Source organism: Jaculus jaculus, chromosome X (assembly GCF_020740685.1).
Source record: "Jaculus jaculus isolate mJacJac1 chromosome X, mJacJac1.mat.Y.cur, whole genome shotgun sequence".
In the NCBI taxonomy this organism is placed as follows: Eukaryota; Metazoa; Chordata; class Mammalia; order Rodentia; family Dipodidae; genus Jaculus; species Jaculus jaculus.
This window is the reverse complement of record NC_059125.1, coordinates 47,899,660-47,971,748: the sequence shown is the minus strand read 5'-3', so window position 1 is coordinate 47,971,748 and position 72,089 is coordinate 47,899,660.

Below are 72,089 nucleotides of genomic sequence, written 5' to 3'. Positions count from 1 at the left end.
GAGAAGAAAAATACACATCTATAGACAACTGACCTCCAACTAAGGCTCTACAATTGTGCATAGGAAAAAAAATTGAAGAAATGATAATTGAAAAAGTGTTTATGCACATGCAGAAGAAAGAAAATAGACTCCTATTTACCATCACTTATAAAAATAAACTAAAAAATGGAATGAAGGTCTAAATAGCAGGTGTGAGATTATGTAACTATTAGAAGAAAATATACAAAAACGTAGTACAGTAGAATATATAAGGATGTTTTTGGACAAGACTCCCCAAACACAGGGGACAAACACAAACAGATAAACAAGATTACATAAAACTAAAGCCTCTTTAATCCCAGCACTTGGGAGGCAGAGGTAGGAGGATTGCCATGAGTTCAAGGCCACCCTGAGACTACATAGTGAAATCCAGGTCAGCCTGGACTAGTGCAAAACCCTAGCTTGAAAAACCAAAAGAAAAGAAAAAGAAAAAAGAAAAAGGAGAGAGTGTTGCCCAGTCACTGGTAGAACACAAACTTAGCTTGTACAATGCTTGTGTCTATCTGCAGCCCACACTTCAATAGAAAACAAAACAAAACTTCTGCCTTGCCGTGGTAGAGATGGCGTAAATGATCATTGGATCACTAAGTTATCACAAAACCTGATTAACTCATCTAGAACAGTACCCATCTTCTCCAATTTCTTTTTGCAACATTCTCAAATACAGCCTAGTCACTTGCTTGATTGGATATTTTATTTCTGATTTTTCCATCTTCTGCAGATCTAGAGCTCCGGTCTGATGTGCTGTAGGAATAGCTGTGTGCTGAATATTTGGCAACTGCTTCTCTGGAACAAAAACTGTGACTTGTAGCAACTGCCAGTTTCCACAGTATAAATTCTCCCACCAGAGAAAATTTCAAGCTACCAATGTGATATCACTGAACACTGAATTGTAAGGGACTGTGTGGTAGCACATTATCACACAATGTTTCTATCACACAAATACAATGGATGTTAACAATTGAAAAAAAAAGATCATGGGAAAATTTAGTGACATATGTAGTAATTGATGAGTTTTGAGTATTTTTTCCCTTTGATTTTAATATGACTTACTTAATTGTAAATTTATATAATTTGTTTTAATAATATCTTAGACAATCATCTCATACAATTCTACAAAATGTAAGCTTGCTCTCATGAGCACAGTATGAGTTAGTTTGGAACAGCAAAGAAAGATTTTATCTTGTAAGCTTCTTACTACATGTGGAAAGTTATCAAGTGAAAGTAATTTTCAGTCGCTTTAGCATAATATTTTTCCTAATTTGTACAGATGTGACTGACCATTTTATTAGTTTAAATATTTAATTAAAACAAGTTAATTATACATAACAATGAGCTTCACTGTGATATTTCTATACATATATATGCAATGCAATTATATCCATCCATCCCTCTTCGACTCTTTCTGCCCCCTGCCCTGGTACTTTCCCAATCCTTAGTAATCACTATTTTACTTTCAGTTGTCTGTTTCAGTGACAATGGTAGCTGGCTCTCTTTTGGTTATTCCTAATTATTATTTCATTGAACAGAGACTTTTCCCCTCAGGATCTTTTGAAACTAAATTATAAACCTTTTAAACAAAACAAATAGGTATTTTTCTGAATATTATAGGTATGATCATGATGAATATTCATTCATTCAAACTCCTATGTGCCATGCCAAATATGAAAGTCAGGATCTTTAGATTCCAAATCAGTCTAATAAACTGTTGATATGCACTGTGTTCTCATTTTAATAATATTAGAGAGTTATAAGAATAATTAAAAATGTATGTCATGAATAAATCTAATAGCATTTAATATTTTATTATTCTAATTTCAGGTATTTCTATAATATGCTATATAATATAAAACTTTGTTACAACTTAAAATGTAAATTCTCCTTAGTTTTACAACATTGAAAAGGAACATTCAATCATTTGAAATGGATAGCTAATAAGGTATGATTAGTTTTCACTTTATGGAATTTCACTTTATGGAATTCATATGTAGATATTCTAACTGCTTTTGCCACTGGAAATACTATATCACCAAAATGAAAAATAAGTAACTTTCATCAAGATCTCAACTTTATACTCTCTTCAAAGTACTGACCGTTAAAGGAAAATATGAATGGACTGACAGTGTCTCAACATTCAAGGAGTTATTGGACTTAAGAGAATCTTCAATTGATCATAGCAAATTTTGAGTGTCAACCATGTAATGTATATCTTAAAGTAAATATCACCTTTACTGGCAATATACTTATTATATTGCTTTTATCTGAACTGTTGAATTAGTGATTATTTCAGAAAATAAAAATATTGAGCCTGTTAAAAGAATGTGATTATTATTAGCTCTCTCTGTGTGAAAGAGGCACATGCACAGACATATTTGTCATGAAGTAACTGTATTGAAGAGATTTTTTTCCTTCTTGTAATTTTCCTTTGCTGAGAGACCTTAAATATGAAAAATTTTTCTAGAGATTAACATTAATTCATTATATAACAGCCTCAGGTCCTTCATGATTTAAAAAATTGCCTGGGATTATTATATTTGCTTCAGTTGACAATTCTTTCAATTATCTAATTTCTTCCTAATTGGTATCTTATAAAAAATAAATAGAATATGCATTTTTTGGAACCTCTGTTACAGAAAGCTTTCCTTTCATGTTCCTTTCACTTTCATATTGCTGCCTTGACCTTCAACTGTCCTCATTGTCCATTTGTCACAATTAAGAGACAGTGAACTTGGCCATGGAAACTGGTAACATATTTTGGAGATTCTATCAAGATCTAAAAAAAAAAAAAGGTTGAAAAAAATCCAAAGAATAGACATACACAGATGGAATGAGATATCTTACTGGTACACAGTGAAAAATGGAAAAGCTTTTTTGATTGATTTATTTATTTTTAATTTTACTTATTCACTAGAGAGAGAGAGAGAGAGATTGGCCAATAGAGAGAGAGAAAATGGGTGTGCCAATGTCTCTAGCCACTGCAAATGAACTCCAAATGCATCTACCACCATGTACACCTGGCTTTACATGGGCACTGGGGGAATTGAACCTGGACCTTCTGGTTTTGCCTTAACTGCTAAGCCATCTCTGCAGTCCTAGAAAAGCCTTTTTTTTTTTTTTTTTTTTGAGGTAGGGTCTCACTCTAGACCAGACTGACCTGGAACGTACTATGTAGTCTCAGGATGGCCTTAGAAAAGCCTTTTAATGCTGGGTCTTTAGACTGCCTCCAAGGAAACCTTAACTGCCATGCCCTGCAACCCCTTTAAGTTTGAAGCACTTAAGCATTTATGACCTAATGGCCATTAGGTTCACCTATAAGTATCAAATACAGCAGAATCTGTCTCATTGGTTTTCTCTTATGATGACTACACTTGAGTAAGGCATAGATTAAATTAGTTTTCTCTTTAAATGTGTTCTTAGTAGTTGTAATGAAGTCCTTCAACTATGTTGATGATGATGCTGTAAATGGGTCATCAATGGAGTACAGTTTTAAATGAATTTTTTTAAATTTAATTTATTAGTTTTCTTTTCAGCAAATACAGGCAGTTTGGTACCATTGTTCAGGCTCATCCATGATCTACCCCCTCCCAATGGACCCTCCTTGTTGATGTAAATGGGTCGTGCATTGTGGAGTTAGCCCACAGTTATTGGTACGATAAATGTCTCTGCATATCATGACCCAACATATGACTCTGACATTCTTTCCACCCCCTGTTACACAAAATTTCCCTGAGGTTGGGTTCATTTTTGGTCTCCTTCAGTGCTGAGGTGTTGGGGGCCTCTGAGGCTCTGGCTCTCTGATTTGGTAGGAGTTGATTTTTCTCTGTGTTGGTCTCCTTCCCCTTTGTGCTGGTATCCGGTTCACAGGAAAACATCACCCTTGCTTATTTCGCCAGTTGTCCTTAGTTCCAGTTGGGCCCCTTTTGAGATACGTTGGGGCAGCTCTCTTCTTAGGATCTGCATCTCTCTGGAAAAGAGAAGCAGATTCTCCAACGGAGAGTAAGTTAGCACTCGGAAAATTGAGATAACACTTACTTTTTTGATAGAGATTTTAATAGGGGTAGGCCCTCTTGTACCCCATGATTGATAGTAGCTTGATATTGGAGTGTGGGCTTATGTTTGGATATGGTTCTGACTTGTTTCCCAGCTCCAGCTATGGGTCTAGTACCACTGAGTGGATCAGTTAGCCAAATCAAGAGCAGTTGGTTCCCCACAATGGCTGTGTGCCACTATTGCACTTGTGTGGGCATCACATCAGGTTATTTGTTGCTAATTAGGTTAGACCATGAGTTGCTTGGACAGATATTGGTCATTTCCCCCAGTCGCCCATGTAGCACCTTCTGGCACTAGACAGGCTGACTGTCTGGGGCTGACTCTCTCCTGGCTTCCAGCCATTTCAATACATTTTACGTGTCAGCTGTGTATGGAGTCTTCAGCAATAGGGTCTTACCACTGACCTTTGGTGAGTCATCAAGTACTCTGACAGAAGTCTGTCATTGTTTTGGGAAACCTTGTAGGTTTCTCTGATCAAAAGCTCATTGTGGGCTGGAGAGATGGCTTAGTGGTTAAGCACTTGCCTGTGAAGCCTAAGGACCCTGGTTCAAGGCTCAACTCCCCAGGACCCATGTTAGTCAGATGCACAAGGGGGCGCATGTGTCTGGAGTTCGTTTGCAGTGGCTGGAGGCCCTGGCACGCCCACTCTCTCTGTGTCTTTCTCTGCCTCTTTCTCGCTCTGTCTGTCGCTCTCAAATAAAGAAACAAAATAAACAAAAAATATTTAAAAAAAAAAGCTCATTGTGCAGTTTTAAAAGAATTTGAGGCTGGGGAGATTGCTCAGTGGTTAAAGGTACTTGCTTGAAAAAAAAAATCTGAACCCTATGGCTTGTGTATTCCTGTATACAATGCTTTCTGTTGTTAACAAAATGCCCAAATGGGGCTTTGTTAAGAATTCAGTTACTGTATATAAGTACATTAGTACCAACTTCAACATGGAAATTTGGCATGTGGTCAGCTTATTAATAATTTAAATTATACTGCTATAAGTATAAAATAAAACTAAAACACGTTTTCATTTTTAACCCACTGATTTGCTGAAACTCAATAAGCTTGTACCTTCACATATTGATGATGGAAGAATAACTAGTACAACATCTATGAATGAAAACTTGAGTGTATTTAACAGAATCAACTCATATATAACTAATGACTACATCCTGAGGACATTTCAAAAGCATACATCCATGGGTAAAATATCATATACTGAAAGATATTTCTCACAGCTTTCTTTGTATTATCAAAATAGACACAACCAACTTCCAGTTAAGATGGTGGTGTAGGTACCACGGCAAAGCAGCCCAGGGGGGAAAAGCCAAAAATATCCCAGCAAAATATACACTTTTATAGGAAATTGAAATGGCAGTGGAGCAGTAGGAGAGATCCAGAGCCCACATAGGCCGGCAGAAGTGGCTCCAGCAGGTCCGCCGGACTGCAGCAGTGGCTCCAGCATCTGTGGCAGCTCCAGTGGCTGGCTCCAGCACCAGCTGTGGCTCCAGTGGCAGTGAAGCCAGGCTTGGCTTGAGCTGCAGGAAAAGCCAGGTAAGGGGATTTTCCACTCACACCAGAGCTCTTTGCAAACTCAAGAAATGTGAACAGAGAACGCCAGTGAACAACGGAGGAGCAGATCACAAGGTAAAGAACATATGGACCACTGAGAGAACTAGAGCCAGCAGCAGCAGCCTCCCCTCCCCCACCGCCAGTGCTCAGGTTTGACTAACAGAGCCACAGTCCAGTGAACCGGCCATACCTACTTGAACCCACATGTACCAAAGAAGGACCCAAGCAGGAGCGCACCATAACTGAGACCAAAATCATCCCAAAAGGTACCTGGGATTACACCAGGTCAGTACCCGCCTAATAAAACTGGTATAGAGGCCTGAACCAGAAGTGCTAATTGCACCTTCCATATCAGGATAAATTATATGTTAAATCTGATGGATGGTCAGATTTGCCATTCTTAAATAGGCTATATTTTGGGCTTGTTATTTGTTGCTTCTTGAATTATAGTGGCTTTGTTTACTCTTCTGTTATACATTAGGGAAGGGTCTCACCTGGTCACAAGCTGACTTGGAACCCTCTACAGACGAGAAATCTTAACTGCCTTGTTGTCAGAATTAAGGGAGTGGGTGAGGCACCACACAGCCTAAGGGACAAAGGATCTGGTTGTCATAATACCTACTCTTGGATAAATACTCTGTGCTATTTTTCATTGAAAGTGTACATTGTTTAGTTAAAATTTAGAAACTATCTGTATTTGGTTCCACTCAGCCTACTTGAATACTCTCATAGTAGGCAAACCCAACACCTAGGGTCACTTTTTGTAGATACTCTGAGAGTCATGAGAGCCACACCTCATGCCTTAAGCACCTACCCTGAAGATATATAACATCAGATTGATTGATACATCTAATAATACCCAGCTAACTAGAAAATTTAATCATTAAATAATCCAGGATGCAAAAATATATGCATTATAATACAATAAACACCAAACACACCATCATATCTCAAAAGGGCCCTGGCTGAAATTAAGGAAAATTGGAGAAACAATCAAGGGTGCTGTTTTCTCTGATGAACCAGATACCAGCACAAGGGGGAAGGAGAACAATACAGAGAAAAATCAACTCCTACCAAACCAGAGAGCCTGAGCCTCAGAGGCCCCCAACATCTCATCACAGAAGCAGACCAAAAATGAACCCAACACGGCTCAGGGAAATTTTGTGGAAGAGGGGCGGAAAGAATGTCAGAGCCACATGTTGGGTCAGGATATGCAGAGACATTTATTGTACCAATAACTGTGGGCTAACTCCACAATGCATGAGCCATATACCTCAACAAGGTGGGGCCAATGGGATGGGGTAGGACATGGATGAGCCTAGTAATGGTACCAAACTGCCTGTATTTGCTGAATATAAAACTAATAAAAAATACTAAAAAAAGAAACACCAAAAATCAAGACAATATAAATCCACCAAAAGTATTAATGCATCAGAAATGACCTCCAGTGAGAACAAGTTAGAGTAAATGCCTGAGAAAGATTTCAAAAGAATGATTATAAATATGTTCAAAGTAGTCAAGGAGGAAATCAAAGGAATCAAAGAAGACACAGGATGCTAATTTAATGAAATAATGAGGTGAATACTAGACATAAAAAGGAAATAGAAATAACAAAGAAAAACCAGTCAGAATTACTAGAAATGAAGAACACAGCTAATGAAATAAAAAACTCTGTAGAAAATCTCACCAGTAGAATGGATGAAGGAGAGAACAGAATGTCTAAGCTAGAATGGCAGATCTAATACAGTCCAACAAAGAGAAAGACGAACTAATAGAAAACTATGAATGGGAATTTCAAGATATTCTGGACACTATGAAAAGATCAAACATAAGAATTCAGGGCATAGTAGAAGGAGAAGAATTTCACTCCAAAGGCATAGTAGGCGTCTTCACAAAATCATAGAAGAAAACTACCCCCAAATTGGGAAAGAGGTGCCAATGCAGATACAGGAAGCCTTTAGAACCCCAGCCAGACAAAACCCGGAAAGAACCTCTCCTCGCCATATTATAATCAAACTTCCAAACACACAAACCAAAGAAAAAGTATTGAAAGCAGTTAGAGAGAAAAATCAAGTTACCTACAAAGGCAAGCCCATCAGGATTACAGCAGATTACTCAACACAAACTATAAAAGCCAGAAGGGCTTGGAGTGATGTATTCCATGTTCTGAAAGATAACAACTGTCAATCAAAGTTACTTTATCCTGCAAAGCTATCCATTCAAATAGATGAAGAAATAAGGACATTCCATGACAAAAGCAGGTTAAAGGAATATTTGAAGACAAAACTAGCTCTGCAGAAAATACTTGAAAGAATTTGGAAAAAACAAACAATACTCCAACACTAGTAAACACAAGAGAGCAAAGGTAAAACCAAAAGAACTACAAAAAAATGGCAAACATAAATACACACCTTTCAGTAATATCTCTTAATATCAATGGTCTCAGTTCCCCAACCAAAAGACATAGGTTTACAGACTGGGTTAAAAAGTAGGATCCTTCAATTTGTTGCCTCCAAGAAACTCACCTTTCTACAAAGAATGGACACTATCTTAGAGTGAAAGGTTGGAAAACTGTTTCAAGCAAATGGACCTAGAAAACAAGCAGGGCTTGCTATCCTAATATCTGACAAGGTAGACTTCAAGAAAGATAAAGAAGGTCACTTTATATTGATTAAGGGCACACTCCAACAGGAAGACATTACAATCCTAAACATATATGCACCTAACATGGGGGCCCCTAAATTCATCAAACAAACACTATTAGAACTAAGGTCACAGATAACACCAAACACAGTGGTGGTGGGTGACTTCAACACCCCATTGTCATCAATTGACAGGTCATCCTGGGATAAAATAAACAGAGAGGCATCTGGACGAAATGAGGTCATAGAAGGAATGGACCTAACAGATATATATGACATTTCTTCCAAATGCTGCAGAATATAAATTCTTTTCAGCAGCACACAGAACATTCTCTAAAATAAACCATATATTAGGACACAAAGCAAATCTTAACAAATAGAGGAATATTGAAATAATTCCTTGCATTCTATCTGACCACAATGGAACAAACTACAAATCAATAGCAAGAAAGGCTATACAGCATACAGAAAATCATGGAAATTAAACAACACACTACTAAATGATGAATGGGTCAATGAGGAAATCAAAAAAATTATAGAGTCAAATGATAATGAGAATGCAACATACCAAAATCTCTGGGACACAATGAAGGCAGTCCTAAGAGGTAAATTTATAGCTTTAAGTGCCTATATTAAGAAATTAGAAAGGTTGGAAGTATATGAACTAATGCTTCACCTTAAAGCTTTGGAAAAAGAAGAATAAGGCAAACCAATAATCAGTAGACAGGAAGAAATAATAAAGATTAGGGCAGAAATTAATGAAATACAAACAAACAAACAAACAAACAAACAAACAAAAATCCAAAGAATCAATGAAACAAGGAGTTGGTTCATTGAAAGGATAAACAAGATTGATAAACCCTTAGAAAATCTGACCAATTGCTCAGGCAATAAAACCACAGATTCACCACTGGAACCTCATGACACTACAAAGATTTTGTACTGCAAAGGACACTGAATAAAGTAAAGAGGCAAACTACAGAAGGGGAAAAATATCTTTGCCAGCTATATATATATCTGATAGAGGATTAAGATCTAGATATACAAAGAGCTTAAAAAATTAAATAAAAAGAAATAAAACAAGCCAATTAAAAATGGGCTATGGAGCTAAGTAGAGAGTTCTCAAAAGAAGAAATACAGATGGCATATAAACATATAAAAAATGTTCTACATTACTAGTCATCAGGAAAATTCAGATCAAAACTACATTGAGATTCACTCCTGTTAGATTGGCTACCATCATGAAAACAAATAATCATAAATTTCTGGCAGGGCTGTGGAAAAAGAGGAACCCTTCTATACTGTTGGTGGGAATGCAATCTGTTTTAGCCATTGTGGAAATCAGTGTGGAGGTTCCTAAGACAGCTAAAGACTGATCTATCATATGACCCAGCTATAGCACTCCTAGGCATATATCCTAAGGACTCATCTCATTTCCTTAGAAGTACGTGCTCAACCATGTTTATTGCCGCTCAGTTCACAATAGCTGGGAAATGGAACCAGCCTAGATGTCCCTCAACTGATGAGTGGATAATGAAGATATGGCACATTTATACAATGGAGTTCTACTCAGAGGTAAAGAAAAATGAAGTTATGAAATTTGCAGGGAAATGGATGGATCTGGAAAGGATTATACTCAGTGAGGTAACCCAGGCCCAGAAAGCCAAGCGCCACATGTTCTTTCTCATATGTGGAGTCTAGCTACAGATGATTGGGCTTCTGTGTGAGAAGGAAAAAACTCAGTAGCAGAGGCCAGTAAGCTAGAAAAGAGATATAAAGGTAAGAGAAAGGAAGGTAGGAGGGGACTTAATAGGATGGTATTGTATATATGTAAGTAGAAGAATAGATTAATGGGGGTGAAAAGGCCCAAAGTGAGGTCAGGGGAGGAGATTGAGTAAAGGAAAGTTGGAGGGAGGGATAATCAAAATCTAAGAGAATATATATAAATCATATGGAATCTTCCAGTTTTGGACTATGGAATACTCAGGAGCTGTAGATTGTTGCCAGAAAAATTTCAGTGCCAGCGATGGGATACCTTCCAGTGAGTTGTTGGCCAAGGTCACTGATGCCCCCAAAACATAATAGGCCATTGCCAAGGCCCTTGGTTTCCCACCAGGAATAGATGGTAAGACATTATTGCTGAAGACTCCACATACTTGGGCTGCAAGGCCACTGAGAATCCTGGTGAAACCAAGCTGATAACCTCCTCCATGTAGACCAGCTGACAGAAAGCTGGAAGAAGCCATTCTACATGCAGTTCAATGGGAGAAAGAGATACCACCAGTGAAGATGCTCAACAGTGGACACTGCAAGCCTTATAATTGGCCAGGTAGGCCAAATGATCCAACAGGTGCAATAGTGGCTCATCTATCATGGTGGAAACGAACTGCCCTCTAATTGGATTGGAGGCCCGCTCCATGGGAGGGAATACATCCCTGATACTAAAAACATAAAACAGGGTTCATCACGGGCCCTAGGTGTGTAACATCTGCTGATGTCTGGATAAATGTATTTAGTATGCTTATCAAACTGCCCAGTAAGCACTTCTCTTAATATTCATACCCATATATTTATGCTACTCTCACTTTGGGTAGAGAATCTTCTCTTTCAGATGGCAGTGACCTTGGGACAACTCAGGAAGTATCATGGTGCTGGAAAGAAGTGACTGGAGTACTGAGTAATATCTCGATCACACCTTTCAATGCTCAGGGTCTAATGTGGAAGAGGTGGCAGAAAGAATGTAAGAGCCAAAGGAAGGGTAGGACTCCTTACAACGTGCTCCCTCCAGACACAAAATGGCCTGGATATCCATGACCTCACAGTGCCTGACACTACCTACACAAGACCATCATAAGAGGAGGAAAATATCATGTCATCAAAATAAAAGACAGGCTGATTGAGATGGGGAGGGGATATGATTGAGAATAGAATATCAAAGAGGAAATTGGGGGGGTATTACCATGGGATATTTTTTATAATCATGGAAGATGTTAATAAAATTTGAAAAAAATAAATAAAATAGACACAACCTAAGTATCCATCTGTAGGAAATTGGACACAGGATATATTCAGAATAATATTTTATGCCATAATTAAAAATAAACATTTTAACTCATTCATATACATATGGGATCATTTCAAAGGCATATCTTTAAATGAAAGAACATAGTGAATAAACCATGTTGCTGCTTGTCCAAAAATATATACATGTATTTACAAGCCTTTGTGTATAGGATAGTTCTGGAAGGGTACACAAGAAACTCTGGATGGGGGACTGGAGAGATTGCTTAGTGATTAAAAATTCTTGGAAAGCACAATGGTTTGTGTTCGATTCCCCAGTATCCACAGAGCCAGTTGTACAGAGTGGCACATGCATATACAGTTTGTTTGCAGTGACATGTGGCCTTGACACACCCATTCTCTCTCCCTCTCTCTTTTTTTCTCTCTCTCATTCTTCTCCCTCCCTCTTCTCTCTGCTTACAAATAACTAATAAGTAAATTAAAAATAAATTATTTAAATAAAAAGAAACTGGTAGTACATTCTATAATAATAAAGGCTTTCTTTTACAAAAAGAAACTCTTGGGCTGGAGAGATGGCTTAGCCGTTTAAGGCATTTGCCTGCAAAACCAAAGGATTGCAGTTCGACTCTCCAGGACCCATGTAAGCCAGATGCACAAGGGCGCACATGCATCTGGAGTTCATTTGCAGTGGTTGGAGGCCCTGGCACACCCATTCTCTCTCTCTCTCTCTCTCTCTCTCTGCCTCTTTCTCTCTATCAAATAAATTAATTAATTAAATTAAAAATAAACTCTTGATGTGGTATCTAGGAATAGGTAATATATTAATAGAAGGTTGTTTTTCATTCTAAGTCTTCTTTTTTGTATGTGATGTCTGTGCATATTTGTAATTATACTAAGGCCAGAGGTTGGCATTGGGTGTCTTTCTCTGTGATTCTGCATCTTTCTTTTTTTCTTGAGAAAATGTCTCCCACTGTTTTGCTACCTAAACTAATCTAAATGGCAGCTGATGAGAGAGAGGATTTTATTTTGACATAAAATCATGAAGGGACACTTCATGATGGCAGAGGAAAGCATAGTGTAAGTAAAGGCTGGGCATCAGTTCTGCAGCATGTGGAAAATAGCAGCAAGAAAGTGAGCTGGGCTTTGACAAGGGGGAGGTGGCTGTAATATCTCTAAGTCTGCCCCCAGAAACACACCTCTTCCAGCAAGGATCTACCTCCCAGGCTGTGACCAGCTGGGGACCAAGCAGTCAAAGCACATAAATGTATAGGAAACATCTGATTCACACCACTACATTATGCCCTGGCCCCCATAGATTCATGGTCACCTCAAGATGTACAAGTGCATTAAGTTCAACTTGAAAAGTCCCCAAGACTTTTACCAGTTCCAACAGTATTCAAGTGACCAAGGTCTCATCTGAGACTCAAGACAATTTCTTAATTGCAAGCCTGTAAAATTAAAACACAAACTAAGTACATATAGTGGCACAGAGCAAACATTCACACTGTAAAATATTTACACTGGACATAGAAAAAACTGAACCAATACAAGGGCACATGTTAAATCCTATTGCTCCAAGTCCAAAATCTATAACTAGTGATAAAGTTTCTGGGATTCTAACTAGAGCTGGGCCACAGCTCTCCTTGATGGCCATTCTCTACTTCTGGCAATTCCAAAAGCCTGGGGTCTCCATTGCAACACTTGGTTCCCCCTCATGGCTCCATCAGACATCCACACAGAGACTTTAACAATCCCGCCTCATATCATATCACTAAGTGGCCAACCCCCTTCCCCCACCAAAATCACATTGGTAATGTGCTGATCGTCTCTTTCCTGAATTTGTTATACTTCAATTTTACCAGGTGGGCTATCACATTTGTTAAAATACAGGGAGGAATAAAGCTGACTTTGAAGAACAGGAAAACTCCTTCAGCATTCAGGCAAGCAAATGCCTTAACCACTGAGCAATCTCTTCAGCCCATAGTCAACATTTCTTAACAGGCAGATAAAGAAAGTGTATGCTAGTTGCTATTAGTACTACTTTTCATATAGCTATGACTACCTTTCTTCTTAAAGCTTGCTTAAGAGCCGTGATAGCCAGTATCTGTTCATAATTTGATTTCTGTAACTCTACTGAGAATGTAAGAAGAGGCAATTCACTCCAGTAGTATGTATTGGCTATGACAACAGACTTTTCCACAGAGTTTGAGATTTCTTATGACACTAAATCAATCCAATGGTGATTTTGGAGATTCCACACCCAACCACTAAGAAAATGGTTGACAAATTCCTCATACCTAGTTTAAATGAAGCCCATTCTCATCCAGAATCTTCTTCTTTTTTAATCTAAAGTCTCTGAGTCCCCACCCCATTTACTTCCAAGAATTACAATAAGCAGAAATAGGAGAGTTTTCTGTAGCTAGTTGAGACTAGATTCACCAGATGAATTAAGCTAGTCGTTAAAAATATTTATATTCATCTATATGTATAAACATAAAGAGGGTCAAATGTGGGTAAAACCTAAAAAGCTAGAATGGTGACCAAGAGTGAGTAAAAAGCAATGGCAAGGAAGGGGTGGCAGAAGGGAGAAAATACACATGTGACATATAAACAGAAGGGAGGAAGGATACAAGGAGGGTGAGGGGAATAAGGGAGATGGAGGGAAGAAAATCAACTAAAACAAATTGTATTTGAAAATGCCATAAAGTTACCTAAAAGTCTATATGCTAAAAACTATAATTTCAAAATATATGGCTCAGAAGGACCATATCTCTGATAATACCTATAAAACTGAAAATTTCTATAGAATATTCCTGTTATAAGATTTTACTATAAAGGAAATTGGTGAGTTCTCATAAAAGAATTGAGAATGCAACTACAGATGCAACATATTAGCTATTTCAATATGAAAACACACTTTCCTTACAAATATTTTGCTTTAAAGTGATCTTTTCCTGGGCTGGAGAGATGGCTTAGTGGTTGAGCGCTTGCCTGTGAAGCCTAAGGACCCCGGTTCAAGGCTTGATTCCCCAGGACCCACGTTAGCCAGATGCACAAGGGGGCACATGCATCTGGAGTTTGTTTTCAGTGGCTAGAAGCCCTGGCGTGCCTATTCTCCTCTCTCTCTCTCTGCCTCTTTCTCTGTCTGTCACTCTCAAATAAATAAATAAAAATTTTAAAAAAAAAGTGATCTTTTCCAGATGCACATTATTTTTACCTCTCCAAATCATAAGGAAGGATGAAAAAGGGAAACTTCCAAAGCCAGAGCATAGTTCTAGGTAATAACTGGCAATTCCAATGAAGATGGAAGCTAGATCTATATTTTCATTTTCTATGACAGGTTACATTTGCAAAGACACCAGTGTACTGAGCACATCATCTAGTCAGTCACTTGCCCAAAGTGATTCTGCTTTACGTGTTTGAGTCAGAATTTGAATCCAGACCCATATGGTCTCAGTACTCCATAAACATGTAGTAGTGGTTTCTGATGAATCTACAAATTGTTGATTTGGAAAAGTATGTAGCAGAAACTACCATAAATTTAACTTAAAGACTTTAAGATGCACAGTTCTCAGATTGCAGTATGCTCCAGGATCACTTGGAGGGCTTTTAAATATTGTATTTATTTTTTTATGAGAGAGAGACAGAGGAAGAAGCAGATAGAGAGTGAGAATGGGTATGCCAGGGCCTCCTACGCTGCAAACAAACTCCAGATGCATGTATCACCTTGTTCAACTGGCTTATATGCAGGCAAATGCCTTAACCACTAAGCAATCTCTCCAGCCCAAAAGCAGATTCTTGTGTTGGCAATACAGTTTGGTATAGAGAACTTGCCTAGCATGCATGAGGCCCTGATTTCGAGCTCTAGCACTGAGAAACAACAACAACAAAAAAAACACAATAAAAACATTCTTATGAGATTCATATGTAGAGAGGGCCCCAAAGATTTACATTTCTAACAAGTTTCCACATCCTAGATGCTGCTACTGACAATGACTTGGATACCATATACTGAAAACTCTGGACCACATGATGAAGAGTAGCCTCACTCTCCAGTCCTGTCTTTTTACTCACACCTGATGATGCAACTGAACCTCAGCAAAGCTATTTTCCAGTGCACCATATTTTTTAAAATCAGTGCTATATTTTATTGCCATAGAATATAGTGTACACAATCTCTTTTGAGTTGGCATGCTTGTAATAAGTATAAAATAGAGAATTCTATTTTCTTTTTATTCTGTCCTGGATGTTAAAAGTACCTCCAGTTTTATGATAGAACATTTACTATTTACCAACTTGATTCTGACACATGTATTATTTTAAAAAATTGTCTTACTTATAGTGTATTTATATGTGTCTAACACAAAACAAATTGTACATTTTTGCTAATAACAAACTTTGGGAGCAAAGATCAGCAGTTAAGTTTTAAAACTTGAGCTCAAATGAATGAGCTTAATTTATTTAATCTAGAAAGCAATTATTTAGAGCTTTAAGCAATTTGGCATCTGGGTGTGCATAAGGGGGTGTGGGTGGGACTAACATGTTTTTGCCAAAACTGAATTTTTGCCTAGTGTTTTTGGAATTTCAAGAATCTAATTAAGACATTTGGTAAATTTACTTTAAAGCACTGCAGAACTTATAAACTAGAGTCATTACACTGTCTGTCAGCTCTGATTTAATTTAAATGTTCAGTCCTTCAGGCTGTGAAGTGCCAAATAAGTAATACTATTCAAATAGCCTGGGAGTATCAGCTGACATCCGTGTTCCCACCATAGCTGCCTGGACTGTGGAGTGATTTCTGGTTCTCTGCAGCCCTTACTCATGTTGCTGAGGGACCCATGGCACACCCTTCCATTAGTAATAGCAGATGTATGGATACTGCAGTTCCAAGAAACCTTTTTCCCATCTCACAGCAATAGAAAACTTTAGCTCTTTTGTCCCACGAAACTCTTTTCCTGGGGAGACAATAACATACATTTATTCACTCCAGACAGGGCACTGATGGCAGACCAATGCACAATTGCACCAAAACTAGTTTTGGTGAATCAATGAGTTTATTGGGTTACTTATGGAGAGGGGTGACGGGTTCCTTACAGGAGCATGGATTACTCAAAGGCAACGGCATCACTGAAAATCTCACCAAAGCATAGGTGATGACTCACAACAGCTATGTCTCTGGAGCACACTGCACGACTTTCAGGAAGCTCTGCTGGTCAGAGTCTCCTACTAAGATGTAGAGAAAAGGGAATCCTTATATATAATTGGTGTAAATACAAATTTGTACAGCCATTATGGAAAACAGTATGGAGGTTCCACAAATAGATTTACCATATCACTCAACAAATCAAATACTTGCTATATACCCAACAAATGAAATTTAAATGTCAGAGAGGTACCTCCACACCCATGTTCATTATAGCCCTATTTACAATGAAGAAATAGGGGCAACCAGTGTCCATAAACTGTTGAACAGATAAAGAAAATATTATACACATGCACAGGGGGATTATAATACCCATTATAAAGAATGAAATCCATAGGCTGGAGTGATTTCTCAGTGGTTAAAGGTACTTGCTTGCAAAGCCTTACATAAGTTTCATTCCCCAGTACTCAAGTAAAGCCAGATGTGTTTGCAGTGACAAGAGGCTCTATTCCTCCCAACCCTCTCTCTCTCTGCTTACAAGTAAAAAATAAAATATTTTAAAATACAAAAGAAAGAAATCTTGTAATTTATAAAATGTGTATGGGTTATATTAAATAAGGCAGTCACAGAAAAACAAGTATAATATGATCACACTCACATGTGGTATGTAAGAAAAAAGTTGATCTTATAGAATTTGAGAATGGGATGGTCACTGCCAGAGTATAGAGAGAGTAGGCTAGGGTAAAGATAAGGAATGATTGATCAATGAGTACTATATTACAACTAGATAAGAGCAATAAGTCATAGTATGCTATTGCATACTAGGGTGAATATAAATAAGCATATGCATTGTATATTTCAAAAACCTATGATGAAGAATCTTGAAAGTTTTCATCATATAGATAATAAGCTAGGCATGGTGTCACATATATGTAACACAAGCACTCAGGAGGATGAGACAGGAAGATTACAAGTTGAAGGCCAGACTATACTACATGACCAGTTTAAGGCCAGCCCTGTCTACATAGAGAGAGCCTTTCCCCATAAGAGAAATGTTTAAGGAGAAAATCCTTATGTAAATATTATATAACACATAGGTATGAAAACACAACATGGCTGGGCATGGTGGCACATGCCTTTAATCCCAGCACTTAAGAGGCAGAGGTAGGAGGATCACCATGAGTTCAAGGCCACACTGAGAATACAGAGTGAATTCCAGGTCAGCCTGGGATAGAGTGAGACCATACCTCAAAAAAGCAAAAAAAAAAACAAAAAAAAACAAAAAAAAAACACAGAGGCTATAGAGATGGCTTAGTGGTTAAGGCATTTGTCTGCAAAGCCAAAGGATCCCAGTTCAATTCTCCAAGGCCCACGTAAGCCAGATGCACAAAGGGGCACATGCATCTGGAGTTTGTTTGCAGTGGCTGGAGGCCCTGGCATGCCCATTCTCTCTCTCTCTTTCTCTCTAACTCTCTCCCTCTGCCTTTTTCTCTTTCAAACAAACAAACAAACAAACAAATAAATAAATAATAAAAAAACAAATAAAACAGAAAAAATATGACATGCCATTAATGTGTATAATTTTTATGTTTTGATGTATCAATTAAAAGCAAGTTCCAAACAACAACCGAATCCAAGTATATTGGTAATCAAAACATAACAAACAAAACCCAGGGTATAACAGAACGAATAAGTTAGAAAGACTCTAAATGGTGCTAAGAAGATGTCAGGCTACCTAGAGACCTTTAGATTTGAGAAAAACCACTGTGCTACATCCCATAGGCTTTTTTTTTTTTTTAAATGGCCACCCATATATCCCACACAGATTGCTGCAGAAGCTTGCAAGCCCAAACCACCAACAGGCTCAGACAAAAATAAATTTAAAAAATTATAAAAAGCAGCTCCAATAAAATCCTGTTCTTCTTAGCCAAAGTCCTGTAAAAAAAAAAAAAAAGAAAGAAAGAAAGAAAAAAAACCATTTCAGTCAGTACCCACTCTACTTGGGAAGCTAGCATTCCATCCGTACCCTAGCAGAAGCAAACATCACACTACAATTCCCCTGCTGGGTGGTGTTGACTGAGTAGGGAGCTGCTCTTCCATCCCTTAATCAGCAGAAGGAAGTGGCACTAACCCAAATCTCCTGCCAAGTGGGCAGCTGATCTTTCATCCCTTGCCTGGCAGAACCAGGGAGTGTTCAGATTTCTCAGCTGGGATAGTATCAGTAGAGCTGAACTTCCACTCCCATCCAGCTTCAAAAAGGCAACGAGGTAGTGGGAGGTTTTGGCTGGTACTTCTTTTCCCATACTCCTCTCCCCTCATGTCAGTGGGTACAAGCAAGGAACTAAACTTACATCCCCATTTGGAGAGAGGATAGTGTGAGTCAATGCCCTAATTTCACTGAGCTGATTGCTGTAGATCCAAGAAGGGAGCAGAACTTTATTCTTCCCAACTGCAGTACAGCAGACTGAGTCAGCATGTAATCTTTGCTGGGAGGGTGTCAGTGAGATCTTATGCTATGTGTCAACAGGAAAACTGTCTTTTTAAAAAGATTCAGTAGTCTCCAAAGTCTTATAAAATCTATATATAATGCATATCCAACATAATGGATAATCCAAACATGATAAAATGTCACTTGCCATTCCAAGAACCAAAAATATCATCTTAGTGGAAAAAAGGCACTGAAAAATCCCTGGTACTAATAGGAACAAGATATTGAAGCTGTTTGAAAAAGATTATCAGTCATCATCAAAAATGCTTCAATAACTATTTATAAATTCTATTGATACAAGTGGAAGTTATATAAAAACCAAGTGGAACCTGCATCTACTGTTGCTGGGAATGTAAGATGATACAACCACTTTGGAAAGCAATATGGAGACTCCTAAAAAAGCTGACTATAGAGTTACCAACAGACCCAGTTATTCCCTCACTGGGCATGTACCCTGAAAGCTCCAAGCCTCAGTCCAGAGAGATTTGCTCAACCATGCTTATAGTGGTTCAATTCATAATAGCTAAGAGTTGGAATCAACCCAGATGTCCATCATTAGACGAATGGATAACTAAGATGTTGTATATCTACACAATGGAATTCCACACAGCAGTAAGAAAAAAAAAGATACAATGAAATTTGAAGTAAAATGGTCAAACCTGGAACAGATCATTCTCAATGAACTTACACAATCACAGAAAGACAATGGTCACATGGTCTCACTCATCTGCAGATCCTAACCTGGATCAGCCCAAATAGCTGACATACCTGAATGGTATCTTGAGGCTTGGACAATAGGGAGAGTAGGGCTTGGGGGAAGAGGAAGAGTTGGGGGAACACAAAAGTGAACACAAATTGAATTGGTACCATAGAATCCTATATCCTGGAAGTTAGACTAAAAGGTGGAACCCTCAAGAAGACCTTAGGGGGTATACCTGAATTGAAGGGCCCTGGAGAGGGTGAAATGAAACCTAACCTTAAATTTCTATTGTTTCTGTTTCTTCTATTTTTCTTTTTCTTTGTCACTGGCCTATAATACCCTGTACCAGGATGTGGTTTACATCCACAATGAACTGTTGATCAGAGAGACCTACTAGATCTCCCAAAAAAAAACAAGACAGACTTCTGTCAGAGCACTTGATTACCCACCAGAGGTTAATGGTAAGACCCTACTGCTGAAGACACCACACACTGTAGGCATGGACCATGGGAAGAGCTGGTTGGAATCTGGAAGAGAGCCAGTCCCAAGACAATTAGTCCATCTAGTACTTGAAGGCACTACATGAGCTACCAGGGGAAAGTGGCCAATATCTGTCTGTGCAACTCAAAGTATAAGCAACTCAGAAGCAAACAATCTGATGTGATGCTCACACAAGTGCAATAGTAGCACACAGGAATGAAGGGTAACCAACTGCTCTTGGATTGACTAGCAGATCTGATCAGTGGAAAGGAAACCATATTTGGATCTGGGAAACAAGTCAGAATCATATCCAGATAATGATTTTGCTTTCCATTGTCAAGCTCCCACCAATATTGGCTATAAGTGGGTCTACACCCTTTAAATTTTCTCTAAATTAATAATGGTTATCCCATTTAAGTAAGGTAAGAGACACTCATAAAAGGGATACAGATTGTGAAGGAAGAGATAAAATTATCATTATTTGCAGATAATATGATTCTATATATAAAGGACCCTAAAGACTCTACCAGCAAACTGTTAGAGCAGATAAACACTTTTAGCAATGTAGCAGGACACAGAAATTAGTAGCCTTCCTATATACTAACAACCAACATGTGGAGGATGAAATCAGGGAATCTCTTCCTTTCACAATTGCCTCAAAAAATAATAAAGTAATTTAGAAAAAACTTAACCAAGAAAGTGAAGGATCTCTACAATGAGAACTTTAAAACACTCAAGTGAGAAATTGCAGAAGGCACAAGAAAATGGAAAGACATCCCATGTTCTTGGAGTGGAAGAATCAATATTGTGAAAATGTCAATCTTAACAAAAGCAATCTACACATTTAATGAAATTCCCATTAAAATTCTGATGGCATTCTTCACAGAAATAGAAAAAACAATCCTAAAATTAATTTGGAAGCATAAAAAACCTTGAAGAGCCAGAACAATTTTGAGCAACTATAATAAGACTAGTGGTATCACCACACCTGATATTAACCTATATTACAAAGGCATAGTAACAAAAACAGCATGGTATTGGCACAAAGACAGACATGTAGATGAATGAAACAGAATAGAGGACACAGATATTAATCCAGGCAGCTACAGCCATTTTATTTTTGATTAAAATGCCAAAACTATTCATTTGAGAAAAGACAGCTTTTCAACAAATGGTGCTGGGAAAACTGGATATCTATATGTAGAAGGATGAAAATAGGTCCTTGTCTTTCTCCATGTACAAGGATCAAATCCAATTGGATCAGGGACTTTAATATCAGACTTGAAACTCAAATTGCTAGAGGAAAACATTGGGGAAAACCCTTCAACATATTGGCATAGGTAATGACTTTCTGAATACTAGGCAATTGCTCAGGAAATAATGCCAGTAATGAACCACTGGGATCTCATGAAATTACAAAGCTTTTGTATATCAAAGGACACTATGAATAGAGCAAAGAGACAACCTACAGAATGGGTGAAAATATTTGCCAGCTATACATCTGACAGAGGATTAATATCCAGAATATACAAAGAACTAAAAAAAAAAACAGAACAATAAGAAATCAAACAACTCAACTAAAAAATGGGCTATGCAACTAAATAGAGATTTCTCGCCAGAAGAAATACAGATGGTATAGAAACATCTAAAAAAGGTGTTCTACATCCTTAGCCATCAGGTCAATGCAAATTGAGATTCTATTTCTCACCTGTCAGAATGGCTACAATCAAGAAAACAAACGACAATAAATGTTGGCAAGGATGTGGAAAAAGGCAAACCCTTCTACACTGTTGGTGGGAATATAATCTGGTACATCTATTGTAGAAATCAGTGTGGAGGTTCTTGAGACAGCTAAAAACAGATTTACCATATGATCCAGCTATAGCACTCCTAGGCATATATCCTAATGACTCTTTTCACTGCCTTAGAGAAACTTGGACAGCCATGTTTATTGCTGCTCTATTTGTAATAGCTAGGAAATGGAAGCAGCTTATATGTCCATCCACATATGAATGGATAATAAAGATTTGGTACATTTACACAATGGAGTTCTATTTAGCAGTAAAGAAAAATGAAATTATGAAATTTGCAGGGAAATGGATGTATCTGGACAATATTATACTAAGTGAGGTAACCGAGGTCCAGAAAGCCAAATGTTGCATGTTCTCCCTCATATGTGGATCCTAGCTACAAATGCATAGACTTGTGTGTGATTTGGAACCAAAAATCAGCAGCAGAGGCCAGTAAGCTACAAAAAGCCTATAAGGGAAGGAGGAGAGGGAAGGTCTTAATGGATGGTATTGTATGTAGGTAGGTAGAAGAACAGATTACACAGAGTATGAAGGCCTAAGTGAGGTCAGGGGAAGAGATTGAGTAAAAGAAGGGTGGTGGAGCATCAATCAATGTTCAAGATATTCTGAATAAGATATAGGAATATCTACTTTCTTGAATGATGGCGCATCAAGAAGCCATAGATTGTTAATGGAAAAATTTCAGTGCCAGGGATGGGATACTTTCCACTGAGTTGTTGGCCAGGGAGGTCCCTGTTGCCTCCAAACATTATAGGCTATTGCCAAGACCCTTGGTTTTCCATGAAAAAGAGATGGTAAGCCCCTATTGCTGAAGACTTCACATGTCTGAGCAGCAAAGTCATTGAGAAATCAAGCTGGTGCTGAGCAGCAAACCTTTTCTCTGTAACCCAACCAACCTTTCAGGTGGATAAAGCTGCACTGTATGCAGTCTTATGGGAGACAGACATCATCAGTGGTGAAAACAGTGGACACTGGAAGCCTCAAGTTTGGCCAGACAGCCCAAATGACTGAACGAGTGCAATAGTGGCATGTATGCTATGCATAAACTGCTTGCTCTTCAATTGGACTGAAGGCCCACTCTATGTGAGGGAATACATGCCTATTACTAAAAACCTAATCAAAAGCCTATGGCAGGGGAGGTCATGACCCTTAGAAGTATGAAGCCTGCTCTTGTCTGGATAAATGCATAAACTACTCTCACCAAATTGCCCTGAAAGCACTATGCTTAATCTTTATATTCATATATTAATGCTACTCTCACTTCTGGTTAGAAAACCTTCTTTTTTCAGATGGCAGTGACCACTGGGATGACCCAAAAGGCAACAGTACTGAGAAGGGATGGAGGAGTGTCCAGCACTGAAACATCTCACACCCTCCATGGCTCAGGGTCCATTGAGGAAGAAGTGGCAGAAAGAATGAAAATTCCAAAGGATGGATACCACTCCTTACATACAAATTTTCAGGCAGAAATTGGCCTTGATACCCATGACCTTTCAGTGCCTAGCAATACCTACACAAGACCCTTATAATAGGAGAAAAAGATGATGACATCAAATTAAAAGAGAGACTAATGGAGAGAGGGAGGGGATATGATGGAGAGCAGAGTTGTGAAGGGGAAAGTGGGGGAGGGGAGGGAGATACCATGGTTTGTTGTTGATAAGTGTAGAAGTTGTCAATATAAATATATATGTCAATGTATATATATATGTGTGTGTGTATATATATATATGTATATGTATATATAAATTTATTTCAAAATCAGACACATAATCATTTGAGGTATTTGTGAGAGTACTTACCCAGGTTGCTTCGCATTTCACTCCATACACACTTTGCAATTTACATGCCATCCCACCATGCAACATCAAAAAAACACCTCAGCTCAGGTTCATGTCATGTATTGCAGTGATTTTACTATATATTTTTCTGCTTTTTTTCTTTCAAGGTAGGGTCTCACTCTGGTTCAGTCTGACCTGGAATTAACTCTGTCATCTCAGGGTGGCCTTGAACTCATGGCGATCCTCCTACCTCTGCCTCTCGAGTGCTGGGATTAAAGGTGTGTGCCGCTACACCTGGCTATTTTTCTGCTTTATATAAAAATAATTCAATTATGGAAAACAAATACTTTTAGTATTTTCCTACCATGATTCCTCAACACACACACACACATATGACATTGTATATATATATATATGGAATATATTAGAATACACAATTTTAAAAATTGCTGTTTGAGTTGATGACTTCAGCATCATAAAAAAGTTAACTGATTTTACCTTGCAATTACAGCAACATTTACAGCAATTTCTGAAATATCCCTCAATATGCTTCTGACATTTATGCTAAATATTTATGCAAAGCAGCATTTTCAACATTAACAGTTATAAAATTAAAACCATTAAGTCTGAAAAATGTTAATGAGGCTCTATGTACTGAAGTACCAAATATTCAGCCAAGATTTAAATCTTTATGTAAAAATAAGCAAGCACATTAGTATCATTAGTATGTGAATTTACTTTAATAAATTCTTTAATAAATGGTAAAAGTACATTTATGTTTCACATGCATATATCAACTATTTTAGGGGCTGGAAAGATGGCTTAGTTGTTAAGGCACTAGTCTGCAAAGCCTAAGGAGCCAGGTTTTAATTTCCCAGTACCCATGTAAGCCAGATGCATAGGATGGCACATGCATCTGGAGTTCATTTGCAGTGGCTAGAGTCCCTGGTGCACCTATTCTCTCTATCTGCCTCTCTCTCTCTCTCCCTCAAATAAATAAACAAATAAATAAAATATTTTAAAAATTATTTTAAAATGAATTTGTTTACAAAATAATATCACAATAGTATAAATTGTATACTTAATTTATACACACATATACCCAGGGTAGTCTGAAAATTTCTTGGATGAGAAGTTGTTGGGAGTGGAAAAAGTTTAGGAACCTCTCTTATACATAATTCAAAATGGTATCAGGTGTATGTGTAAAATATAAACTATAAATATTTTAGAAAAGAGTAGGACTAATTTCTAGAATTTATGAAGAATTTCCAAATCTGTAAAAATAAAAGCCAAAGAATCCAATTAGAATATTGGCTAGACATGAATGTGATTTTATTTACAAGGATGTACAGATGGTAATAAACACATAAAAGACATTAAATATTCCATTAGAGAAACAGAAATTAAAACCATAATAAGATATCAATATACATCTATTATAAAGCCCCAAATAAAAATTATAGGTGCAGGGCTGGAGAGATGGCTTAGCGGTTAAGTGCTTGCCTGTGAAGCCTAAGGACCCCAGTTCGAGGCTCGGTTCCCCAGGTCCCACGTTAGCCAGATGCACAAGGGGGCGCACGTGTCTGGAGTTCGTTTGCAGAGGCTGGAAGCCCTGGCGCGCCCATTCTCTCTCTCTTCCTCTATCTGTCTTTCTCTCTGTGTCTGTCACTCTCAAATAAATAAATAATAATAATAAAAATCTTTAAAAAAAACTATAGGTGCATCAAACACTGGCTAGAAGGTAGGAAAAGTGGATCACTCATACTTTGCTGGCAGGAATGAAAAATAATACAGCTATTCTGGAAAACAGACTAGCAGTTTATTAAAATACAAACCCACAATTAGCATACAACCTAGAAATTGTACTTTTAGACATTTGTGCTAGAGAAGTGTGGATTTTAGTGTAACTTCAATGAAATTTTTTTGGTATGCCTTCAGATTCTACATTTCAATTAAACTTTAAGAACTATCCACATGCAAATTTTGCTGTAATATCAGGGGAATAGTCAGAATTATCAGGAAGAGTCCTTAAAATACTTTTCCCTTTTCCAATGGCATATACATGTGCTACAGATTTTAATCAAACGTTTCAAATAAAAACATGTTTTAGCTAGAATGCAGAAAAAAACCCAGCTGTCCTCTGTTAAACCAGACGTTGAAGAGATTTATCAAAATGTAAAACAATGCTACTCCTGTCCCCTCTGTTTGGAAATATGCTGTTATGTTAATATGCATTTATGTATTACTTTTTTTTAAAAATTTTTTATTTATTTATTTGAGATCGACAGACACAGAGAGAAAGACAGATAGAGGGAGAGAGAGAGAATGGACGCGCCAGGGCTTCCAGCCTCTGCAAACGAACTCCAGACGCGTGCGCCCCCTTGTGCATCTGGCTAACGTGGGACCTGGGGAACCGAGCCTCGAACCGAGCTCCTTAGGCTTCACAGGCAAGCGGTTAACCGCTAAGCCATCTCTCCAGCCCTTATGTATTACCTTTAAATTAAAGTTTAAATATATTTCTTAGGAAAGAAACTGAGGAGTCATTGGTCCCTAACACTTGGTGCTGTCAGAACTGCCATATTGGTCCCATAACCTCCATCTTTGGGGTGAGTCCTTACCGCAGAAAATGCCAGGATCATTGCTGACACCAGGAATTGAAGCTTTTTCCTGGTACCACTTCTCTTCCTCCTGTCAATGAAAAGCACAGCGCTCATCTCAAAGGAAGTAAGAGAGAATTTATTCTGAGCCAGATGTGAGTGACTGTGGCAGAAGGATAGGGAGAGACTTGTACAAAGGCTGAAAATTAACACACAAAGAAAACCAGCTGACAGGATGGCTGCCTCTCCTCATAGGCTGTCTAAATCCAGCCACTGGAGGCCACTGGTACGGGTGTAGAGGCACTCCACTGTGCTTGAAGGTGACCTGTGTCTCATTATAATATGAAAATGCACAGCTATGAGTGAGTATATATTATGCTAATGAGATATACAATTCATGAAGTTGTATGTTGAACTTTAAGTAACAGCATGTGTGAGAAAGACTATGCTATGCACATGAGGCAAAAGAAAACATATCAAGCCAAACTAGCTTAATATGTTTAATACTTCATACTTGATATGTTCATATAGTGTATGTGACATGAAAGTCCTGACCCTTCACATAGAAGGACAGTTCTACCTCGGTTACTCCCTTTTTAAGTGTATCATTCTCCAATAAACTATCCCTGCTTCTGCTACCAGCCATGTGTCTCTATCTAAGTCCTTGTTTCTTGTTCTGTGACATAAAATCCTGAAGCTCACCATTCCTGATCTCAGCTGATATCATGACCATGGGCCAGAAACACAGATTCAGGTTGCCTTTAATAACATGCTCCAAAATGGAGAGGGTTACATGGGCTTTTTATAATCACAGAACAAAAGAAAGTTATAAGTCAAGGCATTTTGCAAATACATCAGTGGGGATATCAGGTAGGTAGGTGGGTTGCAGCAAAGAAGAGGAAACTGCTACAGGTTTCAGGTTCTATCAGTGACATTTTTAGCTCTGGGGCTTTGGAAGACAGCAGTCTACTGAGTTAATACATTTCAAAGGTATTTCTTGATAGTTGAAAGAATGTTAGATCAGTCACCAAGGTGGGCAATGAATAGCTGTTGTGGGGCTAATGATAGCCCGAGATAATTTGGTTTTGGATTTGCAACATTTCAATTTGCCACCATCAAAGGTTCTATTCAGTCAATAAGCCTTGTAGAATGGTTAACATATGGGAGACTGTTTTGGGGGCTGTGGGGAGCAAGGGATCAGGAATTCAGTTCACACTCCTTGGGGCTCAGAGATGTTAGACTAATTTAAATAAGCTCTTCCATTCTTTGTAACTTTTCTTCAACAACAATGATGTTCTTTTCAGACTGTGTCTTGCTCCCTTTCTAATTCATTTTCCAAGCAGCTATGAAATGAAATCAAGTCCTGTCTCACAACTTGGAATCCTAAAACAAACACCATCCTGTATGACAGAAATGCTTGTGCTTTTATGTCACTCAATGAAACCCTTGCACCATTGGGAAAACAAAGAAGCAAACCAAAACTCATGGGGCAGGAGGGGGGTATTATGAGAACTTCATTTATTCTATTTCCCAATGTTGTCTGTAAACAGCCTATCGGACAAATCTCCCTTATACATTAATACAAGGCAAAAAAGCTATTTCTGAGCAACTTACTAGGCACAGTCTCATGGACACTTGTATGTACTACATTGGCCATGTTGTTCCCTTCGCTTTGGCTACTGATAAACTCAGTCAAGAGTGCATGCTACTTTTATAATGTGTGACCTGTTCCTAGGGAGATACAAAGAACTATCTATTCACCCCACATAGAGCACCCTCAGACTAAAGAAATCATTTTACCCACTTGCAGCTTGGTGAACTAATGAGTTTGTTGAGGTTACATACAGGAGCCTGAATGACACAAAAGAAGCTTTATTACCAAAAAGTCCCAGACCATGATAGGGAAAACCTCATAAAAGCTGCATCAGTGATGTCTTGCCTCTATCTCACCTTCTACCTCCTACATGCTCCTCCCCAGACATGTAGTTAGGACAGTAGGTGGTAGTGACTGGAATCCTGGACTCCCAAGAGAGGGTCTGGTGACCCTTCTCCACCTTCTACAAGGGAATATTAACAGCTCCATCACCATTACCATAGACCTAGTTTTCACTGTATTGTTTTGCTTATTCCGTTGCCATGACTACCAATGAAGGTATTCTACAGGTCACTATAGCAATTGCTGCTCCATGATGGTCCATGGCCATGTTATGCCCAGAGGAAATAGTTACATCACAACACTGTAGAATATGTATAGAGGTTTGTGGTCCTTAAATTTATTTTTACAACAGGATGGATCATTCCATTCTCATCTCTTTTATTCTTCCTTTATCATTTTTGTCTCTCCTATTTGTTTTTGCCAAGTTTGACAGTATGAATTCTGCAGTAAGTATGCTTAGAGAATAGAGAAAGAAATAGAGGAAGGAAAAAAGGCAAAATCTACAGCATAACCCATCAATACACCCATGAAAGCTTTTCTGCTTATGCAGAAAATCAATCCACTTCAAATGCTCCAGGTATAAACCAGTGCCATTAAGCCAGAAAATTAGAAGGAACCATGACAACAGGTTTATTTTCTTTCCTGGGGTGTAGAGAGCTAGCCTTTCTTAGCATCTAGAGATAGAGGCCAGTTCTTTCTCCCCATAATTAATCACTTTCCTAAGAGAAGGGTACAAGTTTTTTCTACTATACCTAGGTCATGAAGAAAAGAAATCGTTGAATTAAGAGGCCATGTGACCAGGAAAAAGCCCCTTTGGCACTGTGTGTAAGCCTCCTTGGGATGGCAGCAAAATCAAGAAGGCAGGTACAGAATATGACTGAAATCCTGGATGTCTGCACAAGCTCTGGGGTGTAAGATAGAAAACCCAGCTTCATGTCCAAAGTCTGTCACTAACAGTTTAGAGTTTATGTGACTTTAAGTATATTTTTGAGTGTCTTGAGCCTCTGGGTTTTCATCTATAAGATGGGGATTATCATATCTACTTCAAATTTGAGGTTTGAGGATCAAATGAATTCACAGATATTAATATAAATCTTTAAAAGGCCAATAACTTTTATTTTTAAAACTATTATTTATTTATTTATTTGAGGGGGAGAGGTCTGGTGTGCCAGGACCTCTAACCACTTCAAACGAACTCCAGACACATGCACCACCATGTGCATCTGGCTTACGTGGGTTCTGGGGAATCAAACTTGACTTTTTAGGCTTCTCAGGCAAGTGCCTTAACTACTTAAGCCATCTCTCGAGTCCTCAATAACTTTTAAATTTGCAATTTTGCACCTGAGAATGACTCTAAGGGGCACAGATCCAATATACATCATGTCACTGCTATGACACTTTAATTTATTGAGGACTTCAACTGGAAAATATTGATAGCCCCAAAGACTGCAAAAGTTCGACTATTCATAAATCTAATTAATGAAGCTGTGACTATTAAACCCCTTATGTTTGTAGAGCATCTCATAGGGCCTAAGCCCTAGTGCAAAAATCTGATATTGTTCATGCTCTTATTTAAGGCCAACACTCAGTCCCATTCCCTTTTGCTATCTTAGACAACATTCCAGCAATCTGCACTCTGTTGCAGGATTTGCTTTATTACTGCTGGCTGTGTGACTCCCATCAGCATATGATTAGATTTGTTATTACAGACCTACCTCTTGTCCCAACCTGTCCTTTCTGTATCCTCCCACTTCTGATTGCTCAGAATCCCAAAGGCATCTTTAATCACCTTTCTCTCACACACAAACTACCCTGTAGACTCTGTCCTCAAACTGAATCAGCCCAAGCTATGATCCTCTGATTGCTAGTATCTGTGCTTACGCCCCATATCATCCAGGGAAACCTTGTAAAGCATAAATTAGATCATTTTCTCCACTCTTCCATCAGTGACTGTTATCACTTAAAATCATAGCCATGGTTTTCCAGTCCATGTATCATTTGGTCTCCTCATAACTTATACTTTTTCATTTCCTACAAGACTCTCCCTTACTTAGTGTCTTTATCCATACTTGGCTCTCTGGACCTTCATACTTGATGTATGTGCTGTCGTCCCAAACACTGTCACAAAGATTAGCAAATGCTCTACTTCTTTATTTCCTTCAGGCCCAATTGCTAGCTCATCAAATTGGCTGCCCAATTAAAATAGTAGCCTTCACCTATCTCTGTGTGATTACATTACCTGTTTTTCTCTTATTCTACGTCTTCACACAATGTGATACATATTTATTAACCTCTAAATAGGTTCCTCTCCTGAAATACAAATTCCATGCAAGAGGGTTTTGATGCACTTTATTTTATATTATATAACTGCTGCCCTAGGCACATGGATGGCATTCAGCAAATACATAAACAAACCAATTAAGCATTAATCTCATATTCCACATCATTTATATGCATTATATTAATGTGTAAGTTTTGCTTTCCAGAAAACTGAGGAGTAAGGCAAGTATTGTTTCCCTCAATTTATGATTACTTGATTTGATAAGTTTGTTGTTAATGAGGCGACTATTGTCCCTGTGATAGATCTAGAGATAAAGACAATAAAGATGTAGACTGTGCCGTTATAATCTGGGGTCAGACATACTTTTAAATCTAATACAAAGTGCTATGGATAAAGCAGGGAGGGGGCCTCAGTCCAACTGGAGTAACCAATGAAGGCCTTTGGAGGATATGAGAGCAGAGCTTAATCTCAAGTGCAGTGCCTCCTCTGTAATAGCAGAGTACCTGAGAAAAGTAAGCAGATATGGTGCTGATGTGTGATTTGTAGTTGTAGATATTGGGATTGAAGTCAGAGTTTAACAGATTGGCTCCAAATCATCAAAATCAAGATATGGCCCAAATATTCAGACCCCAAATGCAAGCATCTTCCCAGCACTCAGCTTTTACCTTGATACTCTCACCAAATTCATACCACCATCTGAGCCCAACCCTTTATTTTGCTAACCACTTGAAGGCACATCCCTTCGAATAAAGGGAAGACAGGAATGTTTTCACTGGTTCTCCTTTAGAATCATACTTTATTCTTCCCACTTTGGTTTCCATCCTGCCTTACTAACACAGCCAACTGAGCTCATTGCTTTATGGTTTCTTTTTATTTTAGTCATGTTCATTTATGTTCTTTTGGTGCAAGAATAGAAATAAGTACCTCACTCATGCTAAACAACCCCTCCAACAATGAACTAAGCCCTAAACCCTGTCTCTACACCCCCATTTTCTTTCTTAAAATCACTATTTCATACATTTATATAATGAGTTTTGCTCATAGTCACCTAATTACTCTCTCTTATCCCCTTCCTACTAAACCCCTTCATCTTCTCAATTAATCCTTCTTCCTACTTTTATGTCTTTTATTTTTGGGACCCACTGAATTTAATTAGTGTTGCTTGCCTGACTATAGGTGGGGTTATTTATAGGTACATGGGCAACTTGCCACTGGCTACACCACTGAAGAACAACGCTGTCCACCCCCACCAACAAGCAGGAACCAATAGCTCCTCTGGACTCAGTTGGATCTCATGAGCCCCTCCCCTATTCATGATCGAATATTGACAGGCTCTGTTTTGTACATGAAACCACAACTTCTGTAAATTCATGAGCATAATGACATGTTGTGTCCAAAAGAAAGCATTCCATAGCAATCCTCCCCATTTGCTGGATCTCATATTTGCTTCCTCTTCCTCTGTTCCCTGAACCTTGGAGGGGGTGGTATAGATGTCTTGTTTAGCATTGAACACACAATAGTCGCTTATTCTCAACATTTAATAGATATGTGTTATTGCTTTTGATGGCAGTACTTAGGCCACTGTCTTACCAGTTTCATCAGTATATATGTGGAGAGATAGCCATATACTGTCTAACAACGTTTAGACAACTATGGACCACACATACAATATGACAGTGGTCTCAGGTTATAAAACCTAGTGATGTTGTAGTTTTCTTAATTTGTATAAACACTATCCAAGATGTTTGCACAAGAACAAAATCATCTAATAATGCATTTCTTATATCCCAGCCATTAAGTAATACATGACTATAAACGTGTATGTGTGTGTGTGTATGCATGTGTGCATGTGGGTGTGTTAATGTGGGTCTAAATCCCTAGAAATCAAAGTATACAGGAAAAGAAGAGAAAGTGCATGACTGTTTTTATCAAAAAGGATTATTTCCATCAATGAGAGGAATAAAGTTTTTTTGTGGTTCCAAAGGTGTAAAAAATATTACCTTGTATATAATTTATTTTATGAGCATACAAGAAATATTGAGTAGTGGCCAATTTATATTATGTTCTATAACAAGTGACAATATCAGGATATTCTGTTATCTAAGCATAAATTTATAAGCCCTGCCAATGCAGGATTTGGGGATTTAGGAGAGGTCTCCCAGAATTTATGCATCTCAAGTTTGCTGTTCTGTCCTATCTTTAATAAAGAATCAATAAAGAGAGCCTCAAGAAAGATAAATTATGAATTATGAAGTTTATTTAGGGCAAAATCACAAATTGTGGGGTTTATTTAAGGGAGATTGGGGCCTAGGAAGAGAGGCGAAACACATGGGGGGTAGAAAACATGCTCTCATGTGGAAACACTGTATAGCTAATAAGGTTCATTTAACAGAAATTGAGGTCTTTAGAAAAAGACTGGAGCAGGGCATAAGCATGCTGACTAGAAGGAAGAATTTACATGTATAAGTAGAGAGACTCAGAAAGAACACACATCCGCCATGTGATTTCTTGAAGAGGGAAAGTATCAAAGCACAAGAGAAATTGAGGATTTGGGGGGAAAACTAGAGCAGAGCCACAATCATGAGGAGGATAGAACATGGATGTATAGGTAGACTTAGAAATGTCATGTGCTTTACAGGAGAGGGAAAATCAAAGCAGAGACAAGAAATTTAGAGGAGAAATGAGTGAAGAGGGCTATACTCATGGTTAGAGTAACTACACAGGTAGCAAGTCTAGAGTTAGTGAGAGCACCCACATGGAAGATTTGGAGACCAGAGAAAAATCATGTGTGTAATCAAAGTGAGAAGCTATCCCAAACTATAAAGTAGAAGCAAATAAAAAAATAATAACATGCAGACCAAGAAACAGAGGGTTGTGTCCAGAGAGAGGAGGGGGAGGGGCTGGAAGGCTGCATCCTTTATAGCATCAGATTCAGGTATGTAAGAAGAAAACCTAATTGGCTAGTAAATTTTGTGGGTGGATCCCAGAGCCAGTCCACCTGAGCCATTTTATTTCACTAGCATGCTAGACTGTGGGCAGCAGGGGGCGCTGTAGATCAGTCTCAATGAAACATGAGTTCCATTCCTGACAAGAGTTCCATTCTTGTGCCAGGGCAAGGTGGTATGTGGTGTGGCATCTCATGGTTCTCTTTGGGCCTCAATCCTTAACTGAAGCTGCCTAAAAAAACTAGCTTTTTTCTATCTTCCTTCACTACCACAGGACTAAGAGGTTTGACTTTCATCCTGAATGTGGAACAGTATTAATATTTGTAAAGAAAAAAATTCCTCCACTATAAGAAACTGTAAGAAATATCAGAATTTTATCACATGCAATGTGTTTAAAATGAACTCATAAGGAAATAAGAATTATTAAATCTGGCACACCACATCTCGTTTAACCCTTATAGCTGAGGTAAATTCCTACCTCGTTTTCCAAATCCATAATGAAATCTCCAAAGTAGTACATACTCCAAATAACACAGTTTATAAGAAGTGAGCTTTAAAATATGAATTTGAACTTGTGTAACACCATGGCACACAGTCTGGTTTCCCTAACTTATTCTGAAAGAAAGTTTAGCAATTTAGATTTACAAAGTTCAAAAAACCTTTAATATCAAGCTTAAACCTTAACTACAATAACTTCATTCCTTCCTTTTGATATATCATACATGGAAATGTATAGCATACTTGCAATTTGATTTAGCATTCTTCAGTTTTGGTATACTAATATGAAATTCCTTATAGAAGCTCAGAAGTATATAAGAAAACAGATAGATGTTGGAGAAGATAGTTATGCCTAAATTGACTTAAATATATATTCATGTATTTAAATATTACATAGTAGCAAATCAATATACATAACTTTAGGATTTACATAACTATCATAATATTATTTTAAAAACATAAAAACATGAAAGAAGTATGTTGGGATGCATTGGTATCATATTAGTATGTATAATTTTATGTGTTATGTATCTATTAAAACTATACACATTTTTATTTGATTGTTATTTATTTATTTATTTGAGAAAGAGAGGGAGGGATAGAGAAAGAGGCAGACAGAGAATGGGGGCATCAGGTCCCCAGCCAAAGTGAAGGAACTCCAGATGCATGTGCCTACTGGTGCATCTGGCTTACGTGGGTTCCGGGAAGTTGAACCTGGGTGCTTTGGTTTTGCAGACAAGCACCTTAACCACTAAGCCATCTCTCCAGCCCTATTAAAACTATGTTTAAAAAATGTGTAGAGAAAGCTAGACCTGTTGTTTTATGCCTATAATGCTAGGTACTCCAGAGGATGAGACAGGAGGATAACAAGTTCCAGGCATGCATGGATTAGAATAAGTACAAGGTAACTCTTAGCAATTTGGTGAGACCTTATCTCAAAATAAAAAATTTCATTAAAAAGGCTAGGGATTCAGCTCTACAGAAAATACCTGAAGAGATCCTTCATGCTGAAGAGAAAGAAAAGCACACACACCAGGGAACAGGAAAAGATAAACCTTACTCAAATAATGATTAATACAAGAGAGTAAAGGAAAAACAGGAAGCACGACATAACAAACATGAAGAATGGCAAGTATAAATACATACCTTTCAATAATAACTCTTCATATCAATGGCCACAAAGCACCAACCAAAAGACACAGGCTTGCAGACTGGATTAAGTCAGGATCCTGCCATTTGTTACCTCCAGGAAACTCATCTCTCAATAAAACATAATCACTGTCATTGGGTTAAAGGATGGCAAGTGGTATTTCAAGCACTAGGTGTAGGAAAGAATCAGAGATTTCTATCCTTATATCTCACAAGACAGACTTCAATCCAACACTAATGAGGAAAGTTAAAGAAGATCATTTTATACTGATTAAAGGAACATTCTAACAGGAGGACATTACAATCCTAAACATATATGCACCTAATATGGGGCTCCTAATTTTATCAAACAAACACTATTAGTATTAAGGTCACAGATAACACCAAACACAGTTGTAGTGGGTGACTTTAACACCCCATTCTCATCAATTGACAGGTTATTGAGGAAAAAGAGAAAGAGAGACATCTAGATTAAATGAAGTCATAGAACAAATGGACCTAACAGATATCTACAGAACATTCCATCCAAATGGTGCAGCATGATTCTCAGCAACACCTGGAACATTCTCCAAAACAGATCATATATTAGGACACAAAGAAAATCTTAACAAATACAGGAAAATTGAATTGAATTGACACATACCATCTACCAAAGCTAAACTCAGAGCAGATTAATCTCCTAAACAAACCTATCACACACATCAAGATTGAAAAGGTAACAAAAATAAACCTCCCCCAAAAGAAGAGGCCTGGACCAGATGACTTCTCAGCTGAATTCTATCAAACCTTTAGGGAAGAACCCAAACCAATCTTTCTCAAACTGTGCCACACAATTGGAGAACAGGGAAAGCTCCTCAACTCCTTCTATGAAGCTACTATCACCCTAATACCAAAACCAGGCAGAGATGCCACAAGAAAAGAAAAGTACAGGCCTGTTTCCCTGATGAACTTAGACGCAGAGATCCTGAACAAAATCCTCACAAACCAAATCCAACAACACATCAAATCCATTATACAACTTGATCAAGAGCGATTCATTCCAGGAACACAGAGAGACCTACAAGGTTTCCCAAAGGAAGACAGATTTCTTTCAGAGCACTTGATGACCCACCATAGGTTAGTGGTAAGATCCTACTGACACCATACACTGTTGGCACATAACATGGAGTGACATGGCTGGAAACTGGATTAGAGTCAGTCCCCAGAAAGTGAGTCTAGTGCTGGAAGGGACAATGAGCAATATCTGTCCAAGAAACTCATGGTCTAACCTACTTAACAACAAATAACCTGTCGTGATGCTCATACAAGTGCAATAGTGGTGCACAGCCTTGGTGGGAAACCAACTGCTCTTGATTTAGCTAACTGATCTGCTCAGTGTAATGGAACCCATAGCTGGAGCTGAGAAACAAGTCAGAACCAAATCCATAAATGAGCCTGCTCTCCATTATCAAGCTCCCATCAATCGTGGGCTACAAGTGGGCCTACATCTATTAAACTCTCTCTTAAAAATAATGGTTATCACATTTACCTGGTGCTAACTTTACTCTCCATTGGAGAATCTGTTTCTCTTTTTCAGATACACATAGATCCTAAGGAGAGAACCACCCCATCATACCTCAAAAGAGCCCCAGCTGAAACTAAGAATAATTGGGGAAACATGCAAGTATGCTGTTTTCTTGGTGAACTGGGAATCAGCACAATGGTGAAGGAGATAGACACAGAGAACAATCAACCCCTACCAAACCAGATATCCAGAGACTCAGAGGCTTCCAAGATCTCAACACTGAAGCAGACCTAAGATGAACCCACCATGGCTCAGGGATATTTGCAGAAGAGGAGGTGGAAAGAATATCAGAGCCACACATTGGGTCATGACACACAGAGACATTTCCTCCTAGCCAAAACTGAATGCTAACCCTACAATGCATGACCCATATACTCCAACAAGAAAGGTCCCTGTGGAGGGGAGGAGGACAGGGAGGAGGCTAACAATGGTACCAACTTGACTGTTTTCACTGAGTACAAAAATGAAAAAAAAATAATAATAAAAGAAATTGGAAAGGTTGCAAGTAAATAACTTAATGCTTCACCCTAAGGCCTTGGAAAAAGAAGAGCAAGGCAAACCAAAAATCAGTAGAGGGGAAGAAATAATAAAAATTAAGGCAAAAATTAATGAAATAGAAATAAAAAAAAACAAGGAATGCATGAAACAAAGAGTTGGTTCTTTGAAAGGATAAACAAGACTGATAAAGCCTTAGCAAATATGACAAAAAGATTGAGAGATGAGACAGATTAGTAAAATTAGAGAAGAAACATGTAGCACTGCAACCGATACCAAAAAAAAAAAAAAAAAAAACCCAGAAAATCATAAGGTCATACTTTAGGAACATATATTCCATTAAGTTTGAAAATCAGGAAGAAATGGAGGATTTCCTAGAATTATATGACCTAACAAATTAAGTCAAGATGAGTTTAACCACTTAAATATACCTATAACAAGTACACAGATGCAAGCAGTTATAAAAAAAATTCCCAACTAAAAAAGTCAAATCCCACATGGAGTCACTGGTAAATTTTACCAGACCTTTACTGAAGAACTAACACCATTGTTTCTCAAAGTAACCAAAAAGAGAAAAAAAATGGAAAAGGAAGGAATTCTACCAAACTCCTTATACGAAACCAGCATCACTCTGATACCAAAACCAGACAAAGACAGGACAAGAAAAGAATACAGACCAATCTTCCTCATGAACATAGATTCAAAAATTTTCAACAAGATATTGACAGAGTACAAGAATATATCAAAAAGATCATTCACCCCAACCAAGTAGGCTTTATCCCAGAGATGCAGGGATGGTTCTAAATACACAAATCCATAAGTAGAATACATGATATAAATGGACTGAAGAGCAAAAATCATATGATCATCTCAATATGCATCAATAGATGCATAAAAGTCATTTGACAAAATCCAACATCCCTTCATGGTAAAAGTCCTAAAGAAACTGGTAATTGAAGGACATATCTCAATGTAATAAAGGCAATTTATGACAAAACTACAGCCTAATTAATACTAAATGGGGAAAAACTTGAAGGTTTCCTCTGAAATCCAGAACAAGACAAGGGTGTCCACTGTCCCTACTTTTATTTAATGTATGTAGTACTGGAAGTCTTAGCTATAGCAATAAGGCACACGTAAAATGGGTACAAATTGGAAAGAAAGAGATAAAATTATTATTATTTGCAGATGATATGATTTTATGCACAAAGGACCCAAAAGATTCTACCAGCAAACTATTAGAGCTAAAAAATACTTTTAGCAACATTGTAGGATACAAACCAAACACTAAGAATTAAGTAGCTTTCCTATATACTAACAACAAGCATGTTGAGGATGAAATCAGGAATCTCTCCCATTCACAAATGCCTAAAACAATTAAGTACATTTGAATAAGCCTAATCAATGAAGTGAAGGATACCTACAAATAAAACATTAAAACACTCAAAAGAGAAATTAAAGAACACACTAGGAAATGGAAAGACATCCCATGTTCTTGGATTGGAAGAACCAATATTATGAAAATGTCAACCTTACCAAAACAATCTATACATTTAATTTGATCCACATCAAATTCCAATGGAATTCTTCACAGAAATAGAAAAGGCAATCATAAAATTCATTTGCAAGCACACACAAAAAAAACTTGAATAGCCAAAACAATTTTGAGCAACAAAAATAGAGGCTGGTGGTATCACCATACCTGATTTTAAGCTATATTACAAAACCATGGTAACAACAACAACAACAAAAAACCATGGTACTGACACAAAAACAGACTTGTAAATCCATGGAACATGATAGAGGAACTGGATATAAAACCAGTCAACTACAGCCATCTGATTTTCCACAAAAGCGCCCAAAATATTCATTGGAGAAAAGACAGCCTCTTTAAAAAATGGTGTTGAGAAAATATGTAAAAGGATAAAAGTAGGTCCTTATCTCTCTCCATGCACAAAAATCAAGTCCAAATGGATCAAAGTCCTTCATATCAGACCTGAAACTACTATAGGAAAAAGTAGGGGAAACACTTCAACATATTGGCCTAGGGAATGACTTTCTGAATATAACCCCAGTTGCTCAGAAAATAAAACTACTAATCAACCACCGAGACGTCATAAAATTAAAAAGCTTTTTTACAGCAAAAGATACTGTGAATAGAGCAAAGACACAGCCTACAGAATGGGAGAAAATCTTTGCCAGCTATAAATCTGACAGTGGATTGATATGTAGGATACACAAAGAACTCAGAAAACTATATCTGAAGAAACCAAACAACCCAGTTAAAAAATGGGCTATGGAAGTAAATAGAGAGTTATCAAAAGAAGAAATCCAGATGGAATATCAACATCTATAAAAATGTTCTACATCTTTAGCTATCAGGGAAGTTTAAAGTAAAACTATTTGAGATTCCACCTAACTCCTTTCAGAATAGTTAACATCAAGAAAACAAATGACAATAAATGTTGCTGAGTATTTGGAAAAAGAAGAACCCTTCTACATTGTTGGTGGTAATGTAGCCTAGTATAGCCAGTGTGGAAATCAGTGTGGAGATTTCTGAGACATCTAAAAGTAGATTTACCATATGACCTATCCATAGTCTCCTAGCTGTATATCCTAATGACTCTTCTCACTACCTTAGAGATACTTGCTCAACTATGTTTATTGCTGCTCTATTCATAATAGTTAGGAAGTGGAACCAGCCTAGATGTTCCTCAACTAATGAATGGATAATGAAGGCATGATACATTTACACAATAGAGTTCTATTCAGCATTAAAGAAAATGAAATTAAGAAATTTGCAGGGAAATGGATGAATCTGAAAAGGGTCATACTAAGTGAGGTAACCCAGGCCCAGAAAGACAAACATCACATGTTCTTTCTGATATGTGGGTCCTAGCTACAAATGTTTAGAGGTGAGTTGGAGTAAAAGTCAGTAGTAAAGGCCAGTAATCTAGAAAAGGGCTATAAGGGCAGAAGGAGAGAGGACGACTTAAGGGGAAGGTATGGTATATATGTAAGTAGATGAAAAGATTACTGGTGGTGCAATGGCCTAAGTAGAGTCATGGAAAGAGATTGAGTAAAAAATAAAATGGTGGGGGAGGTTTAATCAAAATTCAAGATGTTATGAATCAGCCATATGCAAACCTACTTTGTTTGGATAATGGCACACCCAGAAGCCATAGACTGTCACTAGAAAAATTTCAGTGCCAGAGATGGGATACCTTCCAGTGAGTTGTTTGAAGGGGAGGTTTCTGATGTCCTGTAAACATTACAAGGCATTGCCAAGGCTCTTGGTTTCCCACCAGAAGTAGATGGTAAGGCCCTACTGCTGAAGATTCCACATGCCTGGGCTGCACGATCACTGTTAAATCAAGCTGGAACTGAGCTAAAAACCTCCTCCCTGTAGACCAGCTGACAGAAAGCTGGAAAAAAGCATGCAGCCCTATGGGAGGCAGAATTCATCAGCAGTGAAAACAGTAGATGCTGCAAGGGTTAAGTTTGGCCAGCCAGGCTAAATAACTGGACCGTGCAATAGCGGCATGTCTGTTATGTGGGAAAACCAACTGCTCCCTAATTGAATTGGAGGCCCAGTGCAAAGGAGGGAATACATGCCTGGTAATGAAAACCTAATCAAATCCTATAACAGGGGTCGTCATCATCTCTAGGACTGTAATCTCTGCTCTTGTCTGGCTAAATGCATATATTATGCTCACCAAAGTGCTCTATCTATAAGCCCTTTCCTTAATATTCATACCCGTATAGTAATGATGCTCTTACTTTTGTTTAGAGAAGCTTCTCTTTTCAGATTGTGATGACTTTGGGTTGACCCCAAAGGCACCATAGTGCTAAGAAGAAGTGACAGAGGAGTGCTCTACATTGAAACATCTCTATCATACCTTCCAAGGCTCAGGATCTATTGTGGAAGAGGTGGCAGAAAGACTGTAAGAGCCAAAGGAAGGGTAGGACTGCTTACAATGCAATTATTCAGACACAAATTGGTCTCAATATCCATGACTTTGCAGTGCTTAGTAGTACCTTCACAAGACCCTCATAATAGGAGGAAATGATGATAACATCAAAATAAAAGAGAGACTAATTGAGAGAGGGAGGGGATATGATGGAGAGTGGGGTTGTGAAGGGGAAAGTCGGGGAGGGGAGGGAAATATCACGGTTTATTGTCTATAATTATGTTAGTTGTTAATTGAAAAAAAAAACTGTTTGAAAACAGGATGGGATGTAGCTCAGTGTAGAGCACTTGCCTAGCATGTTTGAAGGAATTCAATCTTAGTACTCTAGAAGAATACATTTTTTTAAAAAAGGTAGGGAGATTAAAGAAATATACTGGGAAACATTGATAGAATTTAAGGAGTGTTTATGACACCTGGCCCCAAAACATGAATGTATGAATGGTATTAGAATTAGTTCTAATGTGTATCCCAATTCTCTGATTTATACCATGGACTTATTATTCATACTCACTCAGTCTCCATTGTTAAATGGTTCAGTCTCCTCAGAATTATAGCAATATTGAAACTGAGGTGCTTGCTATGTGAGAAGGAGGATAATGGGCTGGAGAGATGGCTTAGCAGTTAAGCGCTTGCCTGTGAAGCCTAAGGATCCCGGCTCGAGGCTTGATTCCCCAGGTCCCACGTTAGCCAGATGCACATGAGGGCGCAAGCGTCTGGAGTTCGTTTGCAGTGGCTGGAGGCCCTGGCGCACCCATTCTCTCTTCTCTCCCTGTCTGCCTCTTTCTCTCTCTGTCACTATCAAATAAATAAAAATAAACAAAATTTTTTTTTTTAAATGAAGGAGGATATTTTGAAGCTATCTAGGTTGCCAATATTAGAAATTGTTAGCTGCGTGGTGTTTGGATTCTCAATATATCTATATATAACATATATATATATATATATATATATATATATATATATATATATATATATATATAAAGGATTTGAGCACAAGTAGTTTATATGCAGATAGATGAGGGCACAGGTAACACTAACAAAGAACTGAAGAAATAATAATGGAAACAAAGGTTAGTCAAAAATAGCCAATTATTAAAGTTTATTTATTTATTTATTTATTTATTTATTTATTTATTTATTTGAGAGCGACAGACACAGAGAGAAAGACAGATAGAGGGAGAGAGAGAGAATGGGCGCGCCAGGGCTTCCAGCCTCTGCAAACGAACTCCAGACGCGTGCACCCCCTTGTGCATCTGGCTAACCTGAGACCTGGAGAACCGAGCCTTGAACCGGGGTCCTTAGGCTTCACAGGCAAGCGCTTAACCACTAAGCCATCTCTCCAGCCCAAAAATAGCCAACTATTAAGCTAGCTGTGAGAGTGCACAATTGGAACTTTATCTCATAAAGAAACTCTGATAAATGGTGTAAAAGAAAAACAAGCTCAAACTGAGCATGGTGGCACACACCTGTAATCCCAGGCTGAGGCAGAAAGCTGTGGGTTTCAGGCAAGCCTGAGCTATATAATGAGACCTTTTCTTCACACACACACACACGCATGCATGTACATACCTCCTTCAGAATTATACCATTCAATAGTTAACAAAACTGAGACACTTATATGTTTATGCACTAAATCCTGTAATTCCTTGCTTGAGGGCTTCTGGAACAAGGTGGTTTTAATCACTAGGCATTTTAGACTACCATAGAAGTAGGCAGAGTGAGCTTTCCATATTTTGGTAAAACTTCCTTGGATACAGAGATGCACATACAAGCCTGTATTAGTTAATCAGGCACTGACCTGAGGATGCTAAAATTGTAATGTTTCAGGTTTCTTTGTAAGCAACTAATAGGATTTGTCTAATGTGGAGCAACTAGAGACTAATAACACAGCTAAGACAACTAATCATGCAGAAACAATTTGATTCTCCATGGAGTTATCACAATTTCTATACAAGTAGTTTTAAGTGAATGCATTATTTGAACAAAATTTATTGGAAGAAGACGGGCATGGTTGTGCACGCCTTTAATCCCAGCACTCGGGAGGCAGAGGTAGGAGGATCACTGAGAGTTCAAGGCTGCCCTAAGACCATGTAGTGAATTCCAGGCCAGCCTGTGCTATAGTGAGACCCTACCTCAAAAAAACAAATATATATATAGGAATAGAACAAAATGACAATCCATACCAAGTGTCAACAAACTATTAACAAAGAGTAAATGTTTTTGACTTTGAGGATCATATAGTATTTGTCCCAATGACTAAACTTGGCATTATAACACAACACACACACAGATAACAGTGAACAAATGGAGGTGGTCGTGTCTCAATAAAATTTTACTTATGGATATTGAAATTTGCATTACATATAACTTCTATGGCTACAAAATACTCTTCTTCTATTTTTTCAACTATCTAAAAGTATTTTAAAATCCTTAACTCATAGGCCACACAGAAACATGTAGTGGGCTGGACTATACCTGAGGATCATGGTTTAGAGCCCCTGTCTACATGATTTCACTTGGTGCTTAAACTATAGCTCTATTCTTTTTGTAATTGCAACTGTCATATAGGGGATTTTCTTAAACTTAGAAATACAACCAGGGCACTGATTACTTGACTGATGATGTTAAAAAGAAAACATTTAAAGTTGTAATTATAAATACCTTCTGTTTTTACACCATAGCTAAGTGGCAGAAATATATTTCAAACTAGGTTTGTGTTTTCATATAAAACACTGAAAATAGAAAATTTGTCTATTTCTAGCTATAGTGTATGGATTAAGTTCCCATTAATATGAGCTGCTTGACTGAAACTACAATTAGGAAAATAAATATCAGATAAACGTAACTTTGAGTTTTTAAGTGCTGCACGGCCAATTAACTGAAATATATTTTATTCCTTCAGAATAAAGGACCTGTGTCTCCCAACTTACAGGGAAGTTATATGCACATAAACCATAGTAATTTGAAACTATTGTGTCAGAAATGTATTTAATACACCTAGCTTACTAGCTATCCCAGTTTAGGAATACAGCATACGAATGCTGGTCATTTCCCATCCTAGTCAGCATCATAAGATGCTGTACTAGCCTACAGTGGGGAAAAGCAAAATTCAAAATCCGAAGTATTGTTTCTACTGAATGCACATCACTTACTGACCATTACAAAGTTTTAATATGTAAGCTAAACCATCAAAACTCAGGGCCTGGCCATACATACTAACATCAAAACAGTATTTGTTTAATTACAATGCTCACTCGAGGAACCCTTTTAGGAGTAATAAGCATTTTCAGCTAAAACTTCTACCAGTGGAACTGTAGTTAGCAGTGTCCAACAATATTGTCTATGCAAAACACACATGGCTTCTTAAGAGTGAGATAGTTGCAATTGCACCTAGGTCATAACTAGAGACAATCAGTATCAAAGGACACCTGTAGAAAAGATTTAACACTCTATCTACTCTTTCCCCTAATGTATGTTATTACCATGGACCATACAGCTAATGAATGCTAAAAGTGTTAAGAGAGAGAAGCAGATAATAGCTGTTTTAATCATTTTCTGCCATCATAAAGGCCATATTTTCAGGTATTAACAGTCAACATCGGAGGGATGAGGATGTACCTCAATGGGAGAGTATATGCTTAGAAATGTTCAAAATTCTGGGTTCTATCTCCAACACACACACACACACACACACACACACACACACACACACACACACACACACACACCATGTAAACTTTAATCAAAACTTCATTCTATAATGAATTAAAAACATCCCATCTCCACAGTTCAGGGTTTCTCAGGTTAAGAAACACGTGATGGGGCTGGAGAGATGGCTTAGCGGTTGAGCGCTTGCCTATGAAGCCTAAGGACCCCGGTTCGAGGCTCGGTTCCCCAGGTCCCACGTTAGCCAGATGCACAAGGGGTGCACGCGTCTGGAGTTCGTTTGCAGAGGCTGGAAGCCCTGGCGCGCCCATTCTCTCTCTCTCCCTCTATCTGTCTTTCTCTCTGTGTCTGTCGCTCTCAAATAAATAAATAAATAAATAAATAAATAAATAAATAAATGAAAAAAAGAAACACATGATGGAGAAAGGGTTGTGTTATGCCTTTTTTATTTTTATTTTCTTTTTTATCCATCCTTTCCTATTACTTATGAGCTACTGCATTATTTTTTCTAGAAATGATGTGAATCATTACATATTGTCATCACCAAATAGTTTTGATTCCTTGTCCTTTCAGGCATATGGTAAAATTACATTTCTTTGCCCCCTTAGTGATATGTGACACCATGTGGTTTTCCTTCACTAATAAATGGAAATTTGTGTTTTTCCAGGTGGAAGGTTTAAGGACCTTATAAGTCATCATAGTTTCCTCCCACTGCTGTGATGACCATGGAAGCAAGCGAAACCTTAATGAAGGGCTGGGGAGATGGCTCAATGGGCAAAGTGCTTGCTGTGCAGGTGTATGAACCTGAATTCATATCCTCAGAAGCCATGTAAAGCTGGATGCAGTAGTGTGTGCCTATAATTCCAGTGTCCCTATGGTGGGCTAAGAGGCAGAGACAGGAGAATCCCTGGAAGGTTATGAGCTAGCTAGGCTGGCATATGCAGTGGACCACAACAAAGAGACCCTGCCTCAAATAAGGTAGAAGGTGAGGGTCAACACTCAAGGTCTGATCTCCAACGCATGTCATGGCACACATATCACTGCACTCATAGACACAAGAGTGCATGCACATGCACACACACACACACACACACACACACACACACACACACCATATACAAACACACATAAAGATTTAAAATAAAACTAGGCTGGAGTTACGGTGCTTGCCTACAAAGCCTAAGGACACAGGTTCTATTCCCCAGTACTCACATAAAGCCAGATCCACAAGGTGGCACATGCATCTGGACTTCATCTGCAGTGGCTAGAGGCTCTGGTGCGCCGGATTTCTCCATCTACCCCCCCTCTCCTCATACTGCTTGCAAATAAATAAATAAAATATTAAAAAATAAAAAAATTTAAAATCTTTAATGAAGTTAACTCATGTTGAACATGTAGGTAGTGTCATACAAGGAAACTTTATTTTTACTGTTTTAAGTTATTGATTTTGGTATTTTTATCACTATGGAGTTACACAGTATATCCTCACTAATACTACACATTATATCAATATAATTAAAAGAGAAAAAATGTAACTATGATGAACTTGTAGTTACCTGATAATACATCCTTAAAATATATGATGTTTTAAAAACCAAGATTATAAATAGAAATTGAGCAATCTAAAATCATGGGGAAACACGTTCATACAAGAAAACAAAAAAGCTAGTTTTGAAGAGAAAATCTAGCCTATGTGTAATGGTTATAATATATAAAGAAGATGGAATGAAAACATTATTTTAAAGTTCATATGAAATATGTATGAATATTTATCTTATATGAGGTTAGCAAATAGCATCAGATATTTCAAATAACCAATATGATAATAGGTAATGTTTGCTTACCAAAAGTGAATTTAAATGACAAATAAGCAATAATAAGAGCAAACGTAAACTGATACACTCACAAACAGCATACATACACATCTGAAAACTTAAAATGTACATCTGAATGACTTATGGGTCATTTTGAGTATTATATGATATTTAGAAATACACAATGCTGAACCTAGTAGCTATAAAAATCATTTGCTATAGTTAAAGAAGTATTGTTAATTACTAATAAAATCGGTGATGATATATAGAACTCATTATTTCACTTTCTATTTGCATTTTGTGTTTAGAATAATTAACAAGAATTAATAACTTTAAGGGAAAACATTGGTCCTGGTAATGTTTTCTAGTGATTAAAAGAAACTGACTTAATGGTTTTTAAATGTGGCAGTCAGTTTCTATCAATAATTATCTAATGAGCAAATTCTTTGAAGTTTCTGAGTCCTCCCAATAAGTAGTTTAACTCTCATCATCTTATGCTGTATTGGTATTTGAAGCCTATTAAATATAAACATATCATAGCATATCCTTTCCTTTGTTCAATGCTGTTTAAATATGCTATGTTCTTCTAAAACTATTACCTGAAATAAATAGGGCTTAATTTTGGAATTATTGGGCAGTTGTTAAATACATTTCTTTTTTTTGTTGTTTTTTTGAGGTAGGGTCTCACTCTAGCCCAGGATGACCTGGAATTCACTATGGAAGTCTCAGGGTGGCCTTGAACTCAGTGGCAATCCTCCTACATCTGCCTCCTAGTGCTGGGATTAAAGGCATGCACCAGTATGCCTGGCTACATTTCTTTTTTATATTTTTATTTATTTATTTTTGAGAGAGAGAGAGAGAGAGAGAGAGAGAGAGAGAGAGAGAGAGAGAGAGAGAGCAAGCAGGGGTTGAGCATAGGCACGTTAGGGGCCCCTGCCACTAAAATTGAACTCCAGATACGTGTACCACTTTATGCATCTGGCTTCATGTGTGTACTGGGGAATTGAACCAGGGCCAGCAGACTTTAACAAGTAAGCACTTTAATCACTGATTCATCTCCCTAGCCCTAAGTACATGTCCTATTGATACCTTATTGCAACGTGGTTATACCTACAGAATTGGCTCCAGTAGAAAAGAATCATTTGGTCTTTGTTTTCACTTTATTTCATAGTAACACAAAAATCATTTCACTTTTCTAAGGGGTAAACCTAGGTCCTAATTTGACTTTACTGGCCTATGTCCATTGCTAGGTAGCAAGAAGTGCTAGACAAAGGTATATAGGTGTAATCTCGGATAAGCACTGCTCATTTATCATGTTCCTCACCCAATAGTTTCTTATCATCCTAGTCTCTCTCTCTCTTTTTTTCTTGTAATAGTACAACATTAGTATTGACTTCAACAATTTGTTTGTCCATGCAAATTTTCAATGTAAGATCTGAATGACAATAGAAATCCTCCTAGTCCTTTTCTTACAACTCTAAGAAAAATGGATTCTCATGATGAAAAAATATGAAGAGACCATTTAGAAAACAAACTGTTGATCTGGAAATGAACTTGCTCTTCTATGTACCTGATGCATTCTGATTAAAAGCACGTGTATGGAGGGGTGGCATCAACAAAAGAAGCAGAATATGGGGAAAAGGTGGGAACTGACATTCCTGGAGCTTTGAAAACTAACAAAAGCTTCCAACAACTCAGGGAGTGCTTATTCAAGAAAAACAGCTGGTGCAAGCCTTTAATCCCAGCACTGGGGGTGGGGGAGGGTAAAGGTAGGAGGATTGCCATGAGTTCGAGGCCACCCTGAGACTACAGAGTGAATCCCAGGTCAGCCTGAGCTAGAGCGAGACCCTACCTCAAAAATATTTAAAAAGAAAGAAAAAGAAAAACAGCTGAATCTTTATAATTCCAGTGAGCTTTGTGCTATTTTTACTTGAACTATTCCCATCCTTTGCTCATCAGTTTAGCAATAGCCTTGACTATAACAATCTGGACTCCCAGTACCAGCACTGAAGAGCAAAATGTTCCTCATTTGCCATGATTGCTCTTGGTTGATCTGCCTTGTGGTTGCTCTGAAAATTGACTTCAAAGATTTGTTTTATATCACCTAACTCAAAACTCAGCCAGAACTAAAGCCACTATTTGATCAGTGTGGCACAGTTACATGTTGCTGCATAGGAAAACTAAGTAATAGTTATGGGAGACAACCTACTTATTCAAAGGATTAGGCAGAAAATCTGACATTTACTCATCCCTTCATTATATGCAAGTTCTACCTGTGTGAATTTAATCAAATGTGGGTCAAAATATTTGGGAAATATCCTGCAACTGTACTGAAGTTGTTCAGACTTTTTGTCATTACTCCCTAAACTATACAGTAGAACAACATTTTACAAAGCATTTACTTTGTTTTAGGTATTATCAGTAACATATAAATCATTTAAAGTAAATGATATGATTTCATAGGTTCCATGAAAATACTAGTTTTTTACCATTTTTGTTTATTTTTATTTATTTGACAGTGACAGACAGAGAGAAAGAGGGAGAGAGAGAGAGAGAGAATGGGCACTCCAGGGCCACTAGCCACTGCAAACGAACTCCAGATGCATGCACCCCCTTGTGCATCTAGCTAACATGGGTCCTGGGAAATCGACACACACACACACACACACACACACACACACACACACACACACACCATATTTGTAGAAAATGACAGTATTTTACTCTTTTATGGCTGCATAGTATTCCAATTATTTATAAGTATGTGACATTTTCTTTATGAGTTTATATTGTGACTTAATCACTATCTAATATATCTATAAGAATCAAGCTGTCACATTGTGTTTCATAAATATGTACAATTATATAAATTAAAAATGAAAATTTTAGGGCTGGAGAGATGGCTTAGTGGTTAAGTGCTTGCCTGTGAAGCCTAAGGACCTCGGTTCAAGGCTCAATTCTCCAGAAACCACGTTAGCCAGATGCACAAGGGGGCACATGCATCTGGAGTTTGTTTGCAGTGGCTGGAGGCCCTGGTGCACCATCCTCCCTTTCTCTCTCTCTCTCTCTGTCTGCCTGTTTCTCTGTCACTCTCAAATAAATAAATAAAAATGAAAAGTGAAAAATTCAAAGTATATTATCAAGTAAATGAAAAGATTTATGTGGAATGGGAAATAATATTTGCAAATAATTTATCTACTAAGGATCTAGTATCTAAAATACTTTTTTTAAATTCTGCAATTTGGGGGCTAGAAAGATGGCTTAGTGGTTAAGGTGTATGCATGTGAAGCCTAAGGACCCAGATTTGATTCTCCAGGTCCCACGTAAGCCAGATGCACAAGGTGGCACATGTGTCTGAAGTTCATTTGCAGTGGCTAGAGGATTTGGCATGCCCATTCTCTCTCTGTCTCTTCCTCTTTCTGTCTCAAATAAATAAAATAGATAAATAAAATGCTTTAAAAATTCTGTAACTTGGGCTAGAGAGAGAGCTTAACAGTTAAGGTGCTTGCCAGCAAAGCCAAAGGTCCCAGTACCCACATAGAGCCAGGTGCACAAGGTGACACATGCAATCTGGAGTTCATTTGCAGTGGCTGGAGGCCCTGGCGCACCCATTCTCTCTCTCTACCTGCCTCTCTCTTTCTGGTAGATAATAAATAAATGACATTTAAAAAAATAAAAAAAAATCCTGCAACTCAACAATAGATGAATAACAGTTTTAAAATGGACAAAGCACTTTGCTAAGTTCTAACTCAAAAAGTGCAACTTGCCCGGCATGGTGGCACATGCCTTTAATCCTCATACTATAGTTAAAGGCCAGCCTGAGATGACATAGTGAATTCCAGGTCAACCTGGGCTAGAGTTAGACCCTACCTCAAACAAAGAAACAACCATACCTAACTAAACCAAAAATGGGCAACTTTTTCTTTTCTGTTTTTCTGTCTTTTCTTCAGATACAAATCAAAATTCTCAGTATGCATTCCCTGACACTCTGGGCTCTCTCACTTTCTCTGAAGTCACCTCCTCACCCTGTGCAGCTACTTGCAGATCTCCATTGCTGAGCCTGCCTGCTTACTGGACCCTAACCTCAAAAAGCATGCCTTTCTGCCTTCCTCTTCCTGCCCTGGAGTGCCCATTCTCTCTCTCTCTCTCTCTCTCTCTCTCTCTCTCTCTCTCCCTCTTTCTCTCTGTCTGTCACTGTCAAATAAATAAAAATAAACAAAATGGTAAAAAACTAGTATTTTCATGGAACCTATGAAATCATATCATTTACTTTAAATGATTTATATGTTGCTGATAATACCTAAAACAAAGTAAATGCTTTGTAAAATGTTGTTCTACTGTATAGTTTAGGGAGTAATGACAAAAAGTCTGAACAACTTCAGTACAGTTGCAGGATATTTCCCAAATATTTTGACCCACATTTGATTAAATTCTCTCAAGCTCTATAAAATGGCATTTGAGCTTCAAAAAGAGTGTAATGATTTTTAATAGACATTTCTCCAAAGAAGATATGGCCAATAAGCACATGAAGATATGCTGAACATCATTAATAGACAGGGAAATATAAAGCCAAACCACAGTAGCAGGGGTATAATTTTTAGAAGTGGAAAAGAGAAATGCTGGTGAGAGTGAAGAGAATTGCAATATTTATACATTACCAATGGGAATGTAAAAATGGTGCAGCTGCTGTTGAAAATAGCTCTGCAGTTCCTCAGAGCTCAAGATATGCCCACCTTGTGGCCCATAGATCACTGGCCATATCTAGCCCAAGATAACTATAAATATAGCCCAAAACAAAATTATAAACTTACTTAGAATATTTTCAGACTTTTTAACTTGATTGTATGGTTCTCGAGCATAAACTTTGTAGATGGCAACATTCTATTGCAATATCAAAAGCTTTGACAAGCCTGATTCCAAGACATGACTCAGGATCACCAAATACATCTATCTCATGGAGTTCTTTAAATGGTGCACACCATGGATTATTACTGCCCTCTTTATTTCCAGTAAAAGCACTCTCCTTATCACCAGTAGGGCCTTTAATAACATTGAAGCTGGAGAGCCAACACCAGATAGCACCAAGCCCACTAGAGAAATCCATCCTTACAATTCTGTTTCTCTAGAACCACTTCTGGTACCAAGTTCTGTAGCAGACAGCTTCAGGTTCACTGAGATGAACTTCCAGACTAGGCACAGTTATGGAGGAAGGGATTTATTGAAGCTTACAGATCCAGGGGAAGTTCCATGATGGCAGAAGAAGCTGGCCTGCTTCCACAGGATCAATCACAGAGAGAGAGAGAGAGAGAGAGAGAGAGAGAGAGAGAGAGAGAGAGAGAGAGAGAAGCACAAGCCCAAAGCCACACAGCACAGCACACTTTAGGAACTCCAGCTAGGCACACTTTGCATATCTTCAGATTGAAATCTGAAACCCATCACCACACCTTAAGAACTGCCCAGTGACACTGCCTCTAGCCGGGTGGCTGCAGATGCAAAGTACAAACAATAAAAAACTGAATATATTGGGGGCCAGCTATTCAAACTACCACACATTCCTAGGAATATACCTGAGAAAAGTTATTATGTTTTGAGATAGAACCTCATGCAGTCCAGGCCAGCCTGACACTCATTATATAGTCTAGGCTGGCCTCAGGCTTCTGATCCTTCTGCTTCTACTTCCCAAATGCTGATATTACAGGCATGTATGCCCATGCCTACTTTAGATGGTTGTGGGGATGAACCCAGGGCCTTGTGCATGCTAGTCAGGCTCTCTGCATGCTGACATACCATTTCTTGCCCCTCCCGAGATAATTTTAAAGTGATGTTGCCACAAAAAAAAAATGTATATACTTCTTTACAGTATCAATATTTGCAATGGCCAAAGAGTAGAAATAAAACAGATGTCTACCAACTGATGATTGGGTAAATAAATGTTATATCCATACAGTAAAATGTTATTCAGCCATAAAAGTGAGTAAAGTTTCTTGGATGAACTTTAAAACCATACTAAGCAAAAAAAGAAGGCTACATCATGTGTGATTCCATTTATATGAGATGTGCAAAATAAGCAAATCCATAGAAATAGAAAATAATGGTCATGGTTACATGGGAGGAAGAAGGGGTATTGGAAAGTATAGGTCCTCTTCGGGGAATGGTACAGATGTTCTGGAAATGAATAGTGGTGATGGCTTCAGAATAGTGTAAAAATACTAAATACTACTGGATTATAACCTTTAAATGATAATTTGTGTTGCATTAATTTTATCTCAGTCAGAATATAAAAAATGAGTGCACAAGTTATTAGATAAAAGAAGCCTGTAGTGTTGAAAGAGACCAAAGAATGACCAGCACAGGTATCTGTTTTATATGGAGGAGATATCTAGGGCAGTGGTACTTAAATATTAAATTGCAGTTAAATCTGCAATGCAAAGCATTTGCAGTTCGGACTGGAATTCATTAAGGCTTCAGTGAGAACAAGTATTTTGCATTTTGTCCCTGTACCATTCTTAGAGGGAAGCATGCCTCCATGACAACTACCACAGTCATAGTAAAAGGCCACCTGAGATGAAAAGCTACTAAGGACCTACAAGAAAGTGCAATCAATGGCCCTTCTTCTTGCCTATATCTCTGGAGATTTAGAAAGATTTGAGAAAAAAAAATAGAGCCAGGCTACATCACTGTATCATGAGCACATAGAAATTACATTGATGGGCATTTGGAAAAACAACCGTCTTTGTAGTAACAAATAATCAGGGACAAGAACATTGCAGTTAGCCTGAGGTCATTGTAGTGATTGGGACAGGCAGCAGAACACAGCAGCAAGAAATTTAATGGTGAGATCCAGCAAACAGGAGAGCCATAGGGCCCTGATCAACTATCACATGTCCCACGTGTCCCTGGGAAGCTGGGAGGCTATGTGCACTCACGGCCTTGTGTTCTTGCTCCGGTCAGCTTCTCATCCCTGCATGAATGTGATACTTTGCAAGCAGAGAAAGGCAAAGCTGTGGCAGACCTATAAAGCCTCTGTAGTTTGAATCCTTTCTCTTAACAACATGCCCTTGTACCTTGCAGATCCATCAGCAAATGGTGAGACATCCTACCTCCTCAATTTGCAGAAGCACAGATTCTGAATGACAACCAACTCACCACTAAGCTATGTTGATGTGCTTAAATATTTAAAATAAAAGAAAAACAATTTAGCAAAACATTAACAGTTACATGCTGTGGGAAGAAGAGACTTCCCAGAACTAGTGCTTGCAAAAGACTAAACAAATAAACAACAATAATAATAGAATAGCAACATTTATGGGGGAAGGGAATCAGAATTCAGATTTACTAGAACATACTTGAGGCAGGGCAGGAAGGGAAATTGCCTGCAAAATAGGAGGGGAAATGATGAAATCAAAATAAAATAGAGACTAGCTGGAAAGAAGAGATTCAATGGAGGGGGTATTTGGGAGGAAAGGAGAGTGGTATGAGGGTATTGTAATCATGGTATATTATTTATATTGATAGAAGTTGTCAATAAAAAAGATTTTTTAATAAAAGGGAAATAATGGGAACACAGGAAAGGAAAGGAGCCCCTCACCCTGGAGCCTGATTAAAGCCTTTCACCAGCTGAGAATCAGGAGTTCCAACACAACTAATGACATATGCTTAAGGCCTTTCTCCCTTCTCAGTTGTAAACCTGAAATTTTCTAGGACTCTCACCAGAAACTTCATTTATAGTAAAAGAAATTCCCCACCTCACTTGTACAAATCTAGTGAACTCCTGGTTTCATCTTATTAAGGTGAAATCCCACCCAAGGCAGCTTTGGAGCCATTCTATAATCTCATTAATCAAAACAAAAAGAGAGATAAAAGAATAAAAAGTTTCTTTAAAGCTCTTTGAGTTGTAACTTGAGAGCAACCAAAATAGTATATATGGTTAATGTTAAGACAAATATGTATGATTTTCCTTTGAGAAGCCCATATCCGCATTCCTAGGCATGCCTTACTTATTATTTTCATCAATGTCTTCTTCTTACTTTTAATAAATTTCAACACTGCTTCATACTGGCTCATCCTTGAATTCTTTTCTGCCCCAGAGCCAAGGACCTAGTTTCACCCTCGTTGAGATCCCTAAACTATCACAGGGAACTCCTCAGGCCACTGTGGTGACAGTATGGATCTGTGTCTCAGTTCCTGCCTCCACTGACAGCGCTATTTTTTTAAATGCATACATACACACACACAACATTAAACATGAAAAGAAATAGGAAAGCATAACTTTTCTTTTACTTTAAAACACAATTAAAACCATTATTATGAAGCTGTATTTTTAGGCCTAGAACTGTTAAAAAAAAAATGGCATGCTGGAGATTTAAGGTTATGTGGGCAGACAGTGATTCATGAATCAGGTACCTCCAAACCAGAAGTGGTTCAGGGCGCCATTAGAAGTGTATGAGGGGAAGATTTAAAAAAAAAAAAAATTAGGGAAAGATTTTTAAAAAATGAATATGAAAGAAGAGCAAATAAGTTATTAGATTAGTTAAAGTTGGAGCAATTTCCTGATTAGACAATCCTTGTGGGAACTAATACACAAATTTAAATTCCATTTTCATTTATCTTCTGCATTAGGTTTCAGTTTGCTTGTGTGGGAACTCAAAGCCTTAAAGGCACCTCAGTCTAACAACCTCTAATTTAATTATTCCAACAAAGCTTACAAAATATAATATGTATCTACATGAACCAAAGAATAGCACAGGAGTGAGCTGAGATCAATGGAAGACAAGTTTTTATATTTTACTTGAGTTGGTATTGAGAAGGTGAGAAATTAAAAATCTGTATTATAATCTATAGGGCATCCATTAAGAAAATTCCTTACCTCAGGAAACATTGCAGAAGAAATGACAGAAAGACTGTAAGAGCCAGAGGGTGGGGAGAAGTGCTTTGGAACATTGCATTCTGGGCACAAGATAGACATTACATTCACAACCTCACAGCAGCTATCACTACCTGCATAATATTGGCCCCATCATCATGTTGTTGTGGATGATGAAGGAAGGCAAACGAAAAAAATAAAGACATCACAATAGGCGAGGGGGACTAGAAACGTGGCTTCATGGTTAGGTGTGCAAGATTGAGGGCTTAAGGGGACCTGAGAGTTCAAATCTCCAGATCCTATGTAAAACAGCTGGGAGTGGCCATGTGCCCCTACAACCCTAGTCTTTCAGGGGAACAGAGATCTGAGAATTGTCAGAGCTCAGCAAGCTGTAACAGCGAAAAGAGATTCAGGCTCAAAAACAAGACGTGGGGAGGGGTGATATTTCACGCCGGCCACAGCAGGTGAGAGGCAAGTGTATGGGAGGCCACAAGGACACACAAATGTATAACACACACACACACACACACACCCCACATGTGGCAAAAAATAAAAAAAAATAGAAGAGAGACTGGTTGGAAGGAGTTGTTCAGTAGAAGGGGCAAGGGAGGGTTAAAGGAGCATGGTGAAAGGAAATTATGACACAAATGTATTATGTGCACACATAAAAATTGTCAACAAAAAGAAAATTCCTAGGATGTAGAGGTGGCTCAGTGGTTAAAGGTGCTTCCTTGCAATGGCCTGGGTTTGATTCTCCAGTACCCACTTCAAGCCAGATGCACAAAGTAGTGTATTTGTGACATTCATATCTAGTGGCAAGAGGCCCTGACACACCCATTCGATCTTTCTCTGTCTCTTCTTGAAAATAAATTAATAATTATTTTTATTGACAACTTCCATAATTGTAAACAATATCCCATGGTAATTCCCTCCCTCCCACCACTTTCCTCTTTGAAACTCCACTCTCCATCATATCCCTTTACCCTCTCAATCAGTCTCTCTTTTATTTTGATGTCATCATCTTTTCCTCCTATTACGACAGCTTTGTGTAGGTAGTGTCAAGCACTGTTATGGATATCCAGGCCATTTTGTGTCTGGAGGAGCACATTGTAAGAAGTCCTACCCTTCATTTGGCTCTTACATTCTTTCCACCACTTCTTCTGCAATGGGCCCTGAGCCTTGGAAGATGTGATAGAGATATTGCAGTGCTGAGCACTCCTCTGTCACATCACTTCTCTTCAGCACCGCGGTGCCTTTGGAATCATCCCAAGGTCACTGCCATCTGAAACAAGGAGGTTCTCTAAACAAAAGTGAGAGTAGCATTAATATATGGGTATGAACATTAATAGAAGTGCTTACTGGGAAATTTGGTGAGCATAGTATATGCATTTAGTTAGACAGCAGCAACTGTTACACCCCTAGGGCTCATGACTACCCATGTTGTAGGTTTTCAGTATTAGGGATGTATTTGCTCCCATGGAGAAGGCCTTGATTCAGATAAGAGGGCAGTTGGTTTCCCCCATAACAGACATGCCACTATTGCACCTATTCGCTCATTTGGCCTGGCTGGCCAAATATAAGGCTTGCAGGGTCCACTGTTGAGTACCTTCACTGGTGATTTCTCTCTCTCCCATTGAATTGCATGCAGAATGGCTTTTTCCAGCTTTCTGTCAGCTGGTCTACATGGAAGAGGTTTTCAGCTCAGCTCCAGCAGGATTTCTCACTGATCTTGCAGCCCAAATATGTGGAGTCTTCAGAAATAGGGATTTACCATCTATTCCTAGTGGGAAACCAAGGGCCTCAGCAATGGCTTATAATGTTTTAGGGGCATCAGGGACCTCCCTGGCCAACAACTCATTGGAAGGCATCTCATCCTTGGCACTGCCAATATTGTAGTAACCATCTATGGCTCCTGAATGTTCCATTATGCAAAGACGTAGGTTTCCATATGACTTATTTATATCCTCTTAGATTTTGTTTAGCCCTCCCTCCACCTTTCCTTTACTCAATCTCTTCCCCTGACCTCACTTAGGCCTTTCCACTCCCATTAACCTGTTCTTTTTTAAAAAAAAAATTTATTAGCATTTTCCAAGATTATAAAAAATATCCCATGTTAACCTGTTCTTCTACTTATATATATGCAGTACAATCCTATTAAATCCCCTTGCCCTCCCTTTCTGTTCCCTTCATATCTCCTTTCTGTCTTACTTGCCTTCACTACTGAGTTTTCTTCCTACTCACATAGAAGTCCAATCATGGTGGCACACGCCTTTAATCCCAGCACTTGGGAGGCAGAGGTAGGAGGATTGCGATGAGTTCAAGGCCACCCTGAGACTCCATAGTGAATTCCAGGTCAGCCTGGGCTAGACTGAGACCCTACCTCAAAAAAGAAAAAAAAAAGAAAAGAAAAATAGAAAAAGAAGTCCAATCATTTGTCGCTAGGATACACATATGAGAGAGAACATGTGACATTTGGCTTTCTGGACCTGGGTTACCTCACTAAGTATTATACTTCCCAGATCCATCCATTTTCCTGCGAATTTCCCAACTTCATTTTTCTTTACTGCTGAGCAGAACTCCATTGTGTATATGTGCCATATGTTCATTATCCACTCATTAGTTGAAGGACATGTAGACTGGTTCCATTTCCCAGCTATTATAAATTGAGCAGCAATAAACATGGTTCAGCAAGTATCTCTAGGGTAGTGAGATGAGTTCTTAGTATATATGCCTAGTGCTATAGCTGGGTCATATGGTAGATCTATTTTTAGCTATCTCAGGAACCTCCACATTGATTTGCACAATGGCTAGACAAAATTGCATTCCCCCCAACAGGGTAGAAGGGTTCCTTTTTTTTCCCCACATTCTTACTAGCTTTTATGGTCATTTGTTTTCATGATGGTAGCCAATCTGACAGGAGTGAGATGGAATCTCAGTGTCGTTTTAATCTGCATTTCCCTGATGAATAAGGATGTAGAACATTTTTTTTAGATGTTTATATGCCATCTGTATTTCTTCTTTTGAGAACTCTGTATTTAGTTCCTTAGCCCATTTTTTAATTAGGTTGTTTATTTTTAAAAGGTAGTTCCTGGGCTGAAGAGATGGTTTAGCATTTAAGCCATCCTGCAAAGCCTAACGACACAGGATCAATTCCTCAATACCCATATAAAGTCAGACGCACAAAGTGGCACATGCATCAGAAGTTCCTTTTCAGTGGCTAGAAGCTCTGGTGTGCCCATGCTCTCTCTCACTTTCTCCTTGTCCCTCTTCTCTGTATTTTATTGCTTGAAAATAAATAATAAATAAGTAAACTTCAAAAAAGACAATCCCTTAAGAAATATAAAAGAACTAACAAAGTAATTAAAACATCCCACGAATAAATATCTACTTCATAAAAAGTATTAAAAAATCTATAGAACTTCCAAAAGACAAGAGACATAAGCAGAATAAATAGAAAAATGGCAGATGCAAACCAAATTGAGATAGCTAAGGGAAATCTTTCTCTCCCTGAAGTGCTGAACAGGTGATAAGCATTGTTAAAACATAGCTAAACGTGTAAAAAATCACTGTTAACGTTATTATAATCACTCTTTCTGATGTTTATTTTTCCTGTAAATAAGCAAAGATGCCGAGGGATGGGATTATTTAGCTCCCCAGTTGACAGCTATTAGACTCTTTTCTGGTGCCCTGGTGGCCATGAGCATGAGCTGTCAGTCAAGCAGCCATCCAGACTATCCTTATGACAACACCAGTACTCCATGGACATCTTGAAAAAAACTGCATGGAAATTACTGCTGTAGCTGCGAAAGCACAATTCCAATTCCTGGAAGTGGGACCCTAACTGTAACTGTTTCAAATAGCATGTACCAGACATTCTCTGCAATCATTACCATTCTAGCAAGACAGGGAACATTTCCCCTGATGGCCCAACAGAGGGACTGTCGCTATTGGTACAAGAAGGCCAATGTCATTAGTGTGAACACATCCTTCCTTTACAAGGAGCTCTGCTTTAATGGGTATTAACACCTCTTTCAAGCTACACAAGCAAGCTATTTGACTGGCCTTGTGAGCTTATAGGGAAACACCCTTCTGTGCCATCCTGTGTGATATTGCAACATTTGACCCAATAAAAGCCTTCTCTTAAGTGGCCTCCTGTTGCTTACTTTTGACCTCCAAAATTGGTGGCCTGAATGGGTGATGCAGGTGGAAGGCCCAACAGTGACAGAGCCACGGAATCAGAGTGGTAGTGGTCACAGTGGTTGTCACAGAGGTAGGAGCTGCAGCAGTATTGATGGGGCAGTGGTGGCAGTGACAGCAGTGATTCTTGGAGCAGAGCCAGCCAGTAACTGCAGTGGCCATGACAGTGCTGACCACAGCAGCAGAAGCAGCTACAGCCACTGCTCCAGTGGTAGTAGCAGTGACAGCAGCTATAAGGAGAGGCATCTGGCACAGCCGGAGAAGCAGTGATAAGGGTCAGAGCTAAAGAAAAGGTAAGAGAAGGCAAGGAGCTGAGGTCGAAGGCTAAAAAGCTGTAAGGATGCCTGCCATGGTGGCTCATGCCTGTAATCCCTGCACTTGGGAGGCAAAGGCAGGGAGAGCACCATGAGTTTGATGTTAGTTTGGGCTATATTGCAAGACTTTGTCTCAAATATTAAATTATAAAAGCCTATAGGCTTTGGTTTTTGGAAAACTTGCAGAGATCTACCAAAATTTAAAATCAGCAAGGGGCTATGTCCAGAGATTCTTGATCTCCAGACTCTTAGGGAGCTATAAAGTTGGTTAGTACAGGGATGGAGAACCTCAATTTCCTGGGTCTGAACCAGAGATGGAACACATGGCACCAGAGGACTATGCATCCCAGTACCCAAGGCCTAGACAAGAGTTATACTAGAGGGTTATACCTGCTTTTGCTCATGGCTGGCTGTCACCACTCTTCACTGCTGTCAGAAACTGAGGACTACACTCAAGGAGTTCCTCTCCTACCCACAATCCTATCTGTCTCACTCTCTCTTTCTCAAATAAATGAAAATAAAAAATTTAAAAAAATACAATTACAGAGACTATCAGTCTAGATTTTTAAAAATATTTTATTTATTTATTGGAGAGACACACACAGAGAGAGGCAGATTGAAAGAGGATGGGCACAACAGGGACTCTAGTCACTGCTAATGAAGTCCAGATACATGCACCACCTTGTGCATCTGGCTTTCTGTGGGTACTGGAGAATCAAACCTGGGTCCTTAGGCTTTGCCAGCAAGTGCCTTAACAATTAAGCCATTTCTCTAGCCCCATAGAAAGGATTTATTTAAATATTTTTATTTTCATTTATTTATTTAAGAGATAGAGAGAGAGAAAGGGACAGACAGAATGGGCGCTCCAGGGCCTCTATCCACTGCAAACAAACACCAGAGGCATGCACCCCCTTGTGCATCTGGCTAATGTGGGTCCTGGGGAGTTGAACCTGAGTCTTTTGGCATTGCAGGCAAGTGTCTTAACTGCTATGCTATCTCTCTAGCCCTTTTGTTCTTTTTTGAGGCAGGTTCTTCCTATAGCCCCTGCTGACATGGAATTCACTATACAGTCTCAGGCTGGCCTCAAACTCACGGTGGTCCTCCTACCTCAGCCTCTTGAGTGCTAGAAATAAAGGCATGCACCACCTCACCTGGCCAGTCTAGATTTTTTAAAACCCTAACTATATAACACACTGTAGCTCCAAAGATACACACAGATTGGGGATAAAAAGATGAAAATATAAAATATAAAGTATATAAAAGAGTATTCTGAAGAGTACTGAAATGACCACTGTAATATCAGGTAACATAAGACAAAAAAAATTGTTAGTAGAGACAGAGGGATACTAGTCAGCTCATCAGAATGGTATAATGACGATAAATGTATGTGCCTGAAAACAGTGCACTAGCTTACACAAAACAAAAATGAATGTAACTGAAAAGCAAAATGTAGAGGTCAACAAATATGGGTTCAGATTTCAATATCCAACATTCAATGATGAACAGGACAAGTAGCCAGCAATTCAGGGAGGATCTGGAAGACTTGAATAATACTATGTATCAACTGACCCCACTTGGAGCTATAGAACACTTTACCTAATAACAGAAGAATGTACATTCTTCAAAGCACATGTAAAACACTTTTCAGAAACAACCCAATTAATTTTATTACTTGTATTATTTTAAGTGTGTGTGTGGTGTATGATGGATGCACATGTAGGTACAGATATGAACTACCTGTTGCATATATGTGGAGGACAGTATTAAGCATCAAGTGTCCTCCTACATAAATCTTCCACCTTACATCTCCGAGACTGAGTCTCTCACTGAACGTAGAGCTTAGTAAAACTGCCTGACAAATGAGTTTTAGTGATCCTCCTGTCTCCACCCCCATGACCACGAAGGTTACAGGCATGGGTAGCCACACCTAGCTTTTCACATGGGTGCTTGGGATTGAACTCAGGTCCTCATGCATACACAGCAAGCATTCTTACCTGCTGAGCCATCTGCCCAGCCCCCAAATAAATTGCAAATGACTGAAATAATAATAAACTATCCTTTGATTATAAAAGAATTAAATTAAATTAGAACATAGAATTTGAGAATTTGCATTTGCAAATTAGGTAACAGTCATATAAAGAGTATGGGTAAAAGAGGAAATCATTGGTTGAAGAGAAAGCTCAGTTGGTAAAGTAGTTGCATTGCAAACATGAGGACCTGAGTTTGATCCCCATTACCCACTACCATGCCTGTAGTCACAGTGTTAGAGAGGCCTGAAGCTCACTGAACAATTAAGTCCAGCTTGATTGGTGAGGTCTAGACCAATGAGAGACAGTGATGGTTTGAATGCAAATGTTCCTCATAGCCTCAGATATTTCTTTGATTAACAATAAGCTTTGTACTTAAGTACCCAACTGGCAGAGCCCTGCCAGAAAAGCTATGTCACCGGGGCTGGATCTTGAATCCAGCCCTAAGGTATGTGTTAAGTCAGCTTGTGTTTGTTAGTGTTGGTTGTCTCTGTGCTATGGATGTATGGTGAAGTGAGCCAGCTTCTTCACCAGGATGAAGCTTCCTCTGGAATCTGTAAGCCTGAAATAGACCCTTTCTTGCCATAAGCTGCTTTTTATTGGATATTTGTCCCAGCCATGAGAAGGTAATTAAAATAGAGGCCTTGTTTCAGAAGGAGGTGGATGACACCTGAAGAATGACATTTGAGGTTGTCCTCTGGCCTCTATGTGCACACTCACACATGTGCATGTGCACTCAAATGTACATGAAGCCACACATGTATGAACCCACATGCAGATGCACACACACATGCACACCACATATAATAGCAAGGGAAATTAGAAAATATTTTCAGTGCAATGAAAATTTAGTCTATCAAAAATTATAACATTGTGTAAACACATTTTTCCTGGTCTCCTCTCTTTATTGCTCCTTGATATCTTCAACAAAATAAATGAAATGGCCAGCAAGAGATTCTAAATGAGAGAGAAAAGAATAGATTATCTAGAGACCTGGGATTCAGGACATGAGCCACTGGTGTGTTCACAGAAAATAGTAACTTTTATTGCTATTATTTTGCACATATATTCAAAATTATATATATGTATATCGTAGATTGAGAATAAAAAAGATATAAGCCTAGAAACATCAATGAAAATAGTCAAAGGGAGAAAAATGAAAACAGATAATCTGACTTTCTTTCTTTTCAGGAGCTTGAGTGGGTTAGCTATATATGATAAGAGCCTTTGGACAATACTAACTGTATGGTAGGTAGCCAGTCACCATGGGAAGAAACACATCCACACCACACTCCCTCTGCTGACACCAGGATCGTGTGAATGGAGATCTGATGGCTCCTAAGCCTTTATAAGAATGAGTGAGCACTGCATCTTACTTGGCAAAGCATCTGCAGTCATAGTGTGAGGAACAGAATTTGGTCATCCCATTCCAACAAGGTGGCTCCACATTCAGCCTGGCAAGTGTCTGGAGATGCTGTGCCTGAGAGTTGAATCTGTTTATCATCTCTTCATGGAAATGGGATGGCTCTGACTCTGAGACAGCTGAGCCTGTCTACCATTCTGCCTCAGTAATGAGACTACTTAGCCTGTCCATAGGAGGGAATACATGGACACTGCATAGAACTAATGCTGTCTATCAGTGCTAGCAATAAAGCAGGTCTGTGAGCATGCAGGGAGGCTTAACACGAGAATGGAGACCACCCACCAAGCAGCAAGGTGGCTCTGTTTCCTGAGTGGTGGGTGTTAATAGAGGCTGTACCTAGGAGAGAAATGAATCTATTAACCATGCTGGCCTCTGTAGTGATGGGCACTTTACTTCTTGGCTGGCAAGGGCACAGGGAATCTGTGTATGGGAGTAGAACTGACTAACACACCATACAAATGAGGCAGCTCTGCTTTCCTACCCATGAGTGTCTGCAGGTGTTACCTATATGAGCAGGCCAGCCTATCATCCAGCTATAGCAGTGACACAGTGGCTAAGCCTTCTGAGTAATGCATATATGTAGGGGCTGCTGGTATGAAGAGAGCTCTCTCTACCACCCTAGCCTGGAAATAGTAAATAATGAGGCAGAAATATACACTTATGTCTCATAGTAACAAAAGTGAAAAACACTCATCATACCAAGAACCAGAAGTTCTCAACTTACTTATTTTTCCACTTTATTTATTTATTTTTACACATAAAATCATATGTACTATGCTGTGTTAGGACACATGTGTACACTGTGGCATATTCACATGTAGGTAAGCATGAGCATTTATTAAACCTTAAACATTTATTATGTCTTTGATGTGAAAACTTTTAAAGTACTTTCTTACAGCTTTGAACAATCTAAACTACATGTTACCTATAATATACTGTGCTACAGAACTCCAGAACTTATCTCTCCTATATAACTTATATTATTCATTTATTTGCAAGAAGAGAGAGAGAAAGGGTATGCCACTGCCTGTAGCCTCTGCAAGAAAACTCCAGATGTATGTGCTAGTTTCGTGGGTACTGGAGAATCGAGCTAGGGTTGTGATTCTTTGCAAGGAAGCACCTTAAACACTGAGCCATTTCTCCAGCCCATTTTCTATGTAACCTAGTACACGTTAACAGACCTATGCCTCTCCCCTACCTTCCCCACCCCCTAGTAACCACTCTTCTCTCTCAACCTCTAAGAGAATAAAATTTTTTAGATTGTGTACATAAGTGAGTTATGTATCTCTTGTCCATAGAAATTTCATCTCAAGTGCAAAAAGACAATGAATAAATGTGAAATAAAGATTAGATACCAAAATTATTAACAAAGATTATAAAGTAATTAAAAAATGCTTCAATAAGCACTTAGCAACATATGTGAAATAAATGAAGAAATAAAAAACCCAGCAAAGAAAGAAAAGATACTTTTAAAAATGGAAATTTTACAGCTGAAAAATACATTTGGCAAGGTAAGAATCTCACTAGCAGATAAAGACACAAAACAATGAGTAAGTTTGTAGAAAAATGATCGAATATTAAGAACATAAGAAAATTACCTAGAATAAACAGACATCCAGAAATCTGTGTATTAAAAACTAAAGATAACATCTTTATCAGCAGAGTCCCTAGAGAAGAGGAAAAATGTTCAAATTCAAAGGCATTTAAAAATATTCATTATAATATTTTCCAAATACACGAATCTATAAGCATACAGATGCGGTAACTTATGTGAATCCCCACAAATCCATGTCAAATATACTACAATCCAACTCCTGAAGACTAGCAACAAAGACCTGAAACAACAATTAGACTCAGAGTGAGTCCTTTCTGCAAGCATGGAGACCAGAAGAAAAGAGATACTAAATATTTTTCAACAATGGTTAACTGAAGCTAATTTTAACAATTTTATTGGCACTTATTGATGATATATATGAATTAATGAAGTGTGGAATTTCTATGCATTCATGCAGTGGGCACTGACCAAATGCAGCCTCATTTTCCATATCCTCTATCTATCTTCCCAATTAATCACTATTATACATTCATTTCCACTTTATTTTAGTTTCCACAAATGAGAGAGAACATGTGGTACTTCTCTTTGTGTGTCTCCTTCACATAAGTTCTATCCACTCTGCTTTGAGTAATCCATTCTTTTTTGTGGATGAATAATATTCCATTATATATTTATATACCAGATTTTCTTTATCCAGTTATTTGTGGGTGGGCACCTGGACTCATTTTATACCTTTCATTTTGTTGTTTTTCAGGACAAGTTTCACTGTGCAGTAGAGGCAGGCTTGGAATCACTATGTAGCCTACACTGACTTTGAACTCATAGCAATGCTCCTGCTTCAACTTCCCAAGTGCTGGGATTATAGGTATGAGCCAACAGGCTTTGATCTTATTATCCTATTCCCTATTTTGAACACTGTGAATAGTAATAAACATGGTATGCAAGTATCTCTGATATAATTATTTCATATATATGCTTTCATATATACATATATATTATTTCATATATATATATATATATATATATATATATATATATATATATATACATATATGCAGAAGTAAAATAGCTCGATCATATGGTAGATTTACTTTTAGTGTTGTTCACTGGAGAAAAATTCCCCTACTTTAACCACTTAAAAGTGACTAATTCCATGGCTTTTACTACAATGACTACATTGTGAACCATTACTACCCAAATACAGAATATTTTCACCATGCAAAAAAATGGAACTCTGCACCTTTTAAGTAGTCACACCCCTTTCTCCTTCTTCCAGCTCCTAGAACCACAAATATGTTTACTGTATAAATGAGTATTTGAATTTTGAACCTTCCATTTAAATGATATAATACAATGTGTGATCTTTTATACCCACATTTTTAATCTAGCATGATGTTTTCTAGGTTCATCTTTCTAGCAGTGTCTATACTACTCTTATTTTACTGTGACATAACTTGCTTCTTTTATGGCTGCATAATATTCCATTGTATGACTATATCACATTTTGGTTACTCAGTTATCAGTTTGTAGACCCTAGAGTTGTTCCAGTTTTTGAATAGTATGTACACTGCTGCTATAAACATTTATGTTCAGCTGTTGTTTGAGTACTTCTTTTCACTTCTCTTGGGTGTATATCTAGGAGTGGAAATGTTGAATCATATGGTAACTATGCTTAACTTACTGAGCTGAGAAACTGCCAAACAGTTTTCTACTATGCTGTGCCATTTTATATTTCCACCCAAGAGGGCTTCTCTGTCTCTACACCTATGTCAACCATTGTGTGTGTTCACATTATGAGTGCAAGTATAATTCATTGTGGTTCTAACACTTTTTTAATTTTTTTTATTTTTATTTACTTATTTATTTGACAGTGACAGAGAGAGAGAGAGAGAGAGAGAGAGAGAGAGAGAGAGAGAGAGAGAGAGAGAGAATGGGCACACCAGGGCCTCCAGCCTCTGCAAACGAACTCCAGACGCGTGCGCCCCCTTGTGCATCTGGCTAATGTGGGTCCTGGGGAATCAAGCCTTGAACCAGGGTCCTTAGCGTTCACAGGCAAGCGCTTAACCACTAAGCCATCTCTCCAGCCCACACTCTGGATTCTTATATTGGGTTATAAAATTATAATAATTGGTCTAATTTTTGTGAGGAAAAATGGATGTGGGTGTGCTTGCATATTTGCATACCTGTGTAAGAGTATACATGTATCTGTCACTGAATGTTTACATGAGTGTGCCTATGTGTATCTATTTATGTGTGCATGTACAATGATGAATGTAGAGGGGTAGGTATAAACATGTTTGCTGGCCTGTTTGCTAGTGAGATTGTGTGTGTGTGGTATGTAGTCTCCATGAACAATACTTCACATTAACTACAGTATTGATTGGTAAATCTGCAATGACTTGGAAAAATTTTTCAAAACAATAAATTATAACATTTTTTTCCAAAGAAAAAAATCTGCACTACATGCATGTTAGCACTAATCCTGGCATTTTCTCCAAGTGGCCTAATTTGATTTACACAACCAAATATGGAGATCTTTGCCTTCAAATAGTATCATTACAAAAGCTTATAGAATTTTTTTCTGATAACATCTAGGGAATGATGCAGAGGAATCTATTGAATTTTTCATGGCAATTATGATTAATACCTTAATACTGTTCTCTGTACTCCCTGAGGAAGTGTTTTAGACAATTCATTGGTTTCTGCATAAAATTCATTGGTAGCAAAAAAGAATGCAGCAATTTTGAAACCTTTTTGAAAAAATAAGATCCTAGGTTTCCATGGCCACTCAAACCTGGGTTTCTAAAAAGGTTGAAGTTTATTTCTTTGCAAGGCACTTGTAGGAGGAACATGTTACCCTTTGTTCATTTTTATATATGAGTTTTGACAAGTGCATACCATTGGGTGACAACCATTACAATCAGGATACAAACTTCATTCCCAACAAAATATTACCTCCCTCTTCCTCAGTACAGTTACCCTGTCTGTTATTCAATGTTCTGTCACTATGAATAATATTCGAGACAATTAACATAAAGATAAAAGGTTGACTTTGGCTCCCAGCTTTGGAAGTTGAAGTGCATGATTAATTGGTTCCATTGTTATGTGCCTGTGGTGAGGGGGATATCATGGCAGAAATGTGCACTGAAGCATAACTGCTTGCCTCACAACTCCTAGGAAGCTAAAAAATGAGGAGATGGTGTGGAAGTGGACCATGATTGCTGTACCCAACTGTGGGAGTTGGAGAGTCTGAGCCCTTTGGCCAGGAAGGGAGCACCCTGAGGTACAGGAAAGTTCAAAGAGTATTACCTGGAGGTTGAAGGAAAATACAGTATGCCTTATTTAGGGAGAGGTCTGAGCTCAACAGATACTTTATATACAAGTCATAACCAAAATGACCAGACTCCAAAATCATTGTCATTTGTTTATGTGTACTCTGCAGATTCATTTCCAACCAGACGTCCAGCTGAGCCCATCTTGATGAGTACCCCTTGTTTACATTAGTACCATGTTGTCTAATATACTTTAGGCTTTATGTTTTCCTCACAGAAGGTCAGGGCTCACCTTACCCTGCAAAGGCACACTCTTAATGACCTAAAGACCCACTAGGCAGCACCTCCTAAATGCTCCACTACATTGAACACATAGGGCTTTAGGGGACATTCAATATGTAAAGCAGAGCAATAGTTCCTGGGAATGACTGCTGGTTTTGTTCTCTATGGCTTTGTCCTTTTCATATGCCTAGAAATTATATGATTCCATACATAACATTTTGGTTGTAACTTCTTTCACATAAAAGAATGTATTTGAGACTCACTGTGTTACTTAATTTTTATTGCTGAGCAAGATCTCAATTTATGGATATACACCAGTTTGCTTAGTCACCTATTCAAGGACATTGAGTTTTTTTTTTTCCTAGTTTGAGGTTATGGTGAAATAATTACTATAATCATCAATGTAAAATATTTGTGGAACTATAAATATTCATTTCTCTTAATTCTTAGCAGGTAAGAATATTAATGAGAATCAACAAAAACAACTTGTATTTGTAAATGTCAGAATAAATTCTACTTAATCTCTGCATGCCATTGAGGAAGAGGTGGTGGAAAGAATGTAAGAGCCAAAAAAAGAGTTCCATTCCTTACAACTGTCTGGAAAGAAATTGGCCTCAATATTCATGACCTCACAGTGCTTAGCAATATCTACACAAGACCCTCATAATAGGAAAAAAAGATGATGACATCAAATTAAAAGAGAGACTAATGGAGAGAGAGAGGGGGGATATGACAGAGAGCAGAGTTATGAAGGGGAAAGAGGTGAGGGAAATACCATGGTTTGTTGTCTGTAAGTATAGGAGTGGTCAATAAAAAATATATATGTGTATATTTAAAAAGAAAAAAATAAATAATAGACTGTTTCTTAGAATCTTTTAGGTCTCCAAATATATTGAGCAGAAAGTAAAGGGAGTATCCATATAGCCTTGCTACTCTCTTCCCCCTTATGTAGCCCAGATTGGGCTCAAATTTGCTATGTGGCTTGAACTTTTTGCGTCCTGCCTCCACCTCTACCTATGGAATGCTGTTATAATAGGCATATGCCACTATTCCTGGTTTATGCAGTGCTAGGAATTCAACCTAGGGTCTTGTGATCTACAAACTAAGTTACATCCCCAGCCACTCCTCAGTTACTGACATCTTATAAGATGTGGCATATATGTTACAATTGAAGAACTAATATTGAAATACCTATAAAGTCTACAGTTTAAAATAAGGTTCACTATTTACAATATATACTTTGTTTGGTTTGTTTTTATTTTATTTTATTTTTTATTTTTTCATTTATTTATTTGAGAGCGACAGACACAGAGAGAAAGACAGATAGAGGGAGAGAGAGAGAATGGGTGCGCCAGGGCTTCCAGCCTCTGCAAACTCACTCCAGACGCGTGCACCCCCTTGTGCATCTGGCTAACGTGGGACCTGGGGAACCGAGCCTCGAACCGGGATTCTTAGGCTTCACAGGCAAGCGCTTAACCGCTAAGCCATCTCTCCAGCCCTGGTTTTTTTTTTTTTTTTTTTTTTTTTTGAGACAGAGTCTCACTATATATACATAGCTCAGACTGGCCTCAAACCAATGATTCTCCTGGCTCAGCCTCTTGTGTCTTGGGATTACAGGTGTGTAACACCATGGCTAGATCATTTCTTCAGATTTTAGTTGATGCATTCTGTCACCTTCCCATGATTATAACATCAAACATGATAGTTATGTGTACCTAAATACCCTTATGTTCCACTTATTCTCCCGTCCACAACCCTCATCTCTGGCAATCACTGATATATTTTATGGTCTCTATGGTCTTGTCTTTTCCAGCCTTTTTAGACTAGAGACATTTTTTACTTTTCAGAATTTATTTTTATTTTTCCCATTTTTGACATTTGCATACATGTATATAGTGTATTTTGATCTTATTACCCTTATCACTCTCTTTTACACCTCCATTCCTCCCATTAACAACCTTCTTCTCAGCTCTAATCCTTTAAAATTCTTTCTGTTCTTGCTTCCATGAGGTTCCCTGAGTCTTGCAGGTGGTGGTTTACATGTCTTCTTTGAGATTGAGCACATAATGTAGATTATATTCTTTTATCTAGCAATATGCATAAGAGGTTTGCTGTGTATTGATTAGTTCAACAGTTCATTTTTTAAATAATTGAACAATATTTCACTGTATAGATCTACTATGGTTTGTTTCTACATTCACCTTTTGAATGGGCATCTCAGTTGCTTTCAATCTTGGAAAATATGATTGAAGATGCCATAATCATTTTTGCATACATTTTTATTTAGATCTAAGTTTCCACCCATTTGGGTAAATTACTAGATGTGTGAATGTTGACTATATTAGGCTTTGTAAAAATCTTTCAAACCATTTACAAAGTGTCTATATCTGATTTTGTATCACATTCTTATTGTCTGTATCTCATTATAATGGTCACAAAGCTCTAAATATCCCTTGTGTCCCCCATGCAAGTCCTTCTAGCTCTCCCCTAACCCATTTGCAACCACTGTCTTCATAGTTTTTCCATGTCTAGGATGTTACATGTTTGGAAGCTTCCATCATATTAGCATTGTTCAGTTAGTTATGTACATTTAAGCTTTTCTTTTATAACTTGATGGTTCATTTCTTTTCAGTGCCAAGATTCTATTGTATTATAGTTTATCTACTTGTTTCTAAGAATATCTTTTTTGTCAACAATGCTTGAACATTATGAATAAAGATGGACAAACATCTGTGTGTAGCATTTTGTTTACATGTCTTGAAACTCACTTAGGCAAATACCTATGAGCATGATTATTGGTTTATATGGTTTTGATGTGATGTCTTTGGGCTTGCAAGAAAATACTAACCTGTATTCCAAAAATGGCCGGTGCACTTTTCATTCCCACCAGCAGTGAATAACAGTTTCTAATGCTCCATAATCTGGCTAGCTTTTAGTATTAACCGTGTTCTGAGGTTTCATTATATTAATAGGTATGGAGTGGCGCCTCCTTGTTTTAATTTGCAATGCACTAGTGACATATAATGTGGACTTTCATGATGATGGCATGTCAATGCAGATAGATTGATTGTAATTCTAGTTGGGGTGTTACTCTGGGAGGCTGTTCATGTGTGGTGGTAGTGGAGCAAATGAGACCACTCTGCAAATTCTGCTCATTTTGCGATGAATATAAATCGGCTTTAAAAATTAAAATTTGGCTGTTGACATGGCTCAGCAGTTAAGGCACTTGCCTGCAAAGCTTAAGTACTGAGTTCAATTACCCAGTACCTACGTAAAGCCAGATGCATAAAATGGTGCACGCATTTGGAGTTCATTTGCAGCAGCTGGAGGCCCAAGGGCACCCATTCCTCCTTCTCTCTCTCCATATAAATAAAGAAATATTAAAATCTATATTTTAAAGTTTCCCTTTCTGTCCAAATCCACCAATGTTATTCATTATACTAGCACAATACAGAAAAACGTCACATAATTTTATGAATAGATGTATAAATTTGATAGATTACAATCACAATTAAGATCCCACTATGT